General features: G+C 42.7%; 1 protein-coding gene across 1 annotated transcript; it reads left to right on the forward strand.

The window, feature by feature from the left end:
- The first annotated feature begins 23641 nt into the window (after window positions 1-23641).
- FGF16 (fibroblast growth factor 16) lies at window positions 23642-58546 on the forward strand. Its single transcript, XM_044306674.1, has 4 exons — window positions 23642-23731; window positions 24620-25150; window positions 48735-48838; window positions 56878-58546. Exons 2-4 carry the CDS (start codon window positions 24877-24879, stop codon window positions 57127-57129), a joined length of 630 nt encoding a protein of 209 aa, XP_044162609.1. The 5' UTR covers window positions 23642-23731; window positions 24620-24876; the 3' UTR covers window positions 57130-58546.
- The last annotated feature ends 13543 nt before the right edge of the window (window positions 58547-72089 follow it).

Consider the following 72089-nt stretch of genomic DNA (forward strand, 5'->3'; position numbering starts at 1 on the left):
CTAGTGAGTGGGGTCTTACTTTCCTTTAAAAGGACATTTGCATTATTTTGGTACATTATTCCAGTAAAAGGTAAGATATGTGATGAGACATAAGTAAGAAATGAGAAGTATCTCTGAGCGGCTGGAAAAATATCTGGATTACATGTAAAATATTTTTTCCACTTCTGCGAACGGCTCAGCCTATGGATTACATCTTGAAGGTACCTATTTATTATACTTAGTGTCAGGAACCATGTTCCAGGATTTTCAAACCAATAACATCTCCAGGGACAGCTTTAGAGTAAGCACTGTTCTTCCATCTGGGGCTGAATACAAAAAAATAGCTAAATGCCCCATTCTTGGTTGATAATGTAATATACCTTGACCAGACAATGATTCTCAGAATTGTAATTGCCATGATGCCTTGCAAAGCTACAACCACATTGGTAGCTGCAGGGATGGACTGGGATGGATGTGACAGAGCATAAAATGTCAAATTCATGTATGTGACAAAGTAAAGAAACTTTGCCCAGTGTGAAAAAGTTATAAAAGGCTTCACCACTCGCACATGTCATAAACATCAGTCACACTTATTGCTCAGATCTTCACTGTCCTCAAGGCTAAGTCTTAAGAAACTAAACTAGACTATCAATATATAAGCACACCAGCAGAACCCAGGCCCAAGAAGCTTCCCAAGTATATCATGTAAAATAGTTGTTTGTTGTTTATAAAGGAAGCTGACTAAAGTATATAGAGTAGGTCCACACAATATACATTGCCCAACCATATGAATCAATAGTTTTTTGTATAAGATCCTATATGACTACTGTGTTCTTCACACAAGACAGAGCCATAACTTGGAAACAGAGCCATAACTTGGTCCCGACAAACCACCACTGTCATCTAATGACTTCCTGTGCTATAGTATGCTATGATGCATATGATCTTACTACAGAAGAGAAGTTTAAGGGTGAAACCACTTGATGAAGTTTCCTGATGCAGTTTTTGAAGTCCAAATCAGGAGTTGATTATAAAAGGAGAGGAAGTATAATGGACAGATATGACTTCTCTTTTTTTAATTAATTCCTGGATTTGCTTCCAAAACTACATCAAGAAATCTGTGTGGCCATACCCAAAGGCTGTCAGCTCGAAAATCAATTTCTACATAAGCACAACGCCTGTTATGGCCGCTTCCCCATTTAAAAAACATACTTTTAGCTATTTAAGGTGTTACCACCATGTAGAGTAAATCAGCTTTTTTAATCGGTTAGGAATTTCATGCACTGTCGGCAGAAGTTGGGGCGTTAAAGATGGCGTTCGCTCAGGATCTCAGAGGGTAGCATAGCCTCTGAGTGCCTGCTGTTTTACACAGAATCCATGAACAGTGATAACACTGTCCACAGACTTTGAACCCCTAAGATGCCATGGTTAATTGTGACCAGGGCATCTGAGTGGTCACATAATAAGAGTGCTGTGCTCCCAGTGTCCGAATGGCTCTTGCAAGGCGATAAAAAACAACAACAATGCAATAGCACTCTGCAAACACAAATAAAGTACAATAATGCCATAATTATAGAAAACATTCTGGTGCTAATGCTACACTTATTTAGCAAATTTGAGGTTTTTGGCAAATACATTTTGTACAAAATTATTTGGGCCCGTCTGCCAAACGTCAAGGTGATCTCTATAAGATGGAAACCTAACACTAAATACTACCTGTTATGTGCCAAAATGGCCTCCATAAAATTCAGGGAGTGCAGGTTCCACAATGCAAGCTAGTTCCACTTTGCTTTTTACCATTTTTGGTGCCATAACGGCCTCCATTAAATCCAGGGATGCAGGTACCCTGTGCTCTTACACGGCGAGATTACAGGAGCTATTTGGTTGGTATGGCAACCTCAGGCTTCTAAAGGCTCCAATGTCAGCGCTCTTCAGGAAGGTAGGAATTCTTCCATAGACTGCAATGGTTAATCATTGCCATCTATGGGAGAAGTGATCAGAACATTACTATTGCTACATCCCAATATGCTCAAACTATTAAAATGTAAAAGTATTTATTCTGTACGGTGAAAGACGTAATCTAAATGGCCAATTCACACTTTATAGTGATCAAAAAGTCAGACACGCCCCAAAATGGCATCAATCAAAAAATACTGATCACCCCACAAAAAATGCCCTCTTACAGTTCCATAAATATAAAAAAAAGTTATGGGAGTCATAATATGTCGATGCAAAGAAATAAAAAATAAAAAAAAAATTTAAACCACAAGAAAAACTATAAAAATGTGGTATCCCTATACTCATACTCTGAACCAAAGAATTATGTTAACGTGTGATTTTTACCTCAAAGGGAACGCTGTAAAAACTAAACCCATAAAACAATTGTCGGAATTGCATTTTTTTTTTATTCTACCCCATTTAGAATTTTTTTCCAGCTTCCCATTATATTGTGAGCAATATTAAATAGTGGCAATAAAAAGTAAAACTGGTCCCAGCAAAAACAAGCCCCATACATGTTAGAGAAAAAATTTCAAAAAGTTATTACTCTGGGAAGCCAGCAGTAAAAAACTAAAATAAAAAAATGAAAATCACTGCATCAGGAAGGGATTTTGAAAGTTTCCTACGTTTGTTGCTCCCCTGGTGTTAAATCATAGCGTACTTTGGGTGTGGTCAGATGTCTTCCTATAGACTTTTAGGCAAGGGCTACACGGCAACACTGGTCGTGTGACACCTGTCTCGGCCAGGATCACTGAGCAGCAGTGATCCCATAGAAATGAATGGGATCGCCATGGCTGTCGTGGCATGTTGGATTTCTTGCGACTACTGCGGCGATCCCATTCATTTCTATGGGATCAGCACTACTCAGTGATCCTGGCCGCAAAAGTTGTCACGCAACCAGTGTCGCCATGTAGCCCTTGCCTTATATATGAGAAAAATGCCACCCCAAATTTTATTTTTTTTTTAAACATGAATTTCATGGCATTTTTTACGTTAAAAAAACTCCAAGAATAATACATAGGAGTAGAATCATCATAGACCAGGGCTTACGCCAGTTTATGATAAACAGGTGGGATGCTGGATGCTATACCTAATTTATGACACCTCATCATAAATTGGTGACAGCATCCTGCAGTCTTTGCGCTTATACTGATATCAGCGGCTGGTGGAGATTTCAGTGTTTTTCACTCATAAAAATTGGTGTAAAAAATGATAAATGTGGCAGGGCCGGTCCCCATACTCATGAAGCCCCCTTTTTGGGAAAGTGGCGAGGCCAGTGGAGAAACGTCACTTAGGCAAAAGTTGCTTGCCCGAGTGGCATTAAAAAAGTTGCAAACATCCAGTGTGAGACTTTTTATGCCTGTTTTCTCGTGTATATAAATAATAAATCTACCCCATAGTGTTGCAGCACCCAAACGTATGTTTATTTCCTGGGAAAGCAGCCTTAACAGGCATTATGCTTAGGTGGGAGAAAAAAAAGTGATTTTGTAGCTGACAGAATCTCTTTAAGTACTAATTTGTATAGGGATTTTTTCCACATTATTTTGCAGATATCATGAAAAATTATTGTGTCCTGCACCACTCAATTCTCAGACAGAGACAGGGGTTGGTTGCAATTACATACTACTAATCATTAAAAAAGGTTTTCCATGATTTTCATATAGAGGGCCTATCATAAGGATAGGTCATCAATATGAGATTAGCGGGGGTCCGACTCTGGAGCCCTACCGATGGTGAGCACTGAGGCCTCCTCGCAGCTTACCAAGCACAGCTCCATCCATTTGATAGCTGCTGTGCTGTTTAATCTCACTGTGCCCTACAATGCAGGCAGTGGTGGATCCAGAGCCTGGTCTCGGGAGGGGCGCTTCCAGATTATTTTCTCTCCGCCGCCACAACTATGGTGCTTATAGAACAGACTACATAGTGTAGAGGTATACTGTATATTGTGTGGCACAGTGTATGCTATATGTGTATAACAAACATATTTCACATGAAAACTTACAATTACTTGGGTTGGCCCTTGGGGATCTCGGACACCACTTCAACACTTTGGCTGGGGCCTCTGCGGAGCTTATGTTGTGCTTTATCCTAATGAGAAAGATTTCATAACAGGGATTTGGAGAAGGGGCAGAGGGATAGCAGAGCAGGGAGAGGCTGGTGCTGCTACTAGGGGCTCATAATATGGGGGAGTAATAAAGCCTACCATAATGCCCCCCAGTAGAAAGAATTATCTTTATAATGTGACAGTGCAAAAAATACCCCCTTGTAATGCCCCCAGTTGAGCTAATGTCCCCATAGTGTCCCCATAATGTGCCAGTATAAAATACCCCTATATAGTGCCCCCAGCAAATGCCCCCATAGAGCTCCTCTCCCCCTTTCTCCTAGTGCCTCCCATAATGTACCAGTATAAAATGCCCCATATACAGTGCCCCAGTAGATGCCCTCTGTGTCCCCCATAATTTGCAAGTATAAAATACCCCTTCTTAGTGCCCCCCTGTAGATGACCCCATAGTACTCCTCTCTCCCCTTCCCCATAGTACCCACCATAATGTGTCCCAGTATAAAATTCTACTGTACAGAGCCCCCCATATAAAATACCCCTTCTTTGTGGCCTCAGTAGATGCCCCTATAGCACCCCCAATAATGTGCCAGTAATAAGTGTCCCCAATAATGTGCCAGTAATAAGTGCCCCAATCATGTGCTAGTAATAAGTGTCCCCAATAATGTGCCAGTAATAAGTGCCCCCAATCATGTGCCAGTAAAATGTGTCCCCATAGATGCCCCTAATCATGTTCCAGTAATAGGCACCCCTCCATCATGTGCCAGTAATAAGCACCCCCCATAATTTGCCAGTAATAAGCATCCCCCCATCATGTGCCAGTAATAAGCACCCCCCATCATTTGCCAGTAATAAGCATCCCCCCATCATGTGCCAGTAATAAGCACCCCCCATCATGTGCCAGTAATAAGAGCCCCCCATCATATGCCAGTAATAAGTCATCATGTGCCAGTAATAAGAGGCCCCCACCCATCATGTGCTAGTAATAAGAGCCCCCCCAATCATGTGATAGTAACAAGAGCCCCCCCAATGTGCCAGTAACAAGAGCCCCCAAATGTGCCAGTAACTAGAGCCAACCCCAATGTGCCAGTAACAAGAGCCCCCCCAATGTGCCAGTAACAAGAGCCCCCCCAATGTGCCAGTAACAAGAGGCCCCCCAATGTGCCAGTAACAAGAGGCCCCCCCAATGCGCCAGTAATAAGAGGCCCACCCAATGTGCAAGTAACTAGAGGCCCCCCAATGTGCCAGTAACAAGAGCCTCCCCAATGTGCCAGTAACAAGAGCCCCCCCAATGTGCCAGTAACAAGAGGCCCCCCCAATGTGCCAGTAACAAGAGCCCCCCCAATGTGCCAGTAACAATAGCCCCCCCAATGTGCCAGTAAAACTATTGTACCTATAAAAAAAACAACACTTATACTTACCTCCATGTCAGCGATGCGATGCAGGCCTCTTCTGGCCTCTGCCGGCCTGTGTCCCGCGCTGTATGGCTCAGGCGGCGCGACTATGTCATCGCGCCGCCTGCATCGGCCTCTGATAGGCTGTCGGCCTAGTGCCTGCAGCCTATCAGAGGAAGAGGAAGGTACACGCCTCTCCCTCCCCTGCCGCAGCACAGGCATCTGTATCGCTGTCCTGAGGACGGCGATACAGATGACTATGGAGATGAGCGATTCCACAATGGAAGAGCTCATCTCCCTGTGCCCTGCCACCGCCGCTCCCCACTTCTGAGCAGCTCGGGGGGGGGGGGGGGGGCAATCGTTGACAAGCCCCCAACCCCCGTGGATCCGCCAGTGAATGCAGGTCATTGTAGTACATTATAATAAAATATTTTATAGAAACGTTGTTATGAAACAATATGATGATGCAAGTTCTGGACATCTGGACATTTTTTTGTCTTGAAGTGGATTGCAAATGATCATGTGGGCTTCCTTTTAAGATCCATGAGAAGTAAGGCTGTTCTTTGAAGTGGCTGATGCCAGCTACACTCCCAGTATCAACACTTTTTGTAAACGTGGACAAAGATTTTTTGTAATCTAGGAAATTTTCCTTAGAGAAATGTAACCACATCAAACCATCAGGAGAAACAGCAAGGGAAAGACATGACTTGCTGAGCTCCCTCTGGCTCATTTCATTACCGGTACTGAGAAAGTTTTACTGCTGACCGTCGGATGGATGAATAAGAGTTTGGATTTCCTTTATGAGCTCAATTTTGGTAATAGACTGAGACACTTCACAGATGCTGTTAACCCAAATTCTAAGTTATGAGGACCTTGCATGTAGCGAACATTTGAGCCTAATCCCCCAGCAGCTGCTCAAATCTTCTAGTGACATTGATTTGCCATACACAGCAGTAAAATTAATACATTTAAATTCAGATTTTGTGGTCCCATGGTACACCCTGGTGAGATTAAAAATGAAATTTGTTACTGAAACTTGGTGTTAAAATGTTTCTTCCCCCCTCGATCAAAGGAATACTTATTAAAAAGTAGTACAAGTATGCAATATGCATAACAGCAAAACCCTCTAGAATCTCTTTATGGATTTTAAGAAATGTGGTAAATTCCTTTAATTGACACTAAATATTCTATAAAATCTTTGAGTGATTTTACCTCATGGTCAAATCACATACAAACACCATGATTTGACTGTGACTCATAAACTCACCCTAAGGCCTCTTGCACACAAACTTTTTTTTCCGTTTCCGTTCTGTTTTTGCGGATTCCATTTGCGGTCCGTATGCGGAACCATTCATTTCAATGGTTCCGCAAAAAAAAGGAATGTACTCCGTATGCATTCCATTTCCGTATTTCCGTTCCGCTGAAAGATATAACTTGTCCTGTTATTGCCCGCAAATAACGATCCATCGCTCAATTCAAGTCAATGGTTTCGCAAAAAAAAATGGAATACATATGGAATGCATCCGTATGTGTTCCGTATCCGTTCCGTATTTGCGTAACCATCTATTGAAAAATGTATGCCCAGCCCAATTTTTTTTAATGTACTTACTGTTTAAACATTATTGTATGCTTCCGTTTGTGATCTGCAAAAAACGGATCACAAACGGAAAACCAGAAAGGCAAAACGGAACAGAAACCCTACTGAAACAAAAAAACTGAACAAAGGATACGTGAAAAACGGACCGCAAAATACTAAAAAAGCCATACGTCGTGTGCAGGAGACCTAATAGTCCAGGATTTAGTAACATAGGGGGTCATTTATTAATACCAGCATTTTAGACGCCAGTCTTAATATTCCCTGCGCTGGCAGTGCATCCACCGCTGGTCTAAATCTATGCCAGCTTCCTTGCTGCCGTAGATTTAGATAATTTTCTATGCCTAAAACAGGCGTGGAAAATGATAAATCAGACGGGCCTGGCAGCCCGCCCCATTCCCCATCCATGCCACCCCCACTTTTTTTTAGACCTGGTGTTAGCAGGGAAAAGTCGCAGATTGTGGTGCAAATAACCTTGGTGCTGCAATCTGCAACAGATATACACCAGAAAACTGGCGTATATCAGTTAGTAAATGACCCTCATAATATCTAGTTTCACATTAACAGACTAACTTGAGTTAACTAGCTAAGGAACTCATGCTTAAAAATTTTATTTCATGTTGGCAGTACATCTTGGGATGTCTGGTGATTCTGTACCCTTAAAGGGGTAGTCCGGAAATAATTAAGTCTACTGTGATGCTTGCTGCCTGCCTCTGTTGGGGGGGGAATCACTTACCTACTCCCTGTCCACCGGCTTCTGCTTGTCCATCTCCCGGTCTGTGGCTTATCTCCTCCCACTGGGTTCAGGGATGACATGTTCACAAGAGACACGTCAGTGGTGAAGTTCCAGCAGAGCAGGTGACCATGCCAGGGAAGAAGTATAACAGCAACAAACTGAGAGATGGACATCTGGGAACTAGCAATCAGGACCCGAGCACAGTGGCATGCCTAGCCGGCTCTCAGGGGGGTGCCAGAAGCCATGAGCGCTTCCATCAATACAGATGGAAGCGCTTATTGCTTTTCCCTTTATAAGATGTGCATCTTATAAAGGGAATACTAGTAGTGAGCGCTTCCATAATGGAAGCGCTCACTAGTCTGCAGGAGGAGGGGGAGAGAAGCGCTGTGAGCGCTGTACAGTACTTACTCCTTCTCGCTCTTCTCAGGACCCGCGCTGCTGTGTCCTGGCTGCCTACAGTGTTAGGATGTACAGAACGCACTCTGATCTCAGGAGGTGCCCTGAGAAGAGGAGACAGCCAGGACAGGGAAAGGGGCAGCAGGAGAGGTAAGTATTATTTTACAGTCTGATCTGAGGTCTGATATCTGGAGGTCTAATGGGGGTCTGGAGAGGTTTAATGGGGGTCTGAATTGGTCTATGGGGAGTCTGGAGGTCTGACTGGGGGGGTCTGGAAGTCTGATTGGGGGGTCTGGAGGTCTGACTGGGGGGGTCAGGAGGTCTTACTGGGGGGTCTGGAGTGGTCTAATGGGGGTCTGGAGGTCTGACTGGGGGGTCTGGAGGTCTGACTGGGGAATCTGTAGGTCCGACTGGGGGGTCTGGTCCGACTTGGGGGTCTGGAGGTCTGACTGGGGAGTCTGGAGGTCCGACTAGGGGGTCTGGAGGTCTGACTGGGGGGTCTGGAGGTTTGATTGGGGGTCTGGAGGTTTGACTGGGGGGGTCTGGAGGTATAATGGGGGTCAGATATGGATGTCAGGAGGTCTAATGAGGTAAGATATGGGGGTCTGGAGGTCTAATGGGGGTCTGGAGGTTTGATATGGGGGTCTGGTCTGAGGTCTGATATGTGGGTCTGGAAGTCTAATATGGGAGTCTGGAGGTCTAATGGGGGTCTTATATGGGGGTCTGGAGGTCTAATAAGGGTCTTATCTGAGGTCTTATATTGGGTCAGGGTCTTACATGGAGGTCTAATGGGGGTCTGACCTGAGGTTTAAAACTGAAGTCTTATATGGGGTCTGACATAGAGGTCTAAAGGGGGTTTGGTCTGAGATGGGGGGATCTCATTTTATATGGGGATCTGATCTGAAAGGAAGGGGAGATTTTTTTGTACTAGCGCACAAAATAAAGGGTTGTTTTTGTGCTGACGCATTAGGCTACTTTCACACTAGCATTCATAGGTTCGTTCGTGAGCTCCGTTTGAAGGAGCTCACGAGCGGACCCGAACGCCTCCGTCCAGCTCTGATGCACGGACAGGCGGACAGCTGAACGCTGCTTGCAGCGTTCAGCTGTCCGCCTGGCCATGCGGAGGCGAGCGGATCCGTTCAGACTTACAATGTAAGTCAATGGGAACGGATCCGCTTGAAGATGTCACCATATGGCTCAATCTTCAATCGGATCCGTCCCCCATTGACTTTACATTGAAAGTCTGAACGGATCCGCTCAGGCTACTTTCACACTTAGAATTTTTTCTAAGTTATTAATGCAGACGGATCCGTACTGAACGGAGCCTCCGTCTGCATTAATATGATCGGATCCGTTCAGAACGGATCCGATCGAACGCTAGTGTGAAAGTAGCCTTATCTGTGTGGTAATAGTATTTTCAGGGGGACTGTTTCTGCAGGAAAGTATTGGGGAGCACAGTGGACACAGTATTGGGGGTGGCAGGATGGGGTGTTGAGAATGATGGAAAAGTAAGAAAATAAGATGTCTGTTTGTTAAACTCTGCAGAGACGAGGCGCGGCTGAAAGAAGTCACCATGGTGGTCTGGTCTAACAGGAGAAGAAGAGGAAAGAGAATATCTACATCAGAGAAGAGAAGTCACTGGATTTAACCACCTCTGGACCGCCTAACGCAGATCTGCGGTCCGGAGGTGGCAGCTCTGCGCAGAGTCACGCATATATGCGTCATCTCGCGAGAGACGTGATTTCCTGTGAACGCGCGCACACAGGCGCGCGCGTTCACAGGAACGGAAGGTAAGCGAGTGGATCTCCAGCCTGCCAGCGGCGATCGCTCGCTGGCAGGCTGGAGATCCGAATTTTTTAACCCCTAACAGGTATATTAGACGCTAATATACCTGCTACCTGGTCCTCTGGTGGTCCCTTTTGTTTGGATCGACCACCAGAGGACACAGGTAGCTGTGTAAAGTACCACAAAACACCACTACACTACACTACACCCCCCCTGTCACTTATTAACCTTTTATGAACCCCTGATCACCCATGATCACCCCATATAGACTCCCTGATCACCCCCCTGTCATTGATCACCCCCCTGTAAGGCTCCATTCAGACGTCGGTATGATTTTTACGGATCCACAGATACATGGATCGGATCCGCAAAACACATACGGACGTCTGAATGGAGCCTTACAGGGGGGTGATCAATGACAAGGGGGTGATCACCCATATAGACTTCCTGATCACTTCCCTGTCATTGATCACCCCCCTGTCATTGATCACCCCCCTGTAAGGCTCCATTCAGACGTCCGTATGATTTTTACGGATCCACGGATACATGGATCGGATCCGCAAAAAACATACGGACGTCTGAATGGAGCCTTACAGGGGGGTGATCAATGACAAGGGGGTGATCACGCATATAGACTTCCTGATTAGAGTTGAGCGAGCACCTGGATGTTCGGGTTCGAGAAGTTCGGCCGAACTTCCCGGAAATGTTCGGGTTCGGGATCCGAACCCGACCCGAACTTCGTCCCGAACCCGAACCCCATTGAAGTCAATGGGGACCCGAACTTTTCGGCACTAAAAAGGCTGTAAAACAGCCCAGGAAAGAGCTAGAGGGCTGCAAAAGGCAGCAACATGTAGGTAAATCCCCTGCAAACAAATGTGGATAGGGAAATGAATAAAAATAAAAATAAAATAAGTAAAAATTAACCAATATCAATTGGAGAGAGGTCCCATAGCAGAGAATCTGGCTTCACGTCACCCACCACTGTAACAGTCCATTGTCATATATTTAGGCCCAGGCACCCAGGCAGAGGAGAGAGGTCCCGTAACAGAGAATCTGGCTTCATGTCAGCAGAGAATCAGTCTGCATGTCATAGCAGAGAATCAGGCTTCACGTCAGCCACCACTGTAACAGTCCATTGTCAGATATTTAGTCCCAGGCACCCAGGCAGAGGAGAGAGGTCCCTTAACAGAGAATCTGGCTTCATGTCAGCAGAGAATCAGTCTGCATGTCATAGCAGAGAACTAGGCTTCACGTCAGCCACCACTGTAACAGTCCATTGTCATATATTTAGGCCCAGGCACCCAGGCAGAGGAGAGAGGTCCCGTTACAGAGAATCTGGCTTCATGTCAGCAGAGAATCAGTCTGCATGTCATAGCAGAGAATCAGGCTTCACGTCAGCCACCACTGTAACAGTCCATTGTCATATATTTAGGCCCAGGCACCCAGGCAGAGGAGAGAGGTCCCGTAACAGAGAATCTGGCTTCATGTCAGCAGAGAATCAGTTTGCATGTCATAGCAGAGAATCAGGCTTCACGTCACCCACCACTGTAACAGTCCATTGTCATATATTTAGGCCCAGGCACCCAGGCAGAGGAGAGAGGTCCCATTACAGAGAATCTGGCTTCATGTCAGCAGAGAATCAGTCTGCATGTCATAGCAGAGAATCAGGCTTCACATCAGCCACCACTGTAACAGTCCATTGTCATATATTTAGGCCCAGGCACCAAGGCAGAGGAGAGAGGTCCCGTAACAGAGAATCTGGCTTCATGTCAGCAGAGAATCAGTTTGCATGTCATAGCAGAGAATCAGGCTTCACGTTAGCCACCACTGTAACAGTCCATTGTCATATATTTAGGCCCAGGCACCCAGGCAGAGGAGAGAGGTCCCGTTACAGAGAATCTGGCTTCATGTCAGCAGAGAATCAGTCTGCATGTCATAGCAGAGAATTAGGCTTCACGTCAGCCACCACTGTAACAGTCCATTGTCATATATTTAGGCCGAGGCACCCAGGCAGAGGAGAGAGGTCCTGTTACAGAGAATCTGGCTTCATGTCAGCAGAGAATCAGTCTGCATGTCATAGCAGAGAATCAGGCTTCACGTCAGCCACCACTGTAACAGTCCATTGTCATATATTTAGGCCCAGGCACCCAGGCAGAGGAGAGAGGTCCCGTAACAGAGAATCTGGCTTCATGTCAGCAGAGAATCAGTTTGCATGTCATAGCAGAGAATCAGGCTTCACGTTAGCCACCACTGTAACAGTCCATTGTCATATATTTAGGCCCAGGCACCCAGGCAGAGGAGAGAGGTCCCGTTACAGAGAATCTGGCTTCATGTCAGCAGAGAATCAGTCTGCATGTCATAGCAGAGAATCAGGCTTCACGTCAGCCACCACTGTAACAGTCCATTGTCATATATTTAGGCCCAGGCACCCAGGCAGAGGAGAGAGGTCCAGTAACAGAGAATCTGGCTTCATGTCAGCAGAGAATCAGTTTGCATGTCATAGCAGAGAATCAGGCTTCACGTCAGCCACCACTGTAACAGTCCATTGTCATATATTTAGGCCCAGGCACCCAGGCAGAGGAGAGAGGTTCCGTAACAGAGAATCTGGCTTCATGTCAGCAGAGAATCAGTCTGCATGTCATAGCAGAGAATCAGGCTTCACGTCACCCAACATTGGAACAGTCCATTGGCATATATTTAGGCCCCGGCACCCAGACAGAGGAGAGGTTCATTCAACTTTGGGTTGCCTCGCAATATAATGGTAAAATGAAAATAAAAAGTAGAGTACAATAATATATGGTTAAGGGGAGGTAGTTAAGAGGTACACATGTGGGGCTGTATTACCCTATATGTTCTGTAGCGCTGTATATAATGTTTTCCAAGTATGTCTTTAAAAGGGTTGTCCGGGGGGTCGGACCCCTGCCGATCAGATGCTGATGATCTATCCAGAGGATTTAAACAAACTGCAGAACCCCTTTAATATACTTTGCAGGACCCATTTGCTTTGTCATCCTCAAGATTGAGGAATTTTATCTGGGGGTGCATTCATACTGCATTTCTCAAAGTAATGCTCTGGAGGATGCCTTTGTCATATGCCACTCTATGGGCAGACAACAGTATATGTCACCATAGGCTCCTATAGTTGTATACCTTTTATTTTATTGAATGCCTCTGCTTAGTAGAGTGCCGCTCACTATGCTATTTTGTATAGATAAAAATGTGGCCTCACGTGCTATGGACACATTTGCTAGGAGCTTTCCAGATACATACGCCAAACATACACTGCACTCAAAGATCACATCAGGAAAATCAGATGTTTCTCTTTTTCATCCAATCTTCAAATTAACCAGTAGACCAGGGGTCGGCAACCTTTTTCGGACAGTGTGCCAATTTAAGAAAAAAAATCAAAGCTGAAGCGCTCAGCGTGCTGGGTAATACAGGAAAGTCATATAACACAAACTGTATGTGACCAAAAAACTAATAATCAGTTTAAGTTACCACTCAATGCAACCCTTGTTCCTGACTTTCTTTGCAAAGACGATCCAGCTTTAGTTCATATGAGGAGACTTTTAGGTCCCTCTGGCAGTCACATATAGGCTCACTGTCCTCCCCACCCCCTAAAGTTGTCAGAAGCTTGTTCCACATTGTCCCCTCATTTTCCCCAGTAGTTACAAGCAGGCTCACCATTCTCCCACCCCCCAAAGTTGTCAGAAGCTTGGCCACATTGACCCCCCCTCCCATTACTCCCAGCAGTCACATACATGCTCAACATCCTCTCACCCCCCCCCCCTCCCCCAAAGGTTGTCAGAAGCTTGCTCCCATCCCCCAGCAATCATATGCAGGCTCGCTATCTTCCAACACCCCCAAAGAAGTTTCAGAAGTTTGCTCCACACAGTCCCCCCATTTTCCACAGCAGTTACATGCAGGCTCAACATTCTCAACACCCCCCCAAAGTTGTCAGAAGCTTGCCCCACATTGTCCTCCCATAACCCCCAGTAGTCACATGCAGGCTCACCATCATAAACCCATCCCTAATTTAGTCACAAAGCTTCCCCCATTCCCCAAGCTCACTATCAACCTTCCATCTGACTGCCCCAGCACATCATCCCCTGCTGTCCCCTATACCCCTACTACTCCTTACCCTCTGCTGTTACATGTACCACTACTACTCCCATAGCCTTAATTGTCACTTGTGTCACTAATACTCCCATCCCTGTCACCTGTGTCATTAATCCCATCTCTATGCTGTCAGCAGCGCCAGCAGAACAGCAGTCGAGGAACACTAGCGGTACAGTAGCCGTCCAGCCCATGAGGTAGTGGAGTCTGAAGATGGCTGGTACGGCGGGAAGTGTGAGGGGCGGGCCTTGATGATGGGTTATGTGTAGCGCATCAGTAGTCAGCAAGCCAGACAACATGAGGCAGTGGACTCTCGTAGCTGGTTGGCACTGCGGGAAGCATGCGCGGCGGGCCTAGCAGACCCTGTGTAGCCAATCTGAGGTTTTTTAAATTAAAAGTGTAGTGCATTGCAAGTCTGACTGCGTGCTGGACCCTTGCAGTAGACGCATGGGTTTAGGTTTACATGAACATGACGTGATCACTGTCTCCACTCCATACAATATACACATATTCATTTCTCAAGTCAATCATTCTGAAGAACACATTTACTCATTCCTAAATATTCTACTTCACTTTAGCAAACACAAAGGGGTTGTTGGAGAATAAAAAGAGTTCTGCTCAGCTTTCATCCATGGCTTGGGTCAGGTATTGTGGCTCATTTCTACTCAAGTGAATATTGTGAAACTTCAATACCAGGTTACATGGTCGTACTTAACTCAATAGGTTGCTGAATTAAAATGCATTGTATTCAGTTTCCTATGGTACACTGTTTCTCTGTGAGCACAGCAGGGTACAGAGGTGATACATTCTCACAGGCCTGGACTATATTTGTGCTTGTGGGGGATGGGGAGACACCAGACAGACCATCAATCCCCCCCCCCCCCCAATTGTGATGTCTTTACAGTTGTTAGTGTTGATGATAGATCCAAATGCATGTCAACTTGACTTTCAAAGCATATTCTCTAAGACCACTGGGCTGTATCTGTAAGTTAAGTATCTTATTTAATATATTCTGGATTGCAATTAGTAACTGGCCCAGTAAGGCTGGGGAAACAGACCTTTTGTCGCATGACAGCTGCAATGCCAACTGTCGTGTGACAGTCCCCGGCCACACAAGACATCGAGTCACTCAACATTCGCATGTACATTTTCATGAAACTGTTGTATTTCTTCCGTACAAGAAATATATGATGACGAAAAACACAGGGGACATTTATGTAAACTGTTACGCCAGTTTTGGGGCATTAAATTGTCACGTTTTGGCACACGGGACAACTGGTGCAAATTTTTGAGGTTTTTGAGGAAGCGGAGTAAGAAATTATTCTGTTTTAAAAGGTAGATCGCTTTTAAAGTGCATTTATGATGTCAGACACTAGTATATGTCGTACAAAAGTTGCAGCCAGTTCTAAAGTACAACAGGTAACGACCAGGCATGCAATCACTTAAAAAGGCAAAAATACATTACAAGTGCGCCGAAATGATAATACCCATGTGCCATCTTATAAATTTGGTGCAGCACAAGAAACCAAATGCAGACAGCCTGAAGATCCTTGCTGAGCCAATCACTGTATGTAGCAATGACCCACCTCAGCCAGTGACTGATTGAGGGGCCTTTACTGATGTTTCCTGCATGTCTAATCGGGACCAGAAAGTGGCGAGCACAAGGGCCTGAAGCAGCAGAGGTGTGGGGGGTTTTTATGCATAGAATTTGACCTGCAGAGCAGATTTTGAACAATTGGTCGGCTGCGGATTTACAGATCAGATTTCAACCTTTGCAAAGGTTAAGATCTGGGGCAAATCTTCCTCGAAATACACAAGTTACACATGCAGATTTTAGTGTGGATTTGGTGTGGGAATCCACACAGAAAAGACGCATAAACCACACTGCACTGTGCATACACCCTAAGGCCAATTTCACACATCATTTTGCATGAGTATATGTGAGTCAAAAGCAGGAGTAGGTCCAAAATCTAGAACAGGTGCAAATCTTTAAAAAATCTATTTCCAATATATACAAACAACCATGCAAACTACTGGCTTAAAACCATCCGTGAGAAAGTGGCCTAATGTAAGCAGACCAAGCGGCAGCCTAAATGCTGTGCTCTCTGTTAATGCACAGGAGTACAATTACACCTTTCCACAGGTCTGTCCTCCACCAATGTTTTAGTCCCATTATTCTGATTGCTTCTTACTTTCGAAGTCAGCAGCATGTAGCTCATGAAGTAAGTGACATGTGGTGGGTAGACAAGGTGTGGCTAGGTTGTCTGCACAGATATCCCTCACTGCTGTCACAGGTAAAAGGGACGATTTATCAAAGTAGCAAAAAGGGATGATTATTGTCTTTCGGGCCAAAGGTGGCAGTATTTCTGAAAATGCACAATTTGTGAACTGTTCTTGTAAGGCTGTCTTGAAAGTGTATGGGGAGTAGTGATGGACGAGCATCAGCCAGGTCAAATGTTCTTGAACCACGCATTCGCAGGGGCCCCATTCACTTTAATGGCAGGTGAACCTGAAAAACCTTCAGGTCATATTTGCAGCCATCCTTGTTGCCATCCTGGTTGGTACAGCACACTGACATTATTAGGTGAGTCTCTGTCTTTTGCTCATATTGGCATTGGATATACTGCAAACCTATTCCAGTCTATGTACCGTAGCACATGCATGTGGTTCCTAGTCCCTTAGCCATGTACCCAACATTACTGAGACTCATCTTGTATATCCCCCATATGTACAATTAACTACCGTATATATTTAAATGTTTGGTAGTTACATTATATTTGGAAACGCTTGTTATAAAAAATGTTGACATGTGTGCAACACCAGGATGGCACTCTTTCTGTCACCCTCTTTTACTTTTTAAAGGCTTACTATATATATTATACATGTTTTAATCATGTCACAATAAAAATTATATTTTTTTACGGTACTGTGAGCCTCATATTTGCAGCCAGCAAACACTTACTAAAAGTACACAAATAGTCCCACAACATGGACAGTAATATACCAGAGGGGGATCATTGGCAAAAATTCCCACAAAAAATATGTATTTTAATCAGGGGCCATTTTTATTCGTCTTAAAGGTAAACTCTCAAAAATGTGCTCTGCTGGAGCCTAGAAAAATGTTATTTTAGGCCACGGGAGTACGGGCCCAAAAAATTAGGCATTCACCTGACAGAAAAAAACTTTGGCTGATGTGGATGGAGGTACATTAGGCGGTCACTGGATAAAAATAGAACTGAAGGCCACTGGAGTACAGGCCCCAAAAATTTGGCATTCACTTGACACAAAAGAACTTGTGATTCTGTGGCTGGAGGTACATTATGCGGTCACTGGATAAAATTAGAACTGTAGGCCACTGGAGTATAGGCCCCAAAAGTTAGGCATTCACCTGACACAAAAGAACTTCTGATTCTGTGGCTGGAGATACATTAGGCGGTCACTTGATAAAAATTGCACTGTAGGCCACTGGAGTAGAGGCCCCAAAAATTAGGCATTCACTTGACAGAAAAGGCCTTTTATGCCACTGTAAATACATAATACGAGGGCCATTCTTTGTTCTGGGTGTTGGCGGATATGTGTGGGGTGGCATGAGGAAATTCAATTATACGTGGTCGTCACAGGTGTTGAATTCCTCCAAGATCCATGCCTCATTCATCATAAATGTGAGGTAGTCCACACTGTCGTGAGCTAGCCTAGTGCGCTTATCGGTCATGATCCCCCCTTCTGCACTGAACGTCCTTTCGGACAGGACACTCGATGAAGGGCAAGCCAAGAGTTCCATGGCAAATTGTGCCAGCTCTGGCCACAGGTCAAGCCTGCACACCCAGTAGTCCAGGGGTTCCTCTCTTCTCAGAGCGTCCAGATCGGCTGTTAACCCGATGTAGTCGGACACCTGTCGGTATAAGCATTTCCAGAGGCTGGATCCGGAGGGTGGCTGTTGATGGGTTGGCTACAAGAATTATCTCATATCTGTAGTGACTAACACATCTTCAAACCGCCCTCTTCTTGTAGGCGCGGTAGGATTGGTACCCGCATCTGTTTCGCTGTGTGTGGAAATTCCTCTGCCAGCGCCCGCAACAGCAGAATGCAGCATCTCTAGCAGCAAGGCCTGGAAATGCTGCATTCTGACAGCTCTCTGTGATGCTGGTAACATGTCCACCATTTTGTGTTTGTACATTGCCACCCAGTGCTTGACCTTGCCCTTTATACTTTTTATATGGGGGTCCCTCTGCAGACACTGGAGCATGAAGTCCCCCATTTGCACTAAATTGGAAGTGGTGGCTCCTGCTTATCACCCAGGAGAATGTCATTCTCAGTCTCCTCCCCCCAGTCATGGGCAGCACCACGGATCCCCGAAAAGTTTGAAGTCTCCCTCAAAGCCTGCTCTTCTTGCTCCTCCTCCTCCCCCCCCCCAGCCACCATCCTCCTCTGACTCCTCTTCAGACTCCTGCTGACTTGTCTCAGATGGAGTAGCCCCCCTGGGAATTTATTTACATGCAACTTCCTCATCTTCATGCTCCTGCTCCTCAATGGCTTGTCATTTTGCCCTGTTTCAGCGCGCTCAGCAGATTGGCACCTTTGTCGCACACCACTTTACCAACTGGAAAATTGAGCGGGGTTAGCCACTGATCAGCCTGTAACCGCAGAGCTAAAAGCTCTTGGCTTCCAGGCACAACATCCGCAGCACAGCATGGCAACGTCTCACCTGGGACTTCAAATAGGTTCTGGGGAGCTTGGGGGTCACAACGAAAGAGGCGATAGCAGTGGAAAAGGAGGAGTCAGCCGAGGAGGAGACGGAGGATGGAGTAGGAGGAGGAGAAGAAGAGGAAGGCCTGCATGCAATCCGTGGTGGTAAAACGAAATCCACACGGGAGCCACAAGTGACATACTTGACGCAAATCAAAAGGTTCGCCCATTGGGCAGTAAAAGTTATGTACCTTCCCTGCCCTTGTTTGCTAGTCAGATGTATCTTGGCACCAACACTGTGTGCCACAGATATATTCACTTGCCGCTGAACGTGGCCATATAGCTCTGGGATGCCCTTCTGGGAAAAATATTTCCTTCCGGGGACCTTCCATTGCAGGGTGCCAATGGCCACAAATTTTCTAAGGGCCTCCGAGTCCACCAGTTTATATGGCAGTAGTTGGAGGGCTAGCAGTTCCGACAAGCCAGCGGTCAGCCATTGGGCAAGAGGGTTATCCGACGTCATCATCTTTTTACACTCGAACTTTTGGGCCACAGAAGCCTACCTTATATCAGATGAACGCGACGATGGCACGGTGGAAGGTGGAGTGGAGGACAAATGGGAGAAGAGAGGAGAAGAAGAAGAGGCAGGAGGTGGAGCGCCGGGAGTGTGGCTTTGTGGGTTCTGACGGTGTTGCTCCCACTGGGCTTGGTGATGGGAGGCCAGGTGCCTTCTTAATGCGGTCGTATGTAGGTGAGTGTTGGGCTTACTGCGACTTATGTGTTGACAGCACAGGCTGCAGAGGGCAACACTATTGTCAGCAGCTGACACGTTAAAAAAAGCCCACACTGCGGAGCCATGTGCCAGCGTCCTGGAAGCGCCAGAAGTGACCGTGCATGGTGGATGGCTAGCTCCAGATACACTTGTAGTTTGCTTTTTGCCTCCTGTGCCCTGCAAGCTGTGCCTGCTTCTCCTCCTCCCTCTCTGCTGCTCCGTCTCTCCCTCTGAACTCCCCTCCTCTTCCTCTCTTTTGGGCACCCACGTGACTTCCATCGACACGTCATCATCCTCACCTTCCCCACCACTGACATTTGAGATCTCGGAGTAGGCGGCAACAGCGGGGACCTCCCTCATGAGTCATTGGGCTGATATGGGTACTGTCGTCAGACCGCTGGGTGGCGGCTGTTGCTACCTCCTCTTCCTCATCCGATGTCAAGAATGGCTGCGCATCAGTAAGGTCTGGAAATGGATGGGAAAATAATTCCTCTGACTCGTGTGGAGGGGCTATGGTGGTGGTTGTGGATTTGGGGGTGCACACAGCTAAGAGTGAGGAGGGTGCAGATACAGAGGATGAGGAGGGTGCAGAAGCAGAAGGGTGAGTGAGCCACTCAACCAACTCTGGTGCAACCTTTGAAGTAATCGCACACGCCTTCTCCAACTTCCCACTTAGGCTCCGGCCTGGTGCACCTGCCCGACCCCTACCATCCCTGCGGAACGGCCTGCCTCTTTCACTGCCTGTCATTTTCAAAATGACACTGTTCCTAAGTCCCTAGAGAAGAGCAGTATTTGTGGAAGCAGGTATATTGCAGGCCTCAATCAATATTTGGTGGAAGCAGGTACATCTAACCCCTTAATCAGTCTTTTGTGGAAGCAGGTATAACACACCCCTTAATCCGTTTTTTTAGGGGGCAACTGGTATATCACACCTGTTGCAATTAGTTGTTCCAATTGCGTTTGTCCATCTATATAGCTGCGGTATCGCAAAAGAACCACACACAACTGCTGCACAGTTCAAATGCACTATATATAAAGTATATTATAAGTTGCCCCCCCTCTTCAATCAGATTTTTTGGGGGGGCAACTAATATATCACACCCGTTGCAATTAGTTGTTCCAATAGTGTTTGTCCCTCTATATAGCTGCAGTATCACAGCAAAACCACACACAACTGCTGCACAGTTCAAATGCACTATATAAAAAATATTTTATAGATATATCACACCCCTGCCTCAATCTGTTTTTTTGGGGGCAACTGGTATATCACACCCGTTGCAATTAGTTTTTCCAATAGCGTTTGTCCCTCTATATAGCTGCGGTATCACAGCAGAACTGCACACAACTGCTGCAAAGTTCAAATGCACTATATAGAAAGTATATTATAGGTATATCACACCCCTGCCTCAATCTGTTTCTTTGGGGGCAACTGGTATATCACACCCATTGCAATTAGTTGTTCCAATATCGTTTGTCCCTTTATATAGCTGCGGTATCGCAGCAGAACCGCACACAGCTGCTGCACAGTACAAATGCACTATAATATACTTTCTATGTTAGAAAGTATATTATAATGTATATCACACCCCTCTGTATATCATACCTATTGATAGCACACCTATACCAGTCCTTAAAGGGTTTCTACCACTTGGATTTGACATAATTAGGTGTCAGACACTAGCGCTCCGCTAGTGTCTGCTCTGCCAAACTATCCTGCTATAATAGATTTTGGGGCAGCCGTTTACCTAAAAAAAGAACTTTTATTAATATGCTAATGACCCTCTAGGTGCTATGGGGGCGTCATTAGCACCTAGAGGATCGGTCTACCTTCTCAAGATGCCGCCGCTCAGTGCCTCCCTCCAGCCCGCCCATCTGCTTCGGAATGCATCAAACGGACGACTTCACGCGCATGCGCCGTGCGCGGCTGTATTCGGCGCATGCGCAGTGAATGTCCGACCGCTTCCCCTGCTCAGACATCTCCACTGCGCCTGCGCCGATGGAGCACTATGACGTCATCGGCGCAGGCGCAGTGGAGATGTCTGAGCAGGGAAGTGGTCGGACATTCACTGCGCATGCGCCGAATACAGCCGCGCACGGCGCATGCGCGTGAAGTCGTCCGTTTGATGCATTCCGAAGCAGATGGGCGGGCTGGAGGGAGGCGCTGAGCGGCGGCATCTTGAGAAGGTAGACCGATCCTCTAGGTGCTAATGACGCCCCCATAGCACCTAGAGGGTCATTAGCATATTAATAAAAGTTCTTTTTTTAGGTAAACGGCTGCCCCAAAATCTATTATAGCAGGATAGTTTGGCAGAGCAGACACTAGCGGAGCGCTAGTGTCTGACACCTAATTATGTCAAATCCAAGTGGTAGAAACCCTTTAAAAGGACTTTTGTGGCCCTATTAGCTAGCGTTTGGTGTCCCTAACAGCCTGTCCCTGCTCCACAAAGCAACCTCACCCTACACTGGCAAAATACAGAATGTAAAATGTGAGCCAGATTGGCTTCTGTTATAGGGTGGGTCTGTGTCCATGTGATGAAATGTCTCAATTGGCTGTCCTGTCCCACCTGATGGATATGTCATGGGTCAAAGTTCGGCGCAATGCAAAAGAAGATAGCTCGCGCGAACATTGCCATATGTTCGCATGTTCGGCGGATTGCGAACACTCAAAGTTCACCACGAACCAACCGCCAGGTGAACCCCAAGGCCATCACTAATGGTGAGTGGACAAATGGCACCATTGTGAATAAGCAACGTGGAAATGTGTAATCGATGTGAGAGATGTGAGAGGTGAATGCTGGCTACGAAGATGCATGAGGGTGGGCCAACATGCTATAGTGGAGCAGCTTACCACTAAAATGAACTAGGGGCTACCAGACTTGTGTCTAAAACAGCTCAGTAAACATTACTGCATATTGGGCTTAATTGCATCAGCAGAATTGGACCTCTGCTGATTGGGAAAGGGTTGCCTTCTCCGATGATTCATGTTTTCTGCTTCATCAAACAGAGGGACATTGGCGTGTCAGGTGAGAAACATCAAAGAACAAACACCCTACAAGCATTGCTGGAAGAACACAAGCTGGAGGTGGCAGCGTTCTGGTCTGGGGAATGTTTTAGTGGCATTCTCTGGGCCCACTCATCCATGTGGAAAGCACTCTACTGATTTGAGTATGAATCCATCCTTGCAGATCACATACATCCATACATGCTCATTGTCTTCCCTGGGGCGGATGGTATCTTTCAGCAAGACATTGCGACATGTCACACGGTTATAACTGTAAGACATTGGTTGGAAAAGCATGACCAATACTTCCAAGTACTACCCTGGCCCCTTAATCCCAAGACTTGAACCCAATTGAGTGTCAGTGACACCACCTGGATCATCGTTTTCGCTCTATGGATCCACGCACCCTCCAGCAGCCATAGTATGCACTGCAGTCAACATGGCTCCAGATTCCTGTGACCACCTACCAGGACTTATTGAGTCACCTCCCGCCTAACTGCTGTCCATGCTGCACACAGCGGTTCTCTGGATATTAGTTGGTCATAATGTGACTCGTCTATGTATATGTCCTATTAACATGCCGGGAGATATTATAGTGGACGTCTACTAATCTCATTGTAGAATACAAAGCTATTCTATCTCGATTTCTGAGCCTTCTCTAGAGATCGCTATATAACATTATACATTTACCCTAATGTAGTATTAGTGATAGTGGTGAATCTCCAGCAGCTCACATCATGTTCTCTTATGCACAGTAATTACCATTCATTATGATAAGACAATTTAAGTCCTAGGTATAAACGCAGTCCTGCTACTTTGGAGCTGCCGGTCCCAGAAAGGTATTCATCTGATTATTATTTCATCTATACCTGACCAGATATTAGCTGATGGAGATGTGACTTATGTTATACAAATCCCCTTCATTACTGGTGGATGTGGCTGTAGAAATGCAAGTTCAGCATGTAAATTACGTTTCTATGGAATGCTCTGTGACTCCTCCCTAGAGACCAGTGTGCCTGCCCTTCGGTGTGAGGTCTGTATAGGGGCTGACACCTGACTGCAGCAGGACCCAAGCAGTTCCCCAAAGCGGCGAGGAAGGAAGACAAGTCTTCTCCAGCCAGGCAGCTCAGCTCTACAGACGTCTGCAGGTGAAGCGGCCAGCTAATGTACAACAGCGCCGCCTAGTGGCCCCATCCTCACTTTTCACGCTCATTGGTAAGATAAATGCTAGTAATATAGGCAGGCTCTTGTGATGCTGTGGGGTTTGTGGATTGCATTTAATCTTCTATACTACACTTACTGCAAGCATGCCACCTGGATGTGCCCTGCAGTGATTCTAGGGAATGTTGGCCATATAACCTATAGGGATCAGAATTGACCAACTGTAAATGGTCTACTTTAATGACCATGTGCATTATTGAAGTGGAGTCAGAATAGTTTCATCACCCCACGGGCTTATCACTGGGGATCAGTCAGCTACATTATCTGTCTCAAGTTTTCCTTCTGTCCTCAGACTCTTTCTTGAGTTTCCCCAGACAGCTGCAGTTCCAGCCACAGGATCACAAATGATCTGGGGGGAAGCACCTGTTCTCCACATGAAAAGGTGGACAGAGTTCAAGCTGTCTCACATATACAGTATATATGTATATATGCAGTGTATATCCCCCTCTCCCTCTCTCTGGTGGCTTGTAAAATATCAAGCCATAAACTATGCTGTATCATTTCCCCCTGACATGCCCTGCACTATGCAGTTGTGGGGCTCCTCAGATGCTGGGGGTGGCTGAGCAGACACCTATGTGGAGTGGGTGAGTGAAGGCTGATTTGTGTACAGCACTCAGGTCACATACACACACATACTCATGATTTCATGAAGGACTTTGCCAGAAACTGTTCTGCTTCACTGCCATGTGCACATTTTTCCTTTCTTATAATAAAGGAGGGAGTGCAACATTTTTTTCTCCAAAAAGAACTAAATGGATCAGAGGGGAAAAAAAACTTTAGCCAGGGGGAATAATAATGAGGTGTGGCTTGTATTTAAATATCCAGTAAGTCAATGTTAAGGGGAGTGTGTTATGTATATAAAGTGCAGATTTCATCTCTTAGCTAGACAGACCCAGCTATGAAAAGCAAGAGGAGATTAATGAAGAGGGACAAGACTTCAATTCCCCACTGGAACAAGGTCACTCCTGGACACAACTACACAAAGGGGCTGCTGGAACCAAAAGGCATTGACAAGTTGATGGACATCAACAGCACATTTCTAATCTGATTGATCCATAAAAGTTCATTTCTTGCTTTTCCTAGTAAAGTCTGAGGGACTTGCGTTGACAACACTGTGCCCAACACTGTCATCTTCTGCAATGGCCGAAGTTGGTGGCTTTTTGGCATCTCTGGATATAGATTTGCATGGATTTTCTTCATCTCTTGGAAATGTTCCTTTAGCTGACTCTCCCGGGTTTCTGAATGAAAGACTGGGTCAGATAGAAGGGAGACTGCAACGAGGTTCTCCCACTGATTATGCTCACCTAAAGGGAATCGTGAGGAGAAGGCAACTCTACTGCAGGACTGGGTTTCACCTGGAGATCTTCCCTAATGGTACCGTGCATGGCACAAGACAGGACCACAGCAGATTTGGTAAGATTTCCATGAGGTTTCTATAGATATGATGACCCTTTTCCATAATAATAATATTAGATTATAGCTTTTAATATGCATTAAAGAAACAGATTTGAGTTAAGCATTTTCATTAGAACTTTAGTTTTTTTGCAATTATAAATCCTGTACATCAATAAAACTACAGACTGTAAATGTATAGATCATGCTGTATAAATGTGATGTACCCACACAGTATAAGCAGTTGATGGGCAAGGACTAAGCATAGGTTACTTATAACTGTACTTAGCATATTACTATGACCATATGAGATATATTGATGTGTCAGGTGAAATAATAAAAAGTGACATATATTTTGTAAGGGATCTTTTTGTCTCTTCTGAAAAAAAGTATTCCCATGTATACTATATTTTAATTTCTGGACTGTGGGCATATTCTGGTACAGAGGAGCATACTGGCATGCTCAGGTTTAGAGGAATATTTTGGCATGCTTTGGTTTCCAGGAATATCCTGGCATGTTCTGGTTCGGAAGAATATCCTGGCATGTTCTGCTTTAGAGGAATATAGTGCCCTGTTCTGGTTTACAGGTATATCCTGAAATATTCAGGTATGGAGGAATGTCCTGGCATGCTCTGGTTTCCAGGAATATCTTGGCATGTTCTGGTTCAGAGGAATATCCTTGCACGTTCTGCTTCAGAGAAATATAGTGCCCTGTTCTGGTTTACAGGTATATCCTGACATATTCAGGTATGGAGGAAAGTCCTGGCATGCTCTGGTTTCCAGGAATATCTTGGCATGTTCTGGTTCAGAGGAATATCCTGGCACGTTCTGCTTTAGAGGAATATAGTGCCCTGTTCTGGTTTACAGGTATATGCTGACATATTCATGTATGGAGAAATGTCCTGGCATGCTCTGGTTTCCAGGAATATCTTGGCATATTCTAGTAAAAATTAATATTAAGGTATGTTCTTGTTTAGAGGTGTATAATGGCATGTTCTGGTACATAGGAATATCCTAGCATAATCTGGTATGGAAGAATATCTGAAGATGTTCTGGTACAGAGGAACATCCTGGCATTTCTATATGGCATGTTCTAGTATAGAGGGATATACCGGATTGTTCTGATACAGAGCAATATCCTTGCATGTTCTTGTTTAGAGGTTAATCCTTGCATAATCTGGTATTGAAGGGTACCTTTGCATGTTCTGGTACAGAGGAATATCCAGGCATGTTCTAGTTCAGAGTCGTATAATGGTATGTCCTGGTATATAGGAACATCCTGGAATAATCTGGTATAGAGGAATACACTGGCATGGTCTGATACAGAGGAATTTCCTGGTATCTTCTGGTTTAGAGGTTAATCCAGACATATTCTGGTAAAGATGAATATCATGGCATGTCTTGTTATAGAGGTATATCATGGTGCAGAGGAATGTCCTGGTACAGAGGAATTTCCTGGCATGCTCTGGTTTAGGCCTCTTTCACAGATTTTGTCCGGATGCATTGCGAGTAGGCACGCAATATCAGTCAGTTTTGTCTGCGATTGCATTCCGTTTTCAGTTTTTTCCGCGCTAGTGCAATGCGTTTTGCACACGTGTGATAAAAAACTGAATGTGGTAACCAGACCCGGACTTCTTCACTGAAATTCGGGTTTGGGTTAGGTGTTGTTAGGTTAGCTTGTTAGGTTGGGTTAGGTTAGCTGTTGATTTTGCAGAATATAGAACCTGCTGCGATTTTCACGCAACGCACAAGTGCTGCGTGAAAAACAACGCTTATGTACACAGCCCCATTGAAATGAATGGGTCAGGATTAGGTGCGGGTGAAATGCGTTCACGTCGCGCATTTTACCCACGCTGAATACTCGCCCGTGTTAAAGGGGCCTTAGAGGTATATATTGATATTTTCTAGTATAGAAGAATATCCTTGCATTTAGCGATAGGAATACCATGACATGCTCTTGTATGGAGGAATAATCTGGCATGATAAGGATATGCTAGCATCCTGTTGTGGAAGTTGATCAGGTTATTGCTCCATATTCCTTACTCATTTGAAGCCAAATCAGTACAAGTGCTACTAGACACAAGTACCCTGCACTGCAAGGCGCTAAAAGTGACCCTGGAGTGAATGAAGTTGGTGGAGATGTGGAATTTGTATAGATTTTGTTCTGCATTGATTCTGCAGGGGATTAAGGATTTCTACTTGGCCAGTCTAATTTCTAATTCTAGGTTCCTTACTGTGAAAACCGCTGTTTCAGTTTTCGCCTCAGGCAGCAGAAAGGCTAGGTGCACCCCTGACTCCAACTGTTGTGAAACTACAACTCCCAGCATGCATACTAGCTCTGTTCTCAGAACTCTCAGAGGAATAAATGGAGCATGTTGGGAATTGTAGTTTCACAACAGCTGGAGTGCCGCAGGTTGACCACCCCTGTATAGCATATGATGCAGAAATACTTCCACCATCGACGCTCAGGGAAATCAGTGATTCATGTAGGTTGCTCTTAATTAGCTGTCATAAATTCGATAGAGGAAATGAACGATTTTGTCTAAAATTCTGTTCACTGCACCTAAAGAAAACAATTAATTTTGGTCTATTCCCTATTTACTTATGACCTGTTGCTTAGATAGGTGCAATGTTCAGAATTCATAATCAACATCCGATGTTGTCCCCAACTTGGCCTTTCTGAGGTACATGCACACTAGGGTTCATTTCATAGGATGCCAATTAACCTATCAATAACCTGCAATATTATATTTTATCTTATCATTTCTTTGGATGTGCATTTCTGAAGGGCGTAATAGCAGTGGTCCCATAGGGCATGTCGCCCTGATAGTTCTAGTGTGACCATGATGAAACAGTTAACCTATGTTTAAGGTGTGCCTTCATTGAAGAGAATTCACAGTGACCCTCTCCCATGCTCCCATGATCTGCAACCCACCCAAGAGGAAACAGGTGTCCTTCCTCTAGTCTAGATGTCTGTTCTCGTATCGCCTTCCTGCGATGCCTTGCGGACCTGGTCTGGCAAGGGATGGGTTAACCCCTTGCCTGCCAACCTGCATACCAACTGCTGCCAGTGCCACATACAAAACTAATTACAAGATTAATATAAATCATCTCTCCTTTCCAGTTTCTGCTTGGGTAGAATTGAAATGCTAAACAAATGTGCTCATTTTCAAGAAATGTCAGCTGCTTTTTTTCCAACTTCCCTTTTTTTCTGCAGGTGCACAAAAAACATTTTCAGGAATGTCTGGGATCAGTCAACTCATCCCAGGTCCTGCCCTCCCCAGATTCCTTTCTGGCAGAGCAGGGTCCAGGATTTCCATCTAAACACTGCAGTCTACATTATATACTGGATTTCCCATGAGCCTTGTTTTATTTTTTTGGTCCCCTCCATTGATATGAGATGCAGGTCATCTGGTGGTTAGTCTGTTTCATGAATACGATGCTATGTGGTGGTAGAAAGTGAACTACACTAAAGCACTGTAGTCCGGTGATTAGATATGAACGACCACAACAATTTTTGTTTCAGATCATTGCCACTATTTTCAAGATTTCTGTTGTCAGTGAATAGAAACTTATTGAAACCACGCAAAGACTTTGGGGCACATTTATTAAGACCAGCATTTTAAACCTCGTTCTTAATAAGACCCTGTGCTGGCCCCGCAAACAATATAGAGCATGTCTAATTCTTGCCTGCAATTGCGGAGAAGAATAGGGATTTCTATCATAGGGCCAGCCATATGCAGGCCGCAAAATGTGGAGCGCACACGGCCTATGTCTGTGTTTTGCGCATCTGAATGGACCCTAGAACAGGCATACCACGCCATGTCCACTTTTTTGGACCTGGCGTAAGCAGGGAGAAGGACTAGACACTGCTAGTGATGGCTTATTTCCTGGGAGAACATAATTGCCAGGCAATAAAAATTCAATTCACCCAACCCTCTTCTCCCTGAACATCACCTGTCAGAGGAGAGTTGGGAGCTCACCATACACATTAGATTTTCGGCCAGCTCAGCCGAAAATAGGTTTGGATCACAATAAACTAATGTGCATAAGGGCCTTTAGAATGAAGTCTCCTGATCAAACAGCTGATCTCTACAGGTAAAGGCTTACTAGCCCTTGTGATTGACTAATATGACTGGGGTTGCACCACGGAAAATGGGAAATTACATGGAGCCCATTCATTTGGCTTATGACAAGACTGTCAGAGCAGGAGCCATTGTCATGTTCATATGACTTAATTGGACACATAAAAGGGGGTAGTCGTGATGGGACTATATATGGTATCATCTTCGATAGAAATAATTTGAAGTGTTACCCTCACTGTTGTTTTTTCTTAAAGGGTATCTGTCAGCAGGTTTGTACCTATGAAACTGCCTGACCTGTTACATGTGCACTTGGCAGCTGAATACATCTGTGTCCCATGTTCATATGTGCCCGCATTGCTGAGACAAATGATGTTTTAATATATGAAATGAGCCTCTAGGGGCAACGGGGGCGTTCCCATTACACCTAGAGGCTCTGCTCTCTCTGAAACTGCCGCACCTTCTGCACTTTGATTGACAGGACCAGGTGTGATGACAATTTCATTGCCTGGCCTCGTCAATCAAGGTGCGGCAAGCAGAGCCTCTAGGAGTAATGACATCCTCATTGCTCCTAGAGGCACATTTGCATATATTAAAACTTAATTTTTCTAAGCAATGTGGGCACATATAAACATGGGACCAACACAGATGCCTTCAAGTGGTTTCCAGGACTTTTTTTTAATTCCTCCCCCCTCCACAGTAGGACATGTCAGTGCTCAGGCCAGTCATTGGCTGTACCGGTGCACATGACGCTGTCCATGCAGAAGTTGGCAGGAGGGGAGTGCAGTGAAGACAGCCTGGGAGCAGTAGAGCCAGAACAGAGTGGTAGGGGAGCAAGTAAGTATATACCTCTTCACAGGTAGGTGGGGATGGAATTAAAAAAAATATCCTGGACAACCCCATTAAGTAATGTTTTTAATTTCTGGAAATTGTGTGAATGAGATGCTTTACCTCTACAATTTTTGTTCTTTTAGTTATTGTGGGGGGAAAAAAAATAAGAGAAAATGATTTTACATTATTCTGGGTCAAGAGCTGGCACTGGTTTACTTGTAATCCTTCAGGTAGTCGATGACTTTGACCTCTAGAATTGTGTAGTGAGCTGCACTACTCCACCCAGTGAAAAATTAAAACCTGAAGGATACAATTAAAATCTATTGGATCTGTTAGGCTTCCATTTCATGGATCTGTCAGATATAAGACCGTGGACTTGAATGGGTTTCCCGGTACTCCTATACCGATGGCCTATCCTCAGTATAGGTCATCAATATCTGACCGGTTGAGGTCCAACACCTGGCACCCCTGCCGATCAGCTTTTTGAAGAAGCCGTTGCTCTCCATTGAGCGCTGCGGCCTCCTCGCGACACACCAAGCATAGACATACATTGTATAGTGACTGTACTTGGTATTGCAGCTCAGCTCCATTCACTTGGATGGGTCAAAGCTGCGTCTAGGTCATGTGACCTATGAATGTGACGTCGCTGGCCTAGGAAGAGACCACTGTGCCCACAGGAGTGCCGCAGCCTCTATAAACAGATGATCAGCAAGGGACCCCCACCAATCAGTTATTAATGACCTATCCTGAGGATAAATCATCAATAGATGAATCCCAGAAAGAGAACTTTAACCATGATCACGTCCAGACAAGATTGTACAAACCTAAAATTCACACATGTAAACTGATTCCATCAATTTTGTTGTGAGTCTGTGAGCTATTAGGCCTGATTCTAACAATCGCTGTGTGTTTAAGTAATGCCTTTTTAATGATCAGCTTCTGCAGTTTGGAGACAGGGACTCCACCTATGGAGGAATTTCCTTCAAAGGGCGTCCGACGGTTTATGTCTGGTATTGCAGCTAAGTACCAATCATCTGAACAGAGCTGATACTGACCGCATGTAAGACTCGTTCAGCTGCAAGGGGTGAAGCTGCCATACTAGACATTGACAAAAGAAAAGAAAACACGTGACACACCGAAGAAAAATAACTACTTCAAATTGACCTCATCAACATGACAGATTTGTCATTCCATGGACAAATTGTTAGAATTAACCTGTGATGTCACAGGGGAATATTTCCTGTTCTGATTTCTCATAAACATTAAAGGGGTATTCCCATCTGAGATATGTATGGCATGTGAATATGGCCCTATGACAATAATGAGGTCTGTCAGGGAGCATACCATTTTAGTCAGACCCGTACCTTTCAGACATTTATAGCATATCCTATAGAAATGCCATAAATGTCCTAAATGGGACATCCACTTTAATCTTGTCGATGACTATGTGATAATACTTCTCATAGTATAATTGTAGGTCCCAATAAAGAAGTTCACAACAGTTCTTAATGTGACAGGAAGGGAAGAGAGGTTTACCATTTGCATATGGTCTGGACCTAATTCCTAAACTAAGTCCTTACTTAGGACCAAGTAATTTGAGATAGCCTGGTTGCTATAGACATGCTGTCTGACAACCCCATCTCATAGGCTGAAGGTGTTAGCATGTTTCTAGCATCAACTCAAGTAATATCATTTCCCATCAACGTATGGAATATGAGGCTCTGTTCACATCTGCATCTGAAGCTCTACTTGGAGCCTCTGCCACAGGTTCTGTCAGATTTAGATTTTTTCCATCAAAACAATGGGCACAATGCTGGAACCTCACAAACCCCATTATAAGTCAGTCTGTCTGTCTGGAGCTGTTAGTATCCATCATATGATTGTGTGTCTTCAGTTATGAATGGAAGTCACAATATGACATTAACATGGCCTTAATTAGATACAGCTAGGTCCATATATATTTGGACAGATACATTTTTCTAATGTTTGTTCTGTACATTACCACAATGGATTTTGAACAAAACAATTCAGATGCAGTTGAAGTTCAGACTTTCAGCTTTAATTCAGTGGGTTGAACAAAATGATTGCATTAAAATGTGAGGAACTAAAGTATTTTTTAAACTCAATCCCTTCATTTCAGGGGCTCAAAAGTAATTGGACAAATTAAATAATTGTAAGCGAAATTTTAATTTCTAATACTTGGTTGAAACCCTTTGTTAGCAATGACTGCCTGAAGTCTTGAACTCATGGACATCACCAGACGCTGTCTTTCCTCCTTTTTAATGCTCTGCCTTTACTGCAGCGGTTTTCAGTTGCTGTTTGTTTGTGGGCCTTTCTGTCTGAAGTTTAGTCTTTAACAAGTGAAATGCTCTATTGGGTTCAGATCAGAGGACGGACTTGGCCATTCAGGAATATTCCACTTCTTTGCTTTAATAAACTCCTGGGTTGCATTGGGTTTATGTTTTGGGTCATTGTCCATCTGTATTATAAAATGCTGACCAGTCAGTTTGGCTGCATTTGGCTGGATTTGAGCGCACAGTCTCTGAAATCATCCGGCTGCTTCTGTCCTGTGTCACATCATCCTAAACACTAGGGACCTAGTGCCACTGGCAGCCATGCATGCCCAAGCTATCACACTGCCTCCGCTGTGTTTTACAGATGATGTGGTATGCCTTGGATCATGAGCTGCACCATGCCTTCCCCATACTTTTTTCTTGGTTTCATCTGTCCAAATGATGTTCTTCCAGAAGTGTGCTGGTTTTCTAAGATTTTATTTTAGCAAAGTCCAATCTAGTCTTCTCATTCTTGAGGCTTATGACTGGCCTGCACTGCGCAGTGAAACCTCTGTATTTACTTTCATGCAGTCTTCTCTTTATGGTAGATTTGGATATTGATACGCCTACATCCTGGACAGTGTGGTTCACTTGGTTGGCTGTTGTGAAGAGGTTTCTCTTCACTATGGTAATTATTCTGTGATCATCCACCACTGTTGTCTTCCGTGGGCGTCCAGGTCTTTTTGCATTGTTGAGGTCACCAGTGCTTTTTTTCTTTCTCAGGATGTAGCAAACTGTAGATTTTGCCACTCCTAATAGTGTAGCAAATTCTTGGATCGTTTTTTTTCTGTTTTCGCATATGAAGAATGTCTTGTTTAACCTGCATAGAGAGCTCCTTTGACCGCATCTTTACTTCTCAGCAAAATCTTCAAAATGCAAGCACCACACTTTATATCAACTTCAGGCCTTTTATGTGCTTAATTGAGAATGAAATACTGAAGGAACTGCCTACACCTGCCCATGAAGCAGCTGTTGAGTCAATTGTCCAATTAATTTTGGTCCCTTTAAAAACAGGGTGTCACGTGTAAAGGAGCTGAAACTCCTAAACCCTTTATCCAATTTTAATGTGGATACCCTCAAATGAAAGCTAACTATAACTATAAATATAACTATAACTTGAATATGTTTTAGTAAGCAGGTTAAAAAAAATATTGTGTCAGTGTCCAAATATATATGGACCTAACTGTATTTTAACAGATTTAGATGGAGAACCCAATGTTAAGAAAGTGGTGTTAAAACTTGAAATTAATTATTAAAGCATAGTTGCCAACAGTCCTGGTTTTCAGAGACTGTCCCTCATTTTCCAAGACAGTCCATGTAAGTTTGGGCCTAAAACAAGTGGCCATTCGTTAGTAGGCTTGGATACATTCCCGGAGATGGTCTTGCCACAAAATTTACCAACAGAGTAAAATATGTTAATAGGGTTAGCCACTTACATTTGAAATTTTTGAAATATCATAAACTGCTGTGTACTGGCATAGGAAACACTAAAACGGCTCATTCCTTACCATAGCCCCAGAGTACCCTGCTGCCTATGGGTACTGTATGTAAGCACTGGAAACAGCAGTTGCAGAGTCCATAGCTTTCAAGATGGCGGTGGTTATGTGGATTAATCATGTCATAGCCTCCACCTTGAGAGATGTGGACTGCTGCATATAGTATTTACACGTGATAATCATGGGAAGAAGGGTCTTCAGCTTGGGAGTCGCAGTAAGAAATTAGGTGTTTTAGCGTTTTCTATACCAGTACACATTAGTTAAAACATATTGTCACATTAAAACATTTTTACAACATAATGGGGGAGATTTATAAAAATTAGTGTAAAGGAAAACTGGCTCAGTTGCCCTTAGCAACCAATCAGATTCCACCTTTTATTTTCCAAAGGAGCTCTGAAAAATTAAAGATGAAATCTGATTGGTTGCTATGGGCAACCAAGCCAGTTTTCCTTTACACCAGTTTGAAATAAATCTCCCCCAAATCTCCCCCATTCTCCCCCATTACCCATTTCAAATCAAGTCCGTCTCTCCCCAAGGAAGCAGCGCAGCTTTGCGAGACATCCATCTTCCTCACTGGGAGAGTCCACTGTAAAGAGGGAGGCTGTATGCCAGGCATGCAAACTCAGATCTGTGCTGCCCTCCTACTTCATGCTGGATGCCAGCAGCAATGTAAGGCTTTATTCACATCCGCACTTTTGTTTCTGTTGTTCTGCTTCCTTAAAGGAGCAGAATATTGAAAATAATGGAGGCGTTCGTCCGTTGCATGGATCCCATTGACAATAATGGGGTCTGTTAGGTTTCCATCAGGGAGCATGCTTTTTTGTCCGTGATGCGGACAAGAATAGTGCTGTTCGCATCTTTTGCAGCCCCATTGAAGTGAATGGGTCCACATCCAACCCGCAAAAAATGCGGATCTGAGGCAGGCCAAAAATACTTTCGCGTGCATGAACCCTTATGGAGAGAGCTTTTTCCTGAATGTGGTGTGGTTACTGCTGTCTGTGTGTGTGTAGTGGAAGACAGATTAACCCTTTACAAGCAGATGTGTCCTCCTCCTCCTCCTCTAGCCTATTCTTTTACAAGCAGCTGTGTCCTCCTGTAGCAGACTAAACCTTTACAAGCAGCGTGTCCTCTGTGCTGCATTATATGCAGTACAATCTTACTACATGGCTGATAAATAAAGGTATTCTGTATGAAGTAATGTTTAGGATTTTGGAAATTTTTGGATTATTTACGTTTCGCTCATTTGCTGCCCCTTAGGATGCATTGGTGAAGCAATTCACCATATTTATGATTCCCTTTTAGCAAATTTCGAGAACTATGCTATGGACCAGCAGTGCAACAAGATGGCGAAACACGATTATTTGTTCACCCCAATCTTGGTCAGATCTAAGCAGAAGGCTGCACTGTGCCATCATTGCTGGTACCTCTTAGAGAAGATGATAATCTCTCCAGATTTGTGACCCGACTCTGCTAAATTGAAAATACAGCTTGTGTCCCTTTAATACTGAGGGATATCATCAGATTTGTCACAGATATGTATTTGAGAAAAGATGTCACATTTTGTGTTTTTCTCATAATCAGTACGTCCTCTTTAAAGTAAAAGTGCACTTATTAACACAAGGACCTTTCAAGTTTTAAAATGATGCAATGGTGAATGTTTTAAATAATATTTATAGCAGTTGGGGCTCTGTTTTTCTGATACAGAGCTCCAAATCTCCTGCATAGACACAGAGTTAAATAATACAAAATGTTCTACCTGCAGCCGCCACTTGCACATACTGTTTTATTATGGAGTTCAGAGGATGTGGCTCATAAGCTCCCCCTAGTGGTGGAGCACAATGTTGTCATTAACCATTGTATATGCAGGGGATTCAGAGAAATTGTATTGGAAGGGAGTAATGACTAATAAAACTTAACTTTTAATAAATAAATGGTAAAAAGTGTAAGTGAATAACATCAAAAGGCCCTAAAACCTCAAGCCCCAAAAGAAAACCAAACAAAGAGTGCTAGTGGACCCAAAAAGCACCACATACAAATGCTTGACCCCTTAGGGGCTTGAGGTTTTAGGGCCTTTTTATGTTATTCCCTTACACTTTTTACCATTTATTTATTAAACGTTAAGTTCTATTAGTCACTACTGCTTCCTTCCAATACAGTTGTTGATTACAGTGCGGTAGACTGCGGGAGGTACACTCTGTACCACTGCAGAAGGGCACAACTTGCAGATTTGTGATTTGGAGAAATGTATCAGTAAAACAGAGCTCCTACCACTGTAAAGGTATATTAGGAAATTAGCACAGAATTTTGGACCTACTTAATTTAAAAACATAAACTGACCATCAAGGATGGACAACCGGAAATTTAATTTATGGCCAACAAAGCCAGAATGCACTGAAAAATGATTAAGTGTTGGAGTCAGAGCTTTTAGGGGAAAGCATTTTGGACATAATTGCACATTCTAAGTAAAGCTGCATTTACATGTAACAATCATCTACTCTCTATGGAGATGCGAGATCACTACTGTTATCACTCATGCCCACACCGATTCATTGTTTCTGGGTAGCAAATCGCTGCTTGCACAGGATAATAGGCTGTCCAGAAATTATCATTTTGGTGTCCACATCAATGATGCTTTTGAGAGGGCGCCTTTTGGCTGCCCATACATGATATAGCCCTGGCAGCAAGATCTACATGTGGCTTACCACTATTTTCCGGTCCGCACCTTTAAATGTGCATGCTATTTGCCTCACAAGTGCAGATGAGGCCTAGCAATTAGTGGTGAGCCGTACACGGATCCCACTGCTAGGGCTGCATTGTGTATGGGCAGCCTAACATGGGCCAGTTATCGGGCCTGATGTAATGAGCACAATCAGCTCCACTATCTTAGCGTAAGACCACATGATCAAGTTTCTGAATACCTTTTTGGAAGCCAAAACCAGGATTGGATTAAAAAAAGACAAGTAGTATCTGTCCTTTATACTTTCTCAACTTTTTTGATCCACTCCTGATTTTGACTTCCAAAACTGCTTGCAGAAACCTGACCACATGGCCTTACCCTTAGAGGCATTTTTATAACATATCCTTAGTATTGAAGGTATATACTAATAGTAGAGTAGTTTTTAGATGAGACAAAAAAAAAAACTGAAAAATTGTGATCAGCAAAAGAAAGATGCATTTGTAAGATCATGATCCTTAAACTAACACAAAGTTGCATAGAGTGCCATTTACAATGCTGTATAGGCACATTCTGCAAAAAAAAATATATTAATAAAGCTACACTTGTAGAAACAGCAGATCAGAGGGAGCTTATTATATAATAAAATCCCAGACCGTGAAAGCACTGAGCTAGTCAACCACAGAGCCCACTTTACATAATGAGAGAGCTAAGGATCTCGGTATCAGTTGCAGCGTTACTTATAAGGTCACCGAGCTCGAAACTGGTCTCTTTTTATTTCAGTGTCAATTAAACATTATGTAAACTGTTGTGGAACATGGGGTACACTTTACTGTTAGCTTTTTGTATCCTATTTTATCGTTCTATCATAAAGAAGGGACTTGGAAAACTTCAGGCGATCCATTCATGACAAACAAGGTAATTGTACTGAATTCATTTTAGCTACTCGAAATCTAATATGAAGGTTGTCCTCTCTTGACAACCTCTTCCCTAAAGGAGCATCCACTGGTGATCAGGCAGCAGAGGGCTGCATGTTTATTCTGCAGAAGCCACTTCTGCAGTTTGGTAGCTACTGGATCTTGTAATAAATGATCAGGCTGAGTTCCCTTTGAAGTGGGCCCGGCTAGAAGAGGGAGCAGGGCTCGAGAGGCCTCCCATAAAGTCCTGATGGAAATTGGTTATCTAATATGGGATTCCTGTTCAGTATCTACTGTAAACTGAGATGTCTGCTGCTAGATATATCTCCAGACTCTCTCAAATGTGTATAATAGGAGATGTCTGGTAATGGTTTACATCATGGGGAATGAAGAATAGCGCATATTGGAATACAAATGCCAATCCCATGCATGCCAATATTCTTATTGGTAAATTCAGGGCATTAAAGACTCACCCATGACTGCCTACTTCTAGGGGTGTTTACATAAATTCCACCCATTCACAACCCATGCCAGCCTGAATTAGCCAAGATTGTCTCTGAAAATCAGGAACAGACCCTGCAAATTCGTGACTGCTGGCAACTACACAAGCCATTTGGGGACTGTCAGGCTGCCCCATACACTTTAGAATAGAAATGACCACCGCTCAGATTGCCATTAACTGAGAATTGAGGTGTTCTTTTTAACATGGAGTCTTCTAGTTCCAGTAGCTGAGCTCCAGCTACCTCTTAATGCTTATATTAAATATTAGGCTCACATGCAGGCCTGAAAACAGAGTTTTATGTATTATGTCACAACTGATGTCACCACAGCAACTCCACACATTTGTCACCCAAACTTCCTCTGCTTAGGTCATTTATAACATTACACCAGAATGCATGAGATCATGGTCGGTATGTCAAATGAATGTGAACATTCCTTCACTGACCTAACTGCTTAGAAAATTGTTGATATTGCATCGAAAATATTTCTGGACTCTTTTACAGGTTTTCCTAGTAGACCATAATGTGATCTTCCTACCTGAAATAATTGATTCCAAAACCTAAATATGGTTACTAGAAGATCATATATAGATATTATATATCAGATGTTGGGCTGCTTTTATGGTTTATGTGTATAAAACGGGAATGCAAGCATTGGAATCCCTAAGCATGTTGGTGGAAAGACCCCATCTAGACGTGATCTACTGTTAATGTTGTGTGCTTATTTGTAGCCATGTCTACTGCAGTAGTGAATGCTATATTATATAGTAATATATTGTTCCTCTCATTTTTTCTGTGAGTTTTGGTGGTTATCTTTGCCTGTGCCATTTTGAAGATGGCGACTGAGAGGTATAACCCAGGTGCTATGTTTGCTGAGAAATAATACAATGGACATGCCCCCTAGAAGCATTAGAACATATAGGTGTATGGATGCTGTGATGCTTATGCAGGACAGCAAATTAGCCTTTAAGCAAGGTTGCCTTTTCCTGGAACGGGACGTGGGCATAGTCCTGTAAAGTGATTGCATGCCCCTGTGAAAGGTCAAGTTGAATTAGAGAAGCACCTCAGCAGAAATGCTCTATTCAATAGAAAGTTAATGAGGAGGTAGGTGTTGTATGACATGATGCATAATATCCACATGGCCAGTATAAAATGCAATTATGATCGGCTAAGTCAACTATATAAAGATGCAATCTCTTTGTTAGACCTTATTGTATCTAGAAGAGGGAGTGTGTATTGGTACAGATGACTAAATGGATACTATTCTGGATGTGGTGCTCCGGAGGAAGCAGGCCAAAAAAAAAGCCTAAGGTCTCTAAATTGCAAGATTCCAAATAATATGATGTAAAGTTATGAAACATACAATATGCTTTCACCTGCATCAGCTAACTGCAAAACCTTATGAACAAAATGAACAACCCAGCACATATGAAGGAATGTATGGCAAAGGATTCAAGACAAGGCAACCACTAGTCTAATACTGCTAGTTAGGAGCAACCACTAGTCTAATACTGCTAGTTAGGAGCAACCACTAGTCTAATACTGCTAGTTAGGAGCAACACCTTCCTCACGTTCAAGCTAAGATTTGGGTTACAACTGTTACTACCTGTTCCACCTTGTCATTGTCCTACACAGCTCAGATTTGCAGTCTCTGTTCATTTTCCATTATTCATGTGAGTGAGTGTGTCTAGACATTCAATATACGACTTTCTGGGATTGTACATTACAGGGCTCCCCAAGGCAGTGTTAAATGAATATTTGTGTGCTGCATTTCAAAGGGAAGCCCAATACTATTTATTGGAAACCTGTGTCTGTACATAAAATGGAGCTGAATCATGCAGCACAAGCTTATAATATTATGTACATGCTACGATCATTTGCTGTTAACTCTTCAACTGACAGAGGAACAAGCTGTTCATTACAAAGAACTACATGGCTCAGTCTTCAGGATGTTTCTTCATATGGGACATGTAGGAGTATTTTCTATAATGATACAGTGCACTCGGAAAGTCTTAAGACCCTTTCACTTCATATTTTGTTATTGTGCTAAAATAAAATAAAAAGTTAATATTTGCCCCTATTATTCTGTACATGATACCCCATAATGACAAAGTTGAAACAGAATGTTCAAAATGTTTTCAAATTTATTGAAAAAGAAAAACTAAAATCTTGCATTGACATAAGTATTCAGATCCTTTACACAGGACTTACTTGAAGCATCTTTGACAGCGATTACAACCTCTAGTCGTCATGGGTATGCACACCTGGATTTAGGGAGTTTCTGTCATTCTTCTTTGCAGAGCTTCTCAAGCTCTGTCAGGTTGGATGGGGACTGTTGGTAAACACTATTTTCAGGTCTCTCCAGAGATGTTCGATTGGTTCAAGTAAGGGCCCTGGCTGGACCACTCAAGGACATTCACAGAGTTGTCCCTAAGCTACTCCTGTCTTGTCTTAGGGTCATTGTCTTGCTGGAAGGTGAATTTTCATCCCCATCGGAGTGTTCTTGATCAGGGTTTTATTAGGAATATCTCTGTGATTTGTTCCATTCAGCTTTCCCTCAACCCTGACCAAAAAACAATGCCCACAGCATGATGCTACCACCACCATGTTTCACTGTAGGGATGGTATTGGGAAGTGCCTGGTTTCCTCCAAACATGATGCTTAGAATTGAGGCCAAAAAATTCAGTCCTGGTTTCATCAGACCAGAGAATCTTGTTTCTCACAGTCTGAGAGTCCTTTAGGTGCAAACAACTCCAAGTGGGCTTTCATGTGCCTTTTACTGAGGAGAGTCTTCTTCCTGGACACTCTGCTGTGAAGCCCAGATTGGTGAGATGCTGCCATCCTGGTTGACCTTCTGGAAGTTTCTCCTATTTGCACAAAGGATCTTTGGAGCTCAGCCAGTGTGGCCATTGGGATCTTGGTCACCTACCTTACCAAGGCCCTTTTCCCCCGATAACTTAGTTTGGTCCAACTCTAAGAAGAATCCTCATTGTTCCAAACTTCTTCAATTTAAGAATTATGGAGACCATTGTGCTCTTGGGAACTCCTCAAGATCTGTTCCCCCACACAATCCTGTCTCTGATCTCTACAGGCAGTTCTTTCCTCCTCGTGGCTTGGTTTGTTTCTCTGATATGCATTTTTCAGCTGTGTGACCTTATATAGAGAGGGGGTGTGTCTTTATAAATCATGTTGACTCCGCTGAATTTACCACTGGTGAACCCCAGGACCCCAATCAAGGTGTACACACACTTAAAGATGATCCAGAGGAAATAGATTTTCTCAAAAATCTCTAAAGCTCCGTTTTGATTTTGTCTTTATGGGGTATTGAGTATAGATTTTTTTTTTCTATTTTAGCACAAGGCCACAACATAAACACTAAAAAAAAGAAGAATCTTTGAATGCATTGTATACATGTGTGTATACTGTGTATATATATCATTGCATCAAACCACCAAATAGAAATCTCCAGGAGAAATTTTGAGAACATTTTGCAAACATTACAATGTCTTTTAGATCATTTCACCTGTCCAGACTTGTCACTAATTCCCTATGAACCTCAAAGTTTACCAGAATATAATCTGAAAAACTCAAAGCTGCCAACGGGAATCCTTTGATTTACAGGCTCAAATCTTTAAATGCAGTTTAATCTGTAGATTGATAAGTGTTTTTAATTCTATAATTTCTTTACTTTAGATTCCCTTTCAGCAACTCTTGTTGGATCTTCTTTTATTTCTGTCAACACATAGTCACTTTTACATGCAGCTAAGATTTATTTTTACATTGTCTCTATATGTATGTATATGTATTGATCCTTATATGTATACATTTTAAAACATATTTTTTCAGTTATTTTCCCATTCAATATGCTAGGATAATTTTTTTAATATATATTTATTACCTGTATTGCTGCTTTATATTTTGGAGAAGTTTGAATATTAGAGGCATATTCTGAGCATCTTTCCCTACAGCAGAGTCAGATTACAGGGTTGACACATGGGTCCTATACTGTTAGAAGACGTGGAGAGGAGGCCCTACTTACATTTGTCTCTTTAAATGTCTAGAATGTTACTGGCTCAGTTGTCTCTGTCACTCCCTTAGACTCCAGCAAAGAGGGCAATGTGCATATCTGCCACCCTTCCCATATGTGGTTGCAGTTGGAGGCAGAAAGGATTCTTGGCAACCCTTCACTAGTCTCCCTATCACCCAGCACCTAAGGCAGATGCGCTAAAATAACCTCCCTGTACCCAGATATAGGCAAGAGCTCCAGCTGTGAAGGATCAGAACCTAAAAAGAAAGGATGGGTCACTGGTTGATGTGGTAGATGATCAATATCTGGATAGGCATCATCTGCTGTATCTCTCCTTGAGATTATATATTCAAAGCAGTAAGGTCTTCTAGATAAAAGAATACTGACTAACAGACTGCCATTAATCACATATTGAATAAGCAACTTGGACTTTTTCATTCTTGGGAAATTTTGAGTTTCATCACATCCATTGCCATAATTGTCAAAGTTTCCATGATTTAATAGACTAAATTAAACTGTGTATATTTCTCCATATCTTTCTACAGAAGAGTATTGAAACATATGAGTCCAAAGTTTTCTGAGCAGAGAACTCATTTCATTGTATATTTAGGATGTGATTGGAAATGATAGATAGAAAGATAGATTGATTAATACATTTTGAGCATTGACTTTAATCCACTAATATATATGTCACATACATATTACATGCTAACAATACACAATTTTGTGTTTTTTAGTGGACTGGACACGACATGTCATTTAGGCCTCATACACGTGACTGTATGTGTTTTGCGGTGTTCACAAAGCTCAAATCCCCTAAACATGGGTACCGGCCATGCGCATGCCGCCAGTTTGTTTTTCCCTTCTATAGAAAAATCTTATCCTGTCCCCAAAATGGATGAGAATAGGACATGCTCTTTTTTTTTTGCCACCACAAAGTGACAATTTTTGAGGAGGCAGCCACCATAGAGTGACAGTTTTTGAAGAGGTATTTTGTGCTGCTGGGGCAGTATATTGTGCTGCACTGTGGTATTTGGCTCTGCTGGGGTGGTATAATGTATCACAATATGGTATTGCTGGCCACTTGTGTCGGCTCTGCCTTCTGTCAGTTTGGACCTGACTACAAAATGGGGACACTTTTAGTTTTTCAGAGGACCATTTTAAGTTCCCTTTCTGCGCCTGCAGACAGCAACAGTGTGCTTTCTGCATTTTTGCAGACCCTGTGAAATTAATGGGTCCGCATCTAATCCATAAAAAGATATGGTTGTGTGCATGGGGCCTTAGTCAGTTCATCAATGGAGTAAATATGGCAGTCTAATTAACCCTCTAATCCGTGCAGTTATGTTGATGAAACAATCTTGTAACTTTTGTATGATTTCTAAGTTACAACAGTAAGAAGGTACCTGGAATCATCGTGGCTCAATAGTATGTGTCACCGAGGTTCCTGGCCACGGTGAAGTAAGAGCCAGTATTTTATGTGTCAGCAGCAGCAATTGCTAATTGACACCTAAAAATTTAGCATAGCTGTTATAGCTGAACCAGGACGGCTCTTACTGGGAGTAGTCAAAGTGCTGGGTGGGTGACTACTCCCCATGTTCCAGGCCAGATTTTGCCAGGCATAAAAACCAGCCAGCACTGCCAGGTGTGGAGGATTTACCTCTCTCTGACAGTGGAGCTCAGGAGTCTGTGTACTGTGAACTGAGGGCTGTGCTGGGATTTGAGGTTTGAGCCGGGCTGGAGGACTCAGGCCCCTCTAATGGCGAACAGGCTGCCTATGGACTTGATGAGACTGAACGGCTTGCAGGGTGTGAATTAACACCCAGGAGAAAAGGTGACTTTTATTGTTTATGGACTTTCCTTGCGTGTGAACGAACACCAAGCCACCTGCGTTTTGTGATACACCTTATCTGCATTTTATTGTACACCAATGTGTGAATAAACACCGCTGGTTGATTCAAGAACTGTGTACTTTGCCTCTATACTCCATCCGCTAGTCCTAACTACCAGAGCGAATCCCCACACAACATAAGACTGGATGAAGGAAATCCTCAGACTTTAGAAAAGTTTGAAGCGTGCCATTAAACATGTACTTGTATTCTTGTTTTCCACCTGTCAGCAGTAAATCTTGGAGTTCCCTTTGAATGGGGAGACTCTAGAAGGTCAGCATCAGACAGCTGGGATCTGTCCAGTCCTGACACTGGTGTTTGAGTAAGGGCTGGAAACACATTTGCATCCAAACCACTGCCTAATTACTCCATCTGGTGAAAATGAGTACAAAGGGGCATGACCAGGATTCACATACTGTGTTTTGACTGAAATTGCTACCAATAAACGGCTTCCATATGGAGCCAGTGACTCCCTGTGCTTTTCTGTACAGTAAATGGCACAGTGCCGCATTGAGTATCCACTGCAGTTTGTCTGAAATGTTCATATATTTATTATCAGACGGTTTTAAGGTTACAAATATCCGCATGACACATAATATGTCTTCATTATGTTTAAGCAGATGAAAATTGATCCCCATCATAAAGTAATGTTTGAAGTGAGACATGGTTAGATTGTTCAAACAGCTTTTTTTTTTTTTTTTTTTAAAAAGGAGCTTGAAAGGGGGCCTTCTATTGCTTTCCATTTTTACAAAGCAAATAGTGTAAAAGATGTGTTCTGAGAAAAGACCGTTTGATGAATTTTGGTGGCTATCATGTTTTCTTGACCTTGGAGATGAGATGATAGAGTCGGAAATAAAGAGCAGATGTGTCCCACTTCAATGAATGTATGGCAGCAGGTACACTTTCAAAACCAAAGGAATCCTAGACGGGATCAAATTAGTCTCCACCCCTGGCCCTCAGACAGTAAGTTCCCTGCCAAAGTACAGAATACTCATTAAAAGGCCTTTAATGTTGAAAGGCGAACACTTACAGAAGTCTGTAAGATACAATGCCAGCTTCTATTTTGGTGAACAGTTTAGGCCCTGCACGAATTGTTCTTCACAAATTGTTCATAGTAATACTATGGATGATGGACCTGTACACACTGTGGAGCAAATATGCACAGTTTCCCATCTCAGGAAGCAGCAGTATCAGGGCTATTTTCAGGTGGGCTTTCACCATACCCTACCAATAGTATGCCCATTATTAACTCCCTACACACTTGACTTTATATTTTCTGTAAAGGTTTTCATTTCCTACCATGACTGGGGAAGAAGAGCCTTTCTGTGTCTGTAGACATCGTTGTTCATGTCTGTTAACCATTTCCTGCACTATATATAAGTAATTTACATAGTTGTAATCTCAGCCATAATCGCAATATGGTCATATAGATCTGTACTTTGAAGTGGTTGTACACGTTGGACAATCTCTACTTGTTAGACTAGTACCTTGACAATAAGCTGATCAAAAAGTGTTCCTCAGCATGGACACCTGTCATTGGGTGTAATCTGTGTGGACACCTATCAGTGAGTGGTCCATTTCCCTTCAGCGCCACCACAGGGGAAACTAGGTATTACACGTAGATCATTTGAATGAGTAGGTTGTCTATGTAATGTAGTAGAGGACAGGAGAACACTATTTGGAGCCACCTTTCACTCTGGCCAAGAAATAAGGATCCTGAGATGAGGACTGTCCTTCTATTAACTCAGATTTCCGCAATGAGGTATATGAAAATGCATTTTCTAAACTAGACAAACCTTTTAAAGGTTCAAATTCACAAATTAAACTGTTTCTGGTGCCCTGCAGTTGACATGTACAGTGTTCCAAACATAATTTTATTCTCAGTTTTTTGATACTCTGAGCCCCTGTAAATCCATATGCAAATTACTTGAAAAGAGCACAAGAGGAGGTCCCAACGCAAATGGTGCCCAGGCACTCCCAACTGAATAGAGCCTGGCTCCTCCCCTCAGCATGTTGTCTCTCAGACCTGAATGGAACTTAGTCGAGCTGAGCTGTGCCCCTGCATGGGAATTCAACTAGTGGGTCCATTGGGACCAGAGGGAGGAGCAGGGGTCAATTCAGTGCTGAGGGGAGAAGCTGAGCTCCATTTAGTGCTGAGAGAAAACATGTTAAGGGGCTGGGCTCCATGTAGTTGGGAGTGCCTGGGCACTGTTAGCGATTTGACCACCCCTTGGGCTCTTTTAAAGTCATTTGCATATGGAATAAAAAAACATCTTACAGAGGCTCAAAGTATCAAAAATGGATGATAAAGGTATTTTTGGAATACTGTACATGTGAACTGCAGGGCACCAGTAACAGTTTAATTTGTGAATTTATGGTGAAAGACTCCCTTCAAGCTGTACACCTTATTGTGCATACCTGGTGTATATACCTGTATTTGTTCCCCAACTAGAAAAAGCATTCCAAAAGTCCAACAGGGGTAAGTAAGCAGAGGGTTTGTATGGATAGACCCATTACATATTCTGTGTTTCCTACTTTTATGCCTCTATAGTTATTTACTGATATTTATAACACCCAAATCAAGTGTATTTTGCAAGTGCATTTCCAACCAAACAATTAAAGTATGTTCCCTTTCTCTTAGTTTCTCTTCTGTTCTCTTCTCTTAGTTTGTGCACTATATCACTTGGTAGAGGAGGCAGTTGTGCAGCTGATCTTCCTAATGTCATTTTGGACAGTTCACATTACCTTTTTAAAGGGGGTATGAAGACCAGTGTTTGGTCAACCAGTCACCCACCTTCATGAAAGCATACGTAGATGCATCTCTGCTCTCTAATCCCATTATCTACAACCCTAGCTTTCATATCTGTCAATCTTGGGTATATTATTACCACAATTGTGCCTGTGCTCCTATTTGAATTGGAACACAAAGGGAAGGTGCTCATTTTGGGATTTGAAGTCACGGAAGTGGTCTTATCAGTGATTGACAGCCTTCGTTATTAATGAATAAAATACAAACTATATAGAATTTTTTCCCATAAAACCATATGTAGATTCCTCAGTTTCTCCTGCTCTATAACATGCTGCCTGTAGATTATTTCGAATTTTATGGTGACAGGTTCCCGTAAAGAGTGTTTGTTGCTTAGGAGGACCCAACACTCCCATGCTTTACTTGGAGAGCCTATTGATTTCACTGCCTTATTTCTCTTATGGTGACCTTGTATAAACATTCAACACACATTATGTGTCCAAGTGTCCATGGGGGTCCTCGAAAGGTCCTCAAAAAAGTGATTATCCAGAGTGAAGATATGACACCTATACCATATTTTACATTGCTGCTGTATTTTTACATAATGACCTGTCTTTCAATCACAGTTTTTTGCACAATACATAAAAAATGTTGCTGTATCTTTTACCAGAAATACAACAGCAAGTAGCAAGGACTTCTAAGGTGGATTTAGACAGCCAGATAATTGGGCAGATAATCAGGAATGAACATTCCTGTAAACGCTCGTTCCCAACAATATGCCCGTCATCAGGTGAAACGTCATTCAGGCAGGCACCTAAATTATTCTTTCTGGGCAGCAGATCGTGCTGTCTAAACAGCAATCTGCTGCCCAGAAACAATGCCTCTGTATGAGGACGAGCGACCACAATAGCCATCCCTCGTCCTTATACAGTAGACGTTATCACTGCATGTGAATGCAGTTCTTCACCTCGACTTAACGAGCAGTCAACGTTTGGGAAGGATGCTGTCTTCCAGACAATCGGCTACTCATCGGCCCATCTAAATCCACCTTTACTCTTTGATTGATGGATGTAAGTTCTTAGAGAACACTATCTTCCAAATGTTTCTAGTGTTTTATTGTTATGTAGCTCTTAGTAAAGAAAAAGACAGTAGTAAAGTAAAAGACAATGACGAGTTTCCTGGACAGAATGTTCACTGTACAGAGTTCTTTTTTATGGACACACATGCATGGAAAGCTGATAAATAGCCTGCAGGATATTTTGTTGCCATCATAACCTCTTTGTTTCATCTTTGTTTTCAGAAAATGAATAATTACAAAGCAGTTCCGCTTCATATTACATAATGTAACCAGGTGGTGACTGTAGATGCCATGCAGGGTTGCCTCATAATGGCCAGGCCTAAAAAAAAAAAAAAAAAAGTAGCCACTTTGATTCTTGTCACTTTCCGCCCCCTACATAGCTCTGAGGAGAACCTGAGTTCTACACCTTTACGAAAATGAAGACATCCAAGACAGTAGTCTGAATATTATGTAATGTAATAAATCTTATTATGTTTGAAAAACTTTAAATGAATTGGGATCTCATTCTATAATTAAAGTGGTTTGGTACAGAGCATTGTGCCCTGAAAAAACAGGGTCTCCCCAGATTCTCATTTTCCCAAGAGACGGCAGCATAGTTTGAGCATATTGTTCCCTTCCAAGAAAGACCTATAGGGGATTTGTTCTGGGATCAGCCAACTAATAGCTTTACCTCAAGGTCGTTTGGTTTTCTGGTGGAAGTCAAGGACGTATTACGATTATCCTTGATCCCAGGAGTCGTTTATATACTAAAGTCATAAGCTCCATCTAAAATAATAAAATGTCCTGCATACTGACCCAATAAAAAAAAATTACAATATGGTCCCTTTAAAAGGAACTGAACAATGCAAAGTTATAAGAAAAGATATTCCGGAATCATTATTTTACGGAGAATATGAGCACAGCATTTACTAAAACAGACATGTCATGTGAGGTTTCAATAAATCAAACACATAAATGAGCTATAAGACATAATACTGATGATGGGCATTGCAGTTTTCTGATCTGGCTCACATTTTGCACTTATTTCTACTTTAGGAATTTTGGAGTTCATTAGCTTGGCTGTTGGTCTCGTCAGTATCCGTGGTGTAGACTCTGGACTGTACCTTGGCATGAATGAGAAAGGAGAACTGTATGGGTCGGTAAGTTTGAACACTTCATAAATACTGCACTCTCGAACAATACATTTCTAGAAAGGTGAAACACTACAGTTCTAAATGAGATCTATTTGAAATGTGGAAACAGAGACCTACTGAGCAGATAAAGTCATCTTTTTTTTTTATTAAAGGCTATGTCCATCTTCATGGCCTTTTTTTATTGTTTCAATGCATTTAAAATGAGAAATGAAGCAACTTTGCAGTTGGCCATAAGAGGGTATTCCTACCGTTTTGTTTCTAAAGCTCTTATGCAGACCTATGTGTCTCCATGGTAACAGACAACCAACAAACTCTGGATACTGCAGTCATACTGCCTTCTATCTAACCTTTTGCTTCTTGCTAACCTACCAAACACAATAATATGATGTAAAGAAAAAATGGAGGGAAACATAACTGCAGGATTAGATTATACAGGGTTTGTTTATTGCCTGTTGCCATGGAGATGCATTGTCTGCATAGGATCCATACAAAAAAAAGAATATACAATTGTTAAAGGGTACCTGTCACCATGAAAATACAAAATAATTTACAGGCAGCATGTTATACAGGGTGGGCCATTTATATGGATACACCTTAATAAAATGGGAATGGTTGGTAATATTAACTTCCTGTTTGTGGCACATTAGTATATGTGAGGGGGGAAACTTTTCAAGATGGGTGGTGACCATGGCGGCCATTTTGAAGTCGGCCATTTTGAATCCAACTTTTGTTTTTTCAGAAGGAAGAGGGTCATGTGACACATCAAACTTATTGGGAATTTCACAAGAAAAACAATGGTGTGCTTGGTTTTAATGTAACTTTATTCTTTTATAAGTTTTTTACAAGTTTCTGACCACTTATAAAATGTGTTCATATGCTGTGAAGATACGAGATGTGCAGCACCTGAAACTACGGATACTGGAAGCCTGTGCTAGCATTTCTCCTGCGGTGTTGCTATCAGTGTGTGAAGAGTGGGAGAAGAGGGTTGCATTGACAATCCAACACAATGGGCAGCACATTGAACACATTTTATAAGTGGTCAGAAACTTGTAAATAACTCATGAAAGAATAAAGTTATGTTAAAACCAAGCACACCATTGTTTTTCTTGTGAAATTCCCAATAAGTTTGATGTGTCACATGACCCTCTTCCTATTAAGAAAACAAAAGTTGGATTCAAAATGGTTGGCTTCAAAATGGCCACTATGGTCACCACCCATCTTGAAAAGTTTCCCCCCTCACATATACTAATGTGCCACAAACAGGAAGTTAATATCACCAACCATTCTCATTTTATTAAGGTGTATCCATATAAATGGCCCACCCTGTAGATCAGGAGGAGCTGAGCAGATTGATATGTGCTTCTGCGGGAAAAGATTCAGTAAAATGTGTATTTCATTCATTTAAATTCCTGCTCATTCGGAGCTTTGAAGTCAAGGAGGAGGTCCTATCAGTGACTGACAGCTATCTCTGTATACACAGTCGTAGAGGGAAGGCTGTCAATCACTGATAGGACCGCCTCCTTGACTTCAAAGACCAGAATGAGCAGGAATTTATATGTAGAAATTACAGATTTTACTGAATCTTTTCCCACAAAACTGTACATCAGTCTGCTCCACTCCTCCTGCTCTGCAACATGCTCCTGCAGCTGAGACACCAGGTTCAATGTGACAGGTTCCCTTTAATACAGACCTATTGCAAAATGTATTTTTGAAGGTGCCATAAATCAGGAACATGCAAGTACTATTTATATCAAACATGGTTAATGGGTTTATTTGCTCTGTGAATGCATCACAAATCTTCATACAGGTGAGAAATAATGAAAACACCATGACCACCTGATATGTCAGTGCCAGACTGGGGTACCTTAGGCCCAAAAGGGAAATTAATTGAAGGTTCCTCCTTATCTATAGAGAACATGTGCATGTCCACCTTTAATAGCATTTTATGGAGATATCATCAATAAGATGTAAGAGGTTTTTCAGTCCACCCCATAATAATGAAAACGATAAGCATGAACAGTTGCAAAATTTACAAATTTACAAACCAATAAAAAACTGGATATTAATGAATGAGAACACATACAAGCACAGAGCACCTAAGAGAGAAATCACCACAATGTGCCTGTATCTACAAGGAGAATAGGCGCCAAACTTGAAATTCTTTGTCTCTAGTATGCATCAAATATCAGAGGCAGGACAACAGCCAGTGCCCCAAATATTATTCAAGAAAGAACTAGCGAGGTCAGATCTTCAATTTAGTGATACACATCGATGGGTACATATTAGAGCCACTCCACCAATTCAAACACTATAATTTGTAAGTGATGTCCCAAGGTCAGAATAAAGAAACATTTCTGGCCTTGGTAGGTATAAAGCCCTAATATATCTATAGGAAGAACATTTCTAGATGACATGTTTCCATTAGATGCCATTTTGGTCAGTTCTGACAATCTAGTACGTATAGCATGGCCAAAAGATGACTATACCATTCATTTGACCATCACGACCAGATACATTAAAATAAGAAAACATGTAGACCCTAGACATGTGTATGACCACATCATATGTGGTTGTTTGGCCCATCTGCCAGTTACGCAGTATGACTGTATTTGGCACTGCAGATTTGTACTTTAGATGATGTCCATGGACAAGTGTGGAAAGGGCTGATTAGGAGGAAGCCTTTTCCTTATGATATGCTGGATATCATAGTAAAGTCATATTAGGCATCAGGTAGGTGTGCCAACTTTAATAAGCATGTCCTTACATGCTGCTCATCATGAGTCAGAGAGGCCTCATTTATATTGTTGAATAACGGAGTCATGGAATGATCCCAGGTACCATCATTGATATTAAAGGGAACCTTTCACCAGGATTTTGGGTATAGAGCTGAGGACATGGGTTGCTAGATGGCCGCTAGCACATCAGCAATACCCAGTCCCCATAGCTCTGTGTGCTTTCATTGTGTAAAAAAAACTATGTTATACATATGCAAATGAACATACAAGAGTCATATCTTACTTGGTTGACCAGAGAAGAGTCATATTTTCAAGCTCTGACTCATCTCAGGGTAATTTGCATATGTATCAAATAGTTTTTTTTGCACAATAAAAGCACACAGAGCTATGGGGACTGGGTATTGCGGATGTGCTAGCGGCCATCTAGCAGCCCATGTCCTCAGCTCTATACACAAAATCCTGGTGACAGGTTCCTTTTAAGTTCCTTTCTAATGTGCAGCGGACAGGAACTTCACACATCAGAAACAGTAACACTACGTCCCTTTAGCACAGCCTTGCCCAGTTTTCATGTTATCAAGCACATTTTTTAATTTGAATTCTCGATCACTTAAACTGATAAAACATCAGTAATTAGGTTACCAAGTGAAACCCCACCCATTGTGTGCCCAAGGGCCTAAGAATGTGCATTTGAAGGTATTTGGAAATTGGATGTTTTTCTGCAGCTGGTTAAATATATACCATCATATTTAACCCCTGCAGAACTTTCCAGACCAAGCTACCTTTTAAAGAAATACCGTATTACTTGTTGATAAAAGAGAAAGTGTGTATTTTCTCAGCGTTTATTTCCAATATTTATTTATTTTAATATTTTACCAACCATTTTGCCTTAATAGAAATTTTGACAGTAAGTTTATTCATATTAGCAATGTTTCTGGATTATGTAACATCTGTAGAGCCTATAGAAACAGTGCCCCTAGTGGCAGCTGCACAACATTCTCATATATTGAGATAGTCACAATCCAGATATTCTCACCCCATTATCATGATTACCGGTAATAATAAATAATTGTGTATCTAGAGCTCTCCATGACAGTGCATGAGACCCGTGAGCTTAAAGAAGAATTGCACAAAGAATCGGATCTAGCATTGCTAAAGATCAGTGGGCTAAGATTTAATAACCTATTGTGTAAATCAAGTTTTTTTTATGTTGAACATATATTTTTTTTTTTTGGTAACTTTGCACTGTCATTTTTATGACTATAGAGACTAAAGTGTCTAACAAAGAGTCTAAAACAAAAATGTTTAACATAAAACCGTAATTTAAACAATATGTCCTTTTCTGAGGACACATTACCTTTAAAAGAATCCTGTCAGCAGGAAATTCACAGTTAAACCAGGCATAATGCCTTGTAGGGCTAGCTCAGATGAATGGAACAATACCTTTCACTTAGCAATCTGTCAGAGAAATTAATAAAGAGGGTCATGTATAAAACTGGTGTAAAGTAGAACTGGCTTAGTTGCCCATAGCAACCAATCAGATTCCTCCTTTAATTTTCCAAATGAGCTGTCCAAAATGAAAGGTGGAATCTGACTGGTTGCTATGGGCAACAAAGCCAGTTCTACTTTACACCAGTTTGATAAATGACCCCCAAATTGCTTACATTTTCTTCTTTATCTCAGGTAAATATAGAAGTACAAAAAGTTACATTTCAGAGGTACTAATAGATGTCAGTGATAAAAAGCCCATAGGTGTAAGCTTCCACTATAGACAAAACTCACGAAGACCACGAAGGGGAGCATTCCCCTTCATCAGGCATGAGCGCGCAGTACGCCCCCAAGTGTGAATACATACCAACGGCTAATTACCTATTACATGCAATAATAACCATATGTCATATGTGCTACCAAAAAAACATATAATTACAAAAATACTTATCAATATATAAACATAGGCATGGGATGCACATTTTACACACACACATATATATTTATACATGTATATATACAGTGTATATTGAGTAAGCAGCACATCACAGGTGCAAACCCTACAAATTACACTACAATATATCATGCATCCTAGGTTCACAAATTTGATTACAGGAATACATTAAAGCAACAATTCTCATTAAGTCCATTAGGATTGATGGTATTGAGCGTGAAGACCCAATACACTTCCCTTTGAAGTAACCTTCTGTCCAGTTGGTCCCTATTCACAACCCTGACGTCCTCCAATACTAACCATAGCGATCTGTTGCTTCACTCTGGAGAAAAAGTACTTTTAATCCATTTGCTAACGAGCAATTAAGTGCACAGAGGGTGGAGTGGGCCAAGCCACTCCTGGGTCCATCAGAAGTGTCTTGGGTTACCTCCTGCTCCTTCTACTTCATCTGCCAGCCCTTTATTCTCCTTCTTGATTAACAGGGCCAGATGAGATACCAATGCAGGAACCGGGTGCTGTCACTTAGGAAGAAGAAGGAAGGGCTGACAGAAGATGCAGGGGGAGCAAGGGTGCACCGAGTGGCTTGGGCCAGCCCTCTGTGCACTTAACTGCTCATTTGCATATATATTAATAAGTATTTCATTACATTCAGCTGAGCTAGCCCTACATGGCATTGTGCCTGGTTTACAGTGACTTTCCTGGGACAGATTCCCTTTAAAGCTAGCTGCTAACAAACGTGAGTAATATCCATTACAAGGTCTATAACTGTTAGTGTTGCAATGTTGGCTGCCTCCGATAAATAACTCTAATATAAGTGAGCTTATACTGGTATGTGCTTATTGTGCAATCTGTGGAAACCCCATATGACATCTGGTTATCCTTTACTATAACATGAACTCCTACCAGTGAATCTGGGAACGTAGCAGATTATGGGGGTCATTTATGAAACTGGTGTAAAGTAGAACTGGCTTAGTTGCCCATAGCAACCAATCAGATTCCCCCTTTCATTTTTTAAAAGGAGCTGTAAGCTTCTACTGTATTACAAAACATATACATGCATTTTCTGCTGCTCTGATTAGGTAACCTGTACTGCGAATACATGGCACATCTGTCACTTGTGAATCTCCCCAACCAGTCACATACACCCGAAGAAAATGGAAATGATTTAGATTGACTAACTTGACTCCTGCCTAACTTGACTAACTTGATAAAATACACTCTCAGGACTCACACAGCAGAGCCATGTACACAAAGCCTATGTGACGCCAAATGGCATGTCATTAAGCACCTAATGACATGCCGTACCATGCCTCTGTGCTGCATTCTAGTGTAAAGAGGCAAACTATGGCAGCCACAAAAATATACGGGCCTATATACAGGGGCGTAGCTATAGGGGGTGCAAAGGTAGAGGTCGGTACAGGGCCCTGGAGCCTGAGGGGGCCAAAAGACCCTTGTGCCACATAAGAAGAGTATTATATAAAGTGCATGCTGGTCAAGTGACACCTCTGGCCGGAGGGAAGGGGTTAGGTCAGAAATTTGGCATGGGGGTGCCGTTAGGCAGCATGAAGGCTATGTGCTCCTCTACCCCTTGCCAGAAAGCAAGGGAAGGGGGGTCCAAGCTGAACCCTTGCACCAGGGCCCATCAGCCTTTAGCGATGCCCCTGCATATATAACACTAATTTGTAGGCATAGCAATTTTATTTTATTTTATTTCATTTCTTTGGAGAAAAAAAATCACTGGACTGAATTTCCATAGACCGCCTAGAAATTATTTAAAAAAAAACACATCAGGAGGATTTGTAGCTTCTGCCTCAAAATCATGAACTCGTGTTCTGTAATTTTATAGTACAGCAATAGTATTTCTCTGTCTTTAGAGTTCCTTTTTTACCTTTATTGAGCCCAATATTTTGCTAAACTACTGTTCAGAAAGTCTTATTTTTGGCACAAAATGGGTATTTAATGGTGCCCATACAAGTTCACAACCTGAGGAGCTTAAGGTGTTAAGGGAAAGCAGAACTTGTCTCCCAAATTTACTGTACCTTTTTCATCATCTCCTGCCAAATAAGTCATTATAGTTCACCTTCCAGCTTTTTTCTTGCAAAATTAATACAGAAAAACAAATAAAGAAAAATCCCCTATTCAGGCCAGGATTTGGCTGTTTGTGGATATTCAGTCTGGATTTTACATTGCATGTTTTTTTTTTTTTCTATAGGGAAAGGTAGATTTTTCTGCTGCGAACTCTCGCTTTTCACAAACGTATATACATATGGTAGTCATTTCATGATTAAAAATGTGTTTCTACAATAGTCTGCTCTCTTCTCTCTGCGGATTTGAGCTGGCCCTGCGATGTGTCACTTGCAAGCCAGCTTCTTTTATGTCAAAGCTGTAAAATTCATGTTGAAAACATATATTGTCTGTGCCAAGGCATAAGGGAACAATCTTCAAAAAATCTATGTACAGGTGGAGATTTTCCTATTAAAATGATCAAAGACACAATTAGCAACGCTAAAAGAAAAACATTCTTGGTCCAAAGGAAAAAAGTCAAGGAATTTTTTTTTTCTTCTCAGAAACCCAGCTGGGAGAACGCAGGCAAAAATCATAGTTAATTAACTCCCTCCATGCCAGTATTTTATGTGGCAGAGGTAGACTAACCAGTATAGGGAAGGTATCAAGGACAAAAGGACTGAAGATTGTTCTTTTCATGAATGTGTCTTCAGTCCTCGACTAGCATAAGGATCAGTCTGCCTGTAAAAGCTGCTGGAAATCCATCAAGGGTCCCTAAGGCTATGTGGCCCCAAATAGCTTGTAAAAAAACATACGGAAAGTAGCATTTCTTCCATCTGAAGTCACGCTAAAACATTAATCACATCTGTCTTTGCCATAGATTAAGATGTATTTAAAATACTCAATGACTGTGCTAATTATATGTGTTATTTTATATTTGTAGCAACAAAGGCCAGTCCAGGTTCTAGTAAAAATGGAACCAGAGAACTTACGGCTGTGCCTATACTCACTATATTCACATGACAGAGTCAATAGGACGTTTTATACAACTTTCCTATTGATATATACTTTTTGCACAAATGTACAAGCAGACTGTGCAACACGCTACATGCAACACGCTGCCGTATGCAGCTTGGCAATACAGATAGACCTTTTCTAGTGAAAAATTTCCGTTTGTGGGGTATCTTAAGTATTGAACACTCTTGGTCCTCTTTGCAAGACATTTAATCTCGTATCAATTATTTTCAGAAAACAACTGTAACATACAATAAAGTCACAAAGTTTTGACATATTTTGACAAGTTTTTTTTCCTGTAACTGCTGTTTTCCTGTTGAACCTCACCAGTGTTTTTCCCCTTTTGTTGACAGAAAAAGCTGAACAGGGAATGTGTCTTTCGGGAGCAGTTTGAAGAAAATTGGTACAACACGTATGCATCCACCTTGTATAAAAATAAGCACATAGACTCGGAGAGACAGTTCTACGTTGCCCTAAATAAAGATGGCTCTCCAAGAGAAGGATATAGGACTAAACGACACCAGAAGTTCACACATTTCCTCCCAAGGCCTGTGGATCTTTCTAAAATACCAGTCATGTACAGAGACCTCTTTCACTATAGGTGATGTTCCGCTACCTACTGATGCCAGTGTACATACCAAGGACTCTTACAGTGGCTGGAGCGCTGTTTAAAATGCTACTTGGCCTGAAGGCACAATCCTTTTAAACCGTTGTGAGAGGACCTGTTTAAAAAGGTTGCTGTCTTGAAGAAAGGGTGATGGCCGTCACAATATAAACCACTTTCCTTTTTTATATAAAAAAGATACTAACTTTTGTAAATATAGATAAGACAATAGGTACTTTGTACCATTCTCTACCAAAAAATGTATACCACTGGTTACCAGCCTCTGGAACCCAATATTAATAAGCATTCCTGACATTGGTTGAGTTAAAGTCTTCAGTAGAAGAAAGGCCAGTGATAATGGCTTTCTAAGGCCCTTTTGATACTGAAGACTTTAAACTGAAAGTAATGGTACTGTGCTTGAATGTATGAGAGCATTATCTTTCTAAGGGGATCATATATTTGTTCCTTTATTAAATGAGACAAAAATTCCTATAAGGAGATTCTTTTTGGAATCTCGTAAAACACAATATATTGATGCTGTGAGCTTACGGCAAATAATTAAACTGCCTTGTGGCTTTTTATGAATTATGTAACCAAAAATCAACTCATGTTAGAAATCCACATGTAAAATTCTAAACGACTGTGAACTACGGTATCACTGAAATCTTCCACAAGCATTAGCACGAGACTAGAAGCTGTATGGAGCTGATAGGGAACGATATAAATGACATGCACGCACTACAGTAGACTTGTGTGTGATATAATTTTTTTTTTAAATTGTATTAAACCACTCAAGCAGGTCAACTCAGCTTAAAAATGATCCCTAAGACACAAACATAGACCCAGATGGGGCAAACAGAATGACTGGAAATACAACCTAAGTGTGCTCCATCTGTGCCTGTTATGTGCCTTGTATAACCATAAATCACAGACGAACTAACCTTTCACACGCATATATGCATGTGGTATGATATAGGCACTTAAGGTCACTTCTTCAAGTGTTAAAAATGTTGTGTATTTGAAGATTGGATGTATATGTCAACTTCTGTAACCAACTAGGATGAATGATGAACACGACCATTGGCATCCCATGGCAGAAGATCTGAAAACTAATAAAAGAGAGGATTTCACCACCATTCTGTACCTAATGTTGACCTGTACATCATTTGGTCAATGCTCTTCTGAAGATACAAATCTGTGGAATCCCCCCTCCCCTGAACTCACAGTGCTCCTGTTTTCAAGGAACGTTATATAGATGCAAGCATAGATACTGTGCATAAGGATGAAAACTATTTATAAAATGTATATGATATTTATTTTATATATTTATTTATTTCAAATAATTTTATTTTTAATGAGAGATGCCTATGACCAGATTTTTCATCAGGAGGGGAACACAAGATCCTACTGATGCTTAAAAAATAAGAATAATTTTGAGTCTTTAAGAGCTTATTGGCAATAAAATTGTCTTTATATTGTAAGCTGGTATGTTTTTCATGGTGATGGTGGGGGAAAAAGCTTTTATAATCGAAGTGTACTTAAAGCAGATCAAATGAAATCTGAGATGCGCTGAGAACAATCTCTGTTTGTTGTGCCTTTTCATCCTATGGCAATCAGTTTGGCTCCTGAGCTCTTCTTCCTGGATCTAGCAGATAGCAATATGGCTGCTATGTTTAGCAGCTATGGAGCCCTGGTCCCTTGTCACCACCCAATAATGCTTTGTGTTATGTCTTCCTTTCTTCATTGTCCAAAATTCTTTCTCCTGGCTCCTCCACTGATTGACTCTTCTGTTGACCCTGTTTGCTCCTCCACTGGAATTGTAGGGTATGAGCCATTCTGCACAAGAAGACCAGAAACATCAGAAAAAACACAGGGAGGTAGACGGTATATCTAATCTAAAAAAAACTCATCTGATTGGTGGTGGGTGCTTGTCTTCACCATTAGTAGTAAACTTGCAACCACTTTTTTTTTTTCATCAGTGTCACATTAAATAAACCTCAGCAGGTTGAGGCTTAGACAAAAGTGTTCAAAAGTGTCCATTCCTAATAGGGGTGGAGATTACATTTCTCATAAATGGAAATTTTGGGGAATGCCAAGCTGTGTTCTGTTGTACTTATGCAAGATTTAATGGGTTTTCCAGGCTCCTGATATTGATGACCTATGCTCAATCAGTGAGGTCTAACACTCAGCACATTCACTGATCAGCTGTTCCTTGCAGCTTCTGGTGCCATAACTAGCACTTTGAACGGAGTCAAAAGCATAGCTCCATTTAAAATGTAAAGGCCACTTGAATTTAAGCTGAGCTACAGTAATCCTGCATGGCCACTACACTCTGATTAGAACTGTGCTTCTGGTTTAAAAGTGTTAAAGGGGTTCTAAGGGAATTTAGAAAATGAAAATACTTAAATATTACTTTATTGTAAAAATATTCTTGTATACCTTTCATTAGTTATAATGGCTCATTTTGTTTAGGGAGCAATCATTAGGAGAAACAAAATGGCCACCTTCCTATTAATACACACAAAAGCTGTCCTGATCACACAGGAGGACAAGTTACTTCCGAGCACTGAGGTAAAGAGCTGCCTCATCTTCCTCTCCTACTTGTCAGGGGTTATGATCCTGAATACAGATTATAAGAGCTTTAACTGAATCTCTGTGGGAATGGCATTCATGAGGAGACATGAAGTGCAAAGAGAAAAAGTAGGTCACTGGTGGCTCACCTGATCAGTACAATGTATAGGGGCTCTGGTTTTAAACTGATTCACCCAATCAGAGAGGAGATATATGCAAATAGAAGGATAAGTAAAAACCAGCACTCTACATCTAGCAGTGATACTGAAAGAGCAATATACACAGGTATGGTAATAAAAATGCGTATTTATTTTTGAGGATACAATCTAAAAATGAGGGATAAGGTATAAAAAATGTAAAAGATATAAAAAATGAAAATTATAATTTGCGGTGGTGCGGATGCACAATGAAAAAAATGAAAAAAATGTGCAAAGGTAGATGCAGGAGTAAGGCACTCTGGTGGTCGTCCAATAATGGTTTCCACCTTTAGTAAGTTCGATAGTTCAGTAATTCATTGTGTCCATTTATGTATAGTTCATAAAAATATAGAAAATACATATATATATTAAGGGTCTTGTGTGGTATCAAATATATGGAAGTATATAGATATATTGCAGAGATGAAGGTACGATGTTGCCCTGTTTGGGGCTTGTTAGCCGGACATTAGTGTTGGTCACAGTAAGAAAAATGTATAGTGACAACAGGATGAAAGATATAAAAATATTGGTAATATATCAGTCGGATACTGCACCTGGTGTGGCGTCCCACACACTGAGGAGGGCTGTATCCTGACTAGTTACCTTCTCTGTAAAATGTCGGTGTCTCGGCTGGTGGAGCGTCTTGGCTGCGTTCTGAGATGGCTGTTTCCCGGTCTTTTGCGATCCACGTGGGTGTGACGTCACTTATCTGGCGTCTCACGTGTCTTTACCGATCTTTATTTTTCAAACTTTCGAACTTTTTGCGGTCTTTTTACGATCCAGAAAATTCGGATGTAGTCGATTATTTGGAAGCACTTCCAGGATAGAATTTCTTGCAGGTTTAGAGGGGAGTCACCAGACGCGTTTCGAAGGTCTTAGCTGCCTTCTTCATCAGTGGAGGAGCACGAGGACATGGAGGGTGCTGAGGAAGAACAGGCAGATGACCCCAAAAGACCATGGCAGTATGCAGTGGAGATGGAGGCAGGGAGTCCCTCCGATTCTCTTGTGCAAATGGTCAGATGCATGCTGAGTTGCTTGCGTAGTGACAGACGCATTATCACCATTTGGCAGAGGGATGACTACTGGCTTTCCATGATGTTAGACCCACGCTACCAGGCCAAAATGGGGGCCTGCTGAGTGGAATGATAAACTCAACTATTGAGACATCCTATGTATTTGGTTAGTTGCTGCCTATGTGCGCAATCGCCCATCCTCACGAAGCTCTGAACAGGTGAACCCTCTGCACTCACACTCCACTGCCATGACTGCTGGATGAGGGGTGCAGATGGGGGGCAGGAGCAGTACCAGTCTCGATTCTCTGCTGACCACGTTTCTTCACCCACCTACTCAAGATACCAAGCAGTAGCAGGACATGGAGCAGAACCTGAACTAGCAGATGGTGGCATACTTAATGTGCACCCTGTCACCCCAGATCCAAGATGGACTACTGGGCATCCAAACTTGAATTGCGGGCGCAACTGGCCGAGTTTACCTGCACAAGCTTTCCTGTCCGGCCAGTAGTGTGGCATTATAGTGGGTGTTTAGTGCGGTGGGGGCATAGTTACCCCAAAGAGAACTTGCCTTTTAACACAAAATGCTGAGAGATTTACCTTTTATAAGGCTGAATCGGGCATGGATCAGCCAGGATTTCCACACACTGGTGCCTGATGCATCAGATTAGATTATTCTGTCAGTAATGTTCTGACTGCAGTGTGCTGATACATGAGAAAATTGTGAAATATGGCCCACTACTTCTTGCCACGCGCTTCAGCCACTCTTCTGATGCTGCCACCTGCTGCCTCTACTGCCATATTCTCCTACTGCCACCTTCTTGTGCTGTTACTGCCTCTGCTGTTGCCCCCCCCCCCCCTCCGCAATCTGTGACTGGGCCACTATGTTGACTCCTCATGCTGTTGCCACCATCCCCACTCTGTGACTGGGCCACTATGTTGACTCCTCATGCAGTTGCCAGTCTCCCCACTCTGTGACTGGCCACTTTGTTGACCTTCATGTTGTTGCCACCCTCACCAGTCTGTTCTGGGGCCACTAGTGTCCCTGTTTGGACTTGTTTACATCACCATTTATTTTAATGTTCTTCTGATCCGTCACACTACGGATTCTGTCTTTGGAGCATCCATAAGACCTCGATCACACAGTCAGTATTTAGCATCAGGATTTGATCATGATTTGGAAGCCAAAAGCAGGAGTGGGACCAAAACACAGAAGCCTTGCAAATATTTCCTTCTTCTGTTTTGGACCCACTCCTGTTTTTGCCCTACAAATACTGATCAGTTACTGACCAAATACTGACCATGAGAAGGTGGATGCTAAAAAGACAGGATCTGTTTTTTGGGGGGTTTGTTCTACTGACAGATCAGAAGAAGGGAAAAATAAATAGTGACTCAACACAAACTTACTGCTGCCACCATCCCCACTTTAGTAGAATCAATGGACAACAGAACAGGCTATCAAGCAATCTACATGGACACCCCACAAACAGTGAAATCAGACAACTCTTTCCTATCTTAGTAGAATCTGTGGCTATTAGAACAGGCTATCTATCAATCTATTTGTACACAGCAGATGGTGTAAAATGAGAGCTCTTTCACTCTATCAGTGCCTAACAGAACAGGTTATTGAGCAATCTATGTGGAAACAGTAAAATGAGACAGCTCTTTCAATCTATAGTAGAATCATGGGACCTGACGCGAACATTGACATGTAAGGCTGAGTTCACACTTCAGTTATTTGATCAGTTAATTCCAGCCGTTACTGTATGGTGAGCCAAATTCAGGAGCCAATCCTACTCTCAGATAAGATATCATGAAAAGATCTGCACCTGTTCTGTGTTTTTGACCCCGTAACTGACCAAATAAGTGAAGTGTGAACTGAGCCTAATATTGACGCACAGTCATTTTACAGCTAACCGAAGTGATTCAAAAGCACATGTTTGCACTGCCACAACATGGTTTAAAACAACTTTTTTTTCTCCACTACTTATTGACACTGCCTCCATGTCCTTCTTTTGTTCCACTATGGAAGATTTAACAAGCTTCATGACAAATTAATTCAGAACAAAGCAAATTTCCGGAATAACTTCGGCAAGGCATCCGAATCCAATTTTTTTAAAATTCGCTCATCTCTAATTGTGATATTTACCTACCTCTAGAGTTTTTAGCAATTCTAAATGTTTGCTATACATTACAACTAAGCTAACAGTTCCTAGATGCCGTCCAAAGGCACCACTCTGCAGCAAATGTGACCAGTTAAAGGAATTGTTCTTCAGGGCAATTCATTTTTGTTAAAGGTATCCAGTGATGACAGGCTGATCTGTGGGGGAACCCAGCAGAAATTGATTCATCCCACAACCACAGGGGATTGAAGAATTACACAGTTCTTATTGAAATCAATGGACTACCTGTATAATTAATGGATGAATATGTTGGGCCTTTGTGATACTTACAAGGGAAAAAATATTTTCACTAATGGTAAAATGCCCATTCCATCTACATTTATGTTTCAAAACCAATCTCTTCACTATAAAAGTCTCTCTAAGGCAACTGCCACCCAAAAGTTTACTTGTTATTTCTTGCGATTGTCAGCCCCCACCTGTTCTCCTTCTTCCCTCCATCTTCAATCCAAGAGACCAAGAGTCCTTGTTGTTGGTCAAGTTGTCATTTGTTGGTGAGCAGTGAAATAAGGCAGAGATGAGGATGAGAACCACAAAATGACATTGCCTTTGCCACATGCATCATTGTCCTCATTATTAGTTACATTAGTAGACAAGTCACTGCTTCCTACAGGGTCAACCCACTCATCTACTGCTGCAAGGAACTTTCTTATAGTCTATCCAAGACAAATAAGTACAAACAAGATAGAAACAGAAAAGTTTGTACATTCAAAAAGCAGATATGTGTTGGAAACATCTTTAAATATCAATGTAATTACACCAGGTTTCTATTGTGTTTGCACTCAGTACATTTAAGAGGCATTAGAGAGAAGTAATTTTAACCAAAAACGGGGTCAGAATGGGGACAAATAACAAACAATCTTTAGTCACCTTACCTATCTCGTACTGCATCTATTTAGCCACTGCTCTGGTCCCAACTCCTCTCCATTTCCTGGTCTCGGGCTTGACACAATGAAAATAGCCTAGCCTGCCCACTCAGCCAGTTACTGGCTGCCAGTGATTGTCTGAGGGCGCAGTTCAAGTCCAAGAACAGGAAGCGGAGCGGGAACCGAAGCATTACCGGCAGGAGATCAGTTAGGTAAGGATTGTTTGTTACTTTACTTCACTCCAACCCCATTTTCAGGTAAAATTATTCCCCTTTAAGCTCAAACACCAAATTCTGACAGTGTAACATGCCACTTTTCTTATTAGCAAAATGGTGAGTAACCACAAGTAAAATCAGAAGTTCCTTCATTTCTCAACTAGTGTTGAGCGGCAGGGGCAATATTAGATTTTGCGATATTTCGCGAAATTTATGGGCGAATATTCATCATATAATTGCTAATTCGCGAATTCACTATCTTCGTACACTAAAATTTGGTTAATGCATATGCGCAAGGGGCGTGGCCTAATTCCGCAACTGTTTCAAAGCACCTGACGTTTTATAAGATTGGAAAAGATGGTGGGAAGCAATTTTCGCGACAGTGAGGAAGAACTAATGATCACTGCAAGTAATTTCACATTACACCAATGTATTTTATTACATTTCACATGCATGTCAGACCAATCAATTTATATGCAGATAGAGTGTTATAAAATATTTGTGATTGCGAAAATCACCTCTTATGATCCGAATTTTTTTTTGCGATACATATAACTTCACTTTTTATCAGGTCTAAGTAGATATTACTGATTGGTGCACTAAGTATTGTAACATCACAGCACTATGTCTGTAGTATCAGGGGCGGACACAGACAGCAGAGGGCCCCTATGCAAAGAATGTGCCTGCCCCCCCCCTCCAAGCCAAATTCGCAACCTAAGCTATTCCGTCCTAACATTACTTATAGCAATACAAAACATACAGGGTAAGGTTACTTTCAAGGAATCGGCCGGACACAAACCGCAGCATGCAGTGGTTTGTGTCCCGCTGATTATCTGCATTTTTGCCAGATTGTAGCCAGATCTCTGCCGTACCCCATTATAGTCAATGGGGCCGGCAAGCATTCTGTCTGCATCCAGCAGTGCCGGATCCAGTGAATTCCAGCAGGCTGTTCTCTGCTGGAACAGACTGCCAGAATCACTAACGCAGATGTGAAAGTAGCCTAATACAGGTCCACATACCTCTTCCATCCAGTGACGTCTCCTTTGATGTAGATGTTCTCTGTCCTCATCCCTTCTTTTCAGACCAGACCACCATGATGATTTCTTTCAGCCATCTCTTCTCTCTGCAGAGTTTGACAGACATCTTAGTTTCCTGCTTTTCCATCATCCTCCCACCTTCTGAATACCCCATCCTGCCACCCCCAATACTGTGCCTGCTGTGCTCCCTATACAAGTTAGGGCTCTTTCACACCTGCGTTCTTTTCTTCCGGCATAGAGTTCCGTCGTCGGGGCTCTATGCCGGAAGAATCCTGATCAGTTTTATCCTAATGCATTCTGAATGGAGAAAAATCCATTCAGGATGCATCAGGATGTCTTCAGTTCCGAACCGGAACGTTTTTTGGCCGGAGAAAATACCGCAGCATGCTGCGCTTTTTGCTCCGGCCAAAAATCCTGAAGACTTGCCGCAACGCCGGATCCGGAATTAATGCCCATTGAAAGGCATTGATCCGGATCCAGCCTTAAGCTAAATGTCATTTCGGCGCATTGCCGGATCCGACGTTTAGCTTTTTCTGAATGGTTACCATGGCTGCCGGGACGCTAAAGTCCTGGCAGCCATGGTAAGTGTAGTGGGGAGCGGGGGAGCAGCATACCTACCGTCCGTGCGGCTCCCGGGGCGCTTCAGAGTGACGTCAGGGCGCCCCAAGCACATGGATCACGTGATCGCATGGCACGTCATCCATGCGCATGGGGCGCTCTGACGTCATTCTGGAGCGCCCCGGGAGCCGCACGGACTGTAAGTATACTGCTCCCCTGCTCCCCACTACTACTATGGCAACCAGGACTTTAATAGCGTCCTGGCTGCCATAGTAACACTGAAAGCATTTTGAAGATGGATCCGTCTTCAAATGCTTTCAGTTCACTTGCGTTTTTCCGGATCCGGCGTGTAATTTCGGCAAGTAGAGTACACGCCGGATCCGGACAACGCAAGTGTGAAAGAGGCCTAACACACAGATAGTTCCCCTTCAATAATTATTGGCACAAAGTGTCCTAAAAAATAACTGTGCACAGGAAACAGTGTCCCTGACACTAATAGCGTAAACATAATGTTCCCCAAATATAATAGTGCTAAGCCAGGGTTCCCCCCACAGTAATACTGCTCCCCAAAGTCCCACCAATATAAATAATTATCTACCAGACAACATGTAGAAGTAATAGTGCCTACAATAATAATTTACCACTGTGTCCCAGAAGTAATAATGCTCCCATAGTGCTTATACTAGTATTCATGTTTCTCATAGTCCCTCAACTGTAATAAAGCCCACCATAATGCCCACGGTAGTAATAATTCTCTTTATAATGTGTTACAGTAAAAATAAAAATGCCCTGTTGTGTGGCAGTATAAAAAAAAATACCTCCTCTTTGTGCCCCCTGTAGAGCCAATACTGTGTGCCCAAAAAACCCTCTTAGTGCCCCCAGTTGAGACAAGGTCCCCATAGTGCCCTATAATTTGCTCCAGTATAAAATACTCCTATATCGTGCCCCAATAGTGCACCTCCCCTTATCCCCATGGTGCCTGACAATGTGCCAGTATAAAATGCCCCATAATGTGTGCCAGTAAAATTCCCCTATATAATAACCCCAATAGTGCTCCTCTCCCCCCTTCTCCATAGTGCCCCCCATGTGTGCCAGTATATAAGATAGGGTCCCAAAAGATGCCCCCATAGTGCTTCTTTCCCCCCTTCTCCATAGTGCCCATGTGTGCCAGTATATAAAATAGGCAGGCCCCCCGTATGTCACTTGCTCAGAACCCCCCCTAATATCAGTTGCTAATTATTTATTCACGCACCCCCATATGCTCATTCAGGCCCCCATATCGATGTGACAGACCCCCATCAGACTAAAAATAAATAATTAAAACTTACTTCTCCTGCTCCGCTGCTCTCTATGTCCACCGGGGTGTCCTGATGTGAGTACCTGCCCTGCTGGTCTCCAACAGCCTGCACTGCATACATGACTGTGTACAGCGTCAGGTCATAGTGTGCGCTGTATGCAGTCAGGCTGGAGGAGACCATGGAGAAAGTGGAGCCGATGGGGTAAGTAAGCGCCTCTCTCTTGCATACTAGAGGGGGCTCATTCATACTAGTGAGCACTTCTGGATGCGCTCACTAGCATTATATTAGTGAGCGTTTCCAGAAGCGCTCACTAGTATGAATGGGCCCCCTCACACGCCGGGCCCCTGTGCAGCTGAACTGGCTGACCACGGCACGTGCAAGCTTCAAACTTATGCAGGGTGTCCATCGGGTCTCCGCGCTGCTGTGACGGGGACCCGATGGCAGGGAAGGTAACCCGATGTCTTCCTTAGGCATTCCGGGAGGGCCTGTGAGATCCAGCCCCCTGTATTACACTACAGAAGTATTGTAATGCATTGTAAAGGGGATAAGACTCCCAAAAGTTGAAGTCCCAGAGGGGGACAAAAAATAAACAAAAAAACCTAAAAAAAAAAAAAAAAAAAAAAAAAAAAATGTTTCAGATCTTTGATTTCAGCTCATGTAAAATAGGAGCAAAACCAAAAGTGTTGCGTTTAAATTTTAGTTCAGTGTATAAATACATGTCACGGCACAGCCTCGAGAAAAAGTGCATTTATTCAACCAAAAGCGATGTTGCAGTCCACACAATGCTACCTTTCTCAAGCAGTGACAAAAGTGAATGGTGCCAAGTAGAAATACAAACTCAGATGATTAGTTAATGAAAACTTTTAATAATAGAATTTGATTTAATGTGTTAGATGCGTATTATATCTAAAATTAAAAAAATACTGTAAAAAAAAAAACAATAATATACTAGTATCCATACTGTGGAGAGATTAATAACCTTCATTAACGTATATGAATTCATATTATCTGATTAAGTCATCAAATTTCAATATTAAAAAAAAATATCAAAAATACATTTTGTCACTAAAACATAATGGAGGGGGCCAAGAACTAACCAGCATGGATACAATATAGCGTCCCGTTTGCGCATGTTGGCGCATTGCTTCTGCATTACATTAAAAAAAATGTGATGCAATAATGTGATCGCATCGAAGGAGAAACACACACAGGCCGCAAGTTCACATGAAAACAGATCACATGTTCGCACCAGAAAGTGAACGCAAACCGAGCCACAAACGCATCCAGTCTATGCGGTCACATGATAGCAAACCTTGGAAATGATAAGAATGACTCACAAAATGGTGACATGTCTGCAAGAATATTATATATACCACATTTTATATTGTAAAGTTAAAAACTTTGATTCTATGAAAATCTCATGTGCACATTATCATTACATAGTTGTTAAGAAGTAACATCAAATAAAAATTTATATATAGATCTATATGTAAATGGTAACGCTTTAGTATACGGCATACACATAGCTGGGCCTAACTCTGTAATATCAGGACAGATAGCAGCAGCTGGAAAATGGTAACGCTGTAGTGTCAGGCATACACATGGCTGGGCCTAACTCTGCAGAAACAGAACAGACAGCAGCAGGGAAAACGTAACGCTGTAGTATAAGGCATACACATAGCTGGCCCTAACTCAGCAGGAACAGAACAGACAGCAGCAGGGAAATAGTAATGCAGTAGGACAAGGCCGACACATAACTCATCAAGATCAGGGCAGACAGCAGCAGATAAAGTTAACGGTGGAGTATAAGGCCTACACATAAGTCAACATGCTCAGGACAGACAGCAGCAGCAGGTACATGGTAATGGTTGAGTCTAAGGCCTATACATAGCCCGGCCTAACCCGCAGAAACAGACAGCAACAGTTTCTTTGCAGCAGGAATGTGTTCCCAGGAATGGGCCCCCAACAGACCTGGGCAACAACAAAAATAAACTTAGACACCTCTTAAAGCAGCAGGTTCGTCGTCTAGAGAAGGAATGTGCTCCCATGCATGCAAAATGCAACATTTTCCTTTGACAAAATTGTTTATCAATTGTATTTTAAGTTTGTACAGCCCACAATAAATTAGTATGACATTAGCTCCACATGCTGCCCACACAGGTCTGCTCTCAGTTTCCATATCGGGCACATCAATATGCTATTCACGCTATTCCATCCAGTTTGCGTTTAGTTGGACCATCATTTATTTTTCAACAGGACAATGACCCCAAACACACCTCCAGGCTGTGTAAGGGCTATTTGACCATGAAGGAGAGTGATGGGGTGCTGCGCCAGATGACCTGGCCTCCACAATCACCGGACCTGAACCCAATCGAGATGGTTTGGGGTGAGCTGGACCGCAAAGTGAAGGCAAAAGGGCCAACAAGTGCTAAGCATCTCTGGGAACTCCTTCAAGACTGTTGGAAGACCATTTCAGGTGACTACCTCTTGAAGCTCATCAAGAGAATGCCAAGAGTGTGCAAAGCAGTAATCAAAGCAAAAGGTGGCTACTTTGAAGAGCCTAGAATATGACATATTTTCAGTTGTTTCACACTTTTTTGTTATGTATATAATTCCACATGTGTTAATTCATAGTTTTGATGCCTTCAGTGTGAATCTACAATTTTCATAGTCATGAAAATAAAGAAAACTCTTTGAATGAGAAGGTGTGTCCAAACTTTTGGTCTGTACTGTATAAATAGTTCAACAATTAGTTAAATTAATGAATAAATCAATAAGAGGTTTAATAAATTAATGAAAAAATAATAATATGTAAAGAAATGCAACAATAGAGAAATATATAAATAAAGTCATCAATAAATACTTAAATAAATTAATCAATAAATACATAAATTCATCAATACAGAAATATATACATAAAGTTATCAATGAATAAATAAATATATTTAAACATTCATCCATAAAAAAACATCAATAAATACATAAATAAATTCATCAATACAGAAATGTATAAATAAAGTTATCAATGAATAAATAAATATATTTAAAAACCTCATCCATAAATAAATAAAATCATCAATAAATACATAAATAAAATAATCAATACATTAATATATAAATAAAGTTATCAATAAATAAATATATGAAAAATGTAATCCATAAATAAATAATTAAAATCATAAACAAATATATACAAAAGTTAAAAAACAATGAAGTTTGGGAGGGAGAGCCAAGGAGAGGTACTGACAAGGGACCCTTCAGCGCACGGAACCGACGGCGGGGGCCAAGAAGTCGCTGCCGATCCAGGACTTGTTCATTTAGGATAAATGTCAGTCTGTCCACAGAGTCAGTCTGTCCACGGGTCCACTTGTTGGTGACCACCCCACCTGCCACGCTGAATGTCCGCTCAGACAGTACGCTGGAGGGGGGCAAGACAGTACTTCCAGCATATACTGAGCGAGGTCACGGCAGGTGTGCAGCCTGGCAACCCAGTACTCAATGAGTTCTTCGGTGTTCATGTTGTCGGAAGCACCAACAGACCCCATGTAGTCTGCCACCATGCCGGCCAGCCTCTAGTGGTGACTGCTGCTCAGGCTGGTGCTGCTACTGGATCACGCAGGCTGGTAGAACAGCCTCATCTTGCCCATAAGATCACCTGCTCGGCTGGAGGTGCTTGGGCCAGCCACCTGCTGGGTGAGATAGGCGGGGAGAACTGGAGCGTGAGGTTGAAGGTTTGCCTCCTCCAGCCGGAGGAGCAGACAGGCCCGCAGGTTTTGCATATGGGCCTCCCTTAGACTGGCTGGGATGAACTGCTCCAGTTATCCCCTTGCAGCAAGGGTCTAAAAGGGTGGCCAACCAAAACTCATCCCTCTCCTTAATTTTTCTGATCCGGGGCTTCCCCCTGAGGCATCGCAGCATGTGGGCAGCCATGGGGAAGAGGACTGCTGGTACTAACCTAGGGATAGGGCAGGAAGATGAATGGGGGGGGGGAGACCTCACCGGACCCCCCTTTCACTTAAACCAAATAAAAACTCAGACACCTTAGCTCTTTAACCAATCCTTTACTGGGTGATGATCGGCCACAGCAAAATTTTCCTTTAACAAAACGGTAACAAAACACCACCTCCTCCACAGACCATTCCTCCTATGCGGTATACCACCCTGGATCCCCAGGGCGTACGTACACCAGTCACTCTTCACCATGACTTGCTTTCCAAATGCCGCCTCCAGCTGTGACTTCCACTGTCCACCGAACCTCAAAAGAGAGAAACAGTGAACAAACCGCACAACAACCCTTTTTTTTATTTATTTTTTATATAAATGTATAAAAATAAACCTGCTATAAAACAAATCTGACATCTAAAGGGCGGGAGGGCGGGCAACTCGCTTACCCTGTCAAGAGGAAGTCCTCTTCCCTGAACTCCCCTATATATGCCTACCCCTATTCCTCCTCCCACCGTCTCTCCTACTTCATCCTCACTCCACCTACCACTTCTATTAACCCCCTCCTATCCTCCCTCAAAACCACTACCCAGGCCTATTCTCCCCCCTACCAAGGGAAACATAAGGAGAGGGGAAGAGGGGACCAACAGTCCCTCATCACCCTCCTTACCCTGTCGGGTGCTCTCCAGACTGCTGGTACTAACCTAGGGATAGGGCAGGGAGATGAATGGGGGGGGAGGAGACCTCACCGGACCCCCCTTTCACTTAAACCAAATAAAAACTCAGACACCTTAGCTCTTTAACCAATCCTTTACTGGGTGATGATCGGCCACAGCAAAATTTTCCTTTAACAAAACGGTAACAAAACACCACCTCCTCCACAGACCATTCCTCCGATGCGGCATACCACCCTGGATCCCCAGGGCGTACGTACGCCAGTCACTCTTCACCACGACTTGCTTTTCAAATGCCGCCATGGAGGAGGACCATATCTCAAACGGGGCTCCAACCACCACCCAGCAAACTAAAAGCCTGTTCGATGCCATCCTGCAAACCGGACAAAAAGATATCCAGACCAATCTCCGTG

The sequence above is a fragment of the Bufo gargarizans genome, chromosome 9 (assembly GCF_014858855.1).
Source record: "Bufo gargarizans isolate SCDJY-AF-19 chromosome 9, ASM1485885v1, whole genome shotgun sequence".
In the NCBI taxonomy this organism is placed as follows: Eukaryota; Metazoa; Chordata; class Amphibia; order Anura; family Bufonidae; genus Bufo; species Bufo gargarizans.

Coding starts and splice junctions, on each gene's coding strand:
- FGF16 (XM_044306674.1), top strand. CDS start 24,877: ATGGCCGAAGTTGGTGGCTTTTTGGCATCTCTGGATATAGATTTGCAT. Junction 25,151..48,734: donor ACAGGACCACAGCAGATTTG/GTAAGATTTCCA, acceptor TTTCTACTTTAG/GAATTTTGGAGTTCATTAGC. Junction 48,839..56,877: donor AAGGAGAACTGTATGGGTCG/GTAAGTTTGAAC, acceptor TTTTGTTGACAG/AAAAAGCTGAACAGGGAATG.